Here is a 72,089-nt window from a genome sequence, read left to right as displayed (position 1 = left end):
ATCCACATCAAATGTTCTGCTGTGACAGCTGAATGATGGATTGATCACATTGGAAAGATTAATTACATTTCAGTCTGTTCCTTCATTGTACATTAAAATATCATTTGATTCCTTTACTGAACATTAAAATAAACTCATGAACTTGAAGGTTTAAAGATAAAACCCATTACTTGATATATATATATATATTTTGTCAATGAAAAATAAATGAAAATAATTTGAATTTGATACTATCTTTTGGTACTAGTATAGCAGTTTAGGTGTGTTATTTGCGATGAGACATTCACATTTCTTTAGAGAGTAGTATGCATTCTTCATTGTGTTGAACAGTTCTCATACTTTGCATTCAGAAGTTATAATGTCCAGAGCTGCAATCTTCGAGAAATTCAAAGGCAGATCTCCTAATTTTGACAAGTACAAAGTCATTTGCAGGTATTTCTTTAAAAGGAAGGGCCATATAACACACATATTTTGCTTTCACACTGCATAGTAAAAACTGCGGTGTTAAAACTGACACCAATTGGTGTTAATAGAGGACCACACCCTGAGGTGTTAAAATTACACCCTAGAGAGTAAACATAACACTAAAGAGTGTAAATGTAACAACAAAAGGAGTTGTAATAACACCTATAGGTGTAAAACTAGCACCACCAATTTAACACCGGTGTAAAATAACTGGTGTGGTCCTCTATGTACACCAGTTAACACCACAGTTTTTGCTGTGTGGCAAAATACCTGGGCTCGGTCTTACAAAGAGTTATGACTGATCCGATCAATCACAACTATGGACAGCCAGCAACATTAACATCTGTTATGCATTTTTGTTTCAAATATTTTCGAACTATGATGTACATTCATGTATTCATTGTTTTCTTGAAAATTCACTGTGCTTCTGTTTATTCATATAGGACATTTTTCAAATTTCTAGTACAAAAAATGACACTGATGGATTTCAATAGTTACGATTGATTGGATCAATCTTAACTCTTTGTGAGACAAGGCCCTGGATTGGGTGTACCCCCTTTAGAAAATACCAGGGGGGTGTTTCACTAAGATTTAAGTATGACTTAGAGTCGCACTTAAATACCGAGTTGCGTACGGTATGAAAGGCTTGACCGCATTGGTCAGATCGTGTCATGAGGACGCACACTAATGCGTATCTATCAATAACATCGTGCGTTGCATATCATGTACGTGTCGGCATTTAAGTGCGACTTAAGTCATGCTTAAATCTTTGTGAAACACCCCCCTGGTATATTTTCTGATCAGGAAAGAGTGAATATGCCAGGTGGGTGTTTCATAAAGCTGTGTGCAAGTTACAAACGATTGGTGATCCTTTCTTAGGAACTTCCTCAACAACAATTAATTAAACTGTGGTATCACTTACTACAAGAAAGGATGGCCAGTAATTTGCCAAAAACTTTATGAAACACCCACCAGGAATTGTTTTATGCTTTCTAATGGAGGTGTGAAAGTACTTACGGAAAAGTTTTTGTAGCCACCAGAAATTCATACAATGTATCATATAAATGTAGCTCTTTTATCAATATGATATAGAAGATAATGAACATCCAAAATGGTAATTCGCAATGTATAGTATTGTTACTCAAGACCAAGAATAACATGGAGAAAGTGATAGCAACAGAAAAGAACAGTGTAATACTCTATAACCACGAGGCAAATATATAATCAAATTTCTGAAAACAGCGATCAATTTACCTAAATGCCTCTGAGCACCTCCAATGCTTTGCACAGTCAAGCTGAGAGATCTTTCACACTAATGAAAAATGCACCATTAGAAATTTAACTTAGATATAGTTGGGACATTTAAGGAGAGTGGAACTCATTATTCTTGGCGGGCAATCAACAATGCCATCACATGTTAATACAGATATTCCAATCACATTGAAGGCAAGTGTGAGTTTGTATATGGAAGAGTCATGGTAAATAATAATGATGTTTTATTTACTCAGGGTAGCCACTCCAGTTCGGAAACTTCTTTACCAGTGGGTCCTGCATGACATAATAATCTTATAACCCGTCTCTAATCTAAATGTTCAGCACCTAGCAAGAAGGCAGAAGATCCCATTTTTATAATTCTTTGGTATGACTCGGCCAGGGTTCAAACCCACGACCTCCTGTTCATGAGGGTGCTCTCCCACTGAGCCACCAAGCCCAGTTGGTGCAATGTTTGTAGAGGGTTTTGCATTTGAATACCGCTGCTGCATGGGTCCTTTGGCAAGGCATCAGTCTACACTTTGCCACTCTCCACCCAGGTGCTAAATGGGTACCCGGTAGGAAGTGTGGAAGTCAATGTAGCTTGTACTTTACTGTGTGCATGGCAACTGCCTGGAATTCCTACCTAGGGAGTGGAGGATGTGCTAAAAGTGTATGAGAAAATAACTGAATGAATCGACGACCAGTGCATTATTAATAACCAAATTATCATTATATGATTTCATGTATGCCAATAGTGCTGAAAAAGTCTTTGTCTGAAAGATGCCTCTTTTTTATCAAGCTCAACAATTTTCCCCAATAAATTCTCCCCCAGCCTCAATAGCAAATTGATGATCAGCTATCATATTTCACTCGTCTATGCGAATACAAGCACGCAAAAATAAGAGATTAAATTGATTGCGCAGGCATTTTCTTTCTTGAGCTCCAGAATAAAGTAACAAGAAGAAAAACAGGAAAATAATAGAGAAAGCATACAGGGAGAAAGGGGATAAGAATTCATCTTACATAAGAATTCATCTTACATAAGCTTTCATCCCTCATAGCTATTTTCTCTCTGCCATTTGAGATTAAATGACAAATTCCTATCCAGGTACCTCTGTCACTCTTCAAGGGAAGACAGCAGAGATGAAAAGAAGATTAGAATAAAACATAGAGCCTCCTAAAATGAAACGTATACAAAGACAAAGAAAGAGGGCCCCCGGAAAAAAAAGAAAGAGGTACGTGTCAATTGTTTTTAAGGTGATAATTGGAAATAGGGGAGCATTAAACAAATAGATGGCACACGCCGAGGGGCGAATTCATTACGATCATGTTGTAGCTAAGGCTGGGAGGATTGATATATAGAAATGTGAAACATGAATAAAACAGCACCGTAGGATCTACAGAATTGAAAATACAGGGGAATGCTTTTTTCCAGGTCATTATTTTCCCTCCTCATTCTAATGCATGATGAAGAGTGCTTACATTTGACTAATGGGTTATTGGCATACCTAGTGATTAGGTACAGGCCTCTATGATATCTGAAATATGTATGGTTCATATATTTCTAAAAAAAAGAAGACAGAGAAGCTGATATATAAGAGAGAAATGGGAACTTAAAAATGTTTTAACTGTAGGGGGGGTATTTAAAAATAATTTATTGAGACATGAAGTCATACGTAGCCTGTCTTTAGATTTGGTAAAGGGGAAAGTAATGAGAAGTTCACTTGAGTATCATCAATCAATATTACAAATGCTTAATGATCATTGTCGATACCAAGTAGAATTTAAATACGGCATTTCTTTTCTTGACAGTGAGGAAATCTAGAACCCTCTCTCAGTAATATTTTTGTTATTTGAAATAACCGTTAGAACATTTACTTTTATTTAGTATTCGGATATTAGAAAGCTTCTGACAAAGATTACATCCCGAGAATTCAAGCTATTTCCAAGGTATTTTACAAGAAAAAGACAAAAATACAGAGATAATCTATTTTGATCGAGCAGCTGATCAAATTAAAATCTGATGTAAAATCTGTTAATTTATCCATTTAAACAAGTTCCTATGACACATGGGAAGCTGCTCACATATGACGTCACAAATAAAAAAAAATTATAACTTTCTAAATATTTGATGGATTTTCCTAAAACCTTCAACAATAGTTTTTATGATTTTTCTCCTATTTTTACAATAAACTTTTGTCAGGGTGAACTTCCCCTTTAATGATAGCTGGAGAACTTCCGAATATTATGTAATCTTCACTGTTTTTTTGATCGCTCTGTTTATCACCAGCTAGTCTCCTTCCAGCCACTGAAAATAAACGAGTCCTGAGGCCCTGTCAGCAGGCTACACCTAGCGCAGCCCACTTTTAACAATTTTTTCTTTTCTTTTTTTTTCGCAAATTTTCACTTCTGAATGATATGCACCATATAAACAAAAACAACAACAATGACAACAGGAGTAAGGTGGTTAGAAAAAAAGGAAACCAGCGACCTTGATAATTATCACAACAGCTTGTAAGCTAATCAATCAATTCAAGCGCAACACATCCCAAATGAAATAGGGATACATAGTAGCTTCTCAAGAGCTAAACAGAGATGCATAATCCTTAGTCATTATAAATTGGTAATTATTCGAATATTGACATATAATACAAGATGAAAAGATAATTGATAATAATTATTCATACATTCAGACATAAATATAACTTTTAATTAATCAATGTAGTTATATTGCATTCATACTTCTAAACCGCGTTTGCATGTATTTTAAATGACGTTTGAATAAATGAAACTGAAATAATTTGTCAATTCATTTGTACTTTAAATGACGTTTTAAAGCTTATTATCAGTATGAATTTTTTTTGTCTAAGTGACTAAGTCCGTCTTTCATACTTTTCCAATGCAAATTTGTTTTATTAATATATTACAAGTTATTAGTGTAAATGAACCCAAATTATTGCCTACTGCAAATAGTACAAACCATTGTATAATAAACCATCTGGAGGCTTCATTTAAATGTCATTTATTTAAACCAAATTTATTTCTCCCGTATCTCTCCCTCACTGCTAACCAGTATACAGCATTCTTTAATCATCAATTAAAAGCTAATGACTTATGATATTCATATTTCATACACCACCTGCAACAGAGATTAAAGCTTATCAAAACCTCATGAAAATACTGATAACATTTTTTTTTATTAAGGTATAAAAAAAGAGGAAAAGCGTAGAGACACTATATCTGTCTACCTAAGGTGCATTCAGACAAGATCAAAATCTAGTATTATAGTATCAATTCCAATAAAGAAGATTCAATAGGGTAATCCTTCCCCATTTAAATTCAAGGATTTGAACTAATCCATAGTGGTTGTCAAAAGATGGCCAGCTGAACATTACAATCAGATTTAAAACTTTTGGATTAATATTCAAATCTAAAGATTTGAATTAAAAAAACTTTGAGATTTCAAAATAAATCCAATATTGACTGGTTATGCATATCCAATCTTGGTTTATTTAAAATCCTAAACTTCAGTGTTTATTTATTCAAAAGTTGTAACCCAATATTTACAAAAAAAAATATATAGATAAAAAAGAGGGTTTTTGCCCAGTTCAGGACATTCTAAAAGACCAAAGGCTTGGAAGACGGAAGGACTTTACATTTTCAGACCAGTAGATTAGTGCAGTATAGGATTGTAGCTTGCATCAGAGAAGGAAATCAGAAGAAAAATTATATGAAAAAGGCTACATTTTTCCTAATTACATTCTTATACAAATCAACTATAAACTAATATAGTTCTGCTATATATAGCGGATTTGTATCTGAAAATTGACTTACAAAACATAAAGGTGGGCCTACATGCAATGCTGTACTATGATATAAGTTATCAGTTGAAATTTCTTCTTTTGATTCAGATTTTCAGTAGAAACATTTAAAGTAAAGTAGTAACGTGGATAACTTAATTTTCGTTTGTTAATGTTGCAGAATAACATGTTTGGTTTGAAAAGAGAATAAAGAACTGTTTTTGTTTATTTATTCTTTCAGTAAAACAACAATTATTTCTTCAAAGATAAACAATACTTTGTATGAGTTTACAAAATTACGAACGATGATATAGACTTACTCTATACTTGAATGTTACACTTTTAGAGAAATCAGAAAAGAAGTGATTTTATTTTTAAATGGAGTTTGTTAAAGCATTTATTTTAATAATGAGATTTGACTTCCGTATAGGTAAAGCTTTCAATTTACTGTTAATAAATTTGCCCATGGGGTGAAAATAAGGAAGAAAACAAGATTGTAGAAGTACGTATCATGTGACAAAGCCAAGCTTTTATAATCCAAAAACTGGAAATGGCTTTTTATAAGTTTGGAAACTAAGATTACATTTTCATGACGATGACAATGGCAAAGATATTACATGGATAGCATGACATTATTGTTTATAAAAAGAATACTAAAAATGCATTGATACTGCAATTATCTAAGAATAGTCAATATTTCTATAGGGGGCACTAATTCTCAGCTTTATCATTTCCCTGATATAAGTAATCTATATGCTAATGTGAGATTTAAATATTTCATCCTTCAAATTATTTGCAAGATAAAGTAGACATATTCTTGTTTGAGCGATCAATTCGTTTTCTTTAGAAAATTTCAAGGTAATGTGTTTTTCTTTTCTGCCCCACTTTGTTCCGAAGCATAAAAGCATTACAACATTAGGATTGTTAAAATTCAAACAGAGAATATGACTTTACAATCATGAAATTCAAACTTATCATCGTTTTATACTGTTAACTTTTCAAATGAAAATATGGCCTTTGTAATTATTTATATATATTGTTTCATTATTACTTTTGCCATCATTATACCGTTATGGGATTTTTTTCATAATGATTATGGATATCTAGGTTACCATCATTTATAGGGGAAGATTAAAACTTCTTGTTCTTATCTTCTGGTCCCATCACAGAAAGATTCACAATTACCTAAGAATTAGTCAAAACATTATTTCGACTACTTCCTTCTTATATGGGTAAGAATTCAACTTAAATTTTTAATTCAATATTTATGAGGATATTAATCAAATTCCTCGAGACTTGGTGCCCACGTCTAATCTCCTTCATGGAAAACCTACCTAGGATGTGAGTTAGGGGTTTTCCCTTGCAGGAGAGATAATCATGGGGAAAAATAACTAGTTGCCTGATACCCCTTTCATAAACCTATCCTCCAATTAGCCGCCTAACTAAAAGTAATGCGGATAATTCAATAAAAATTGCGTTCATAAACTCCGAAAATAATCTGCACTATTGTTACGAGCGCCCGTCCTGAAAAAAGGAGGATAATCGTCATGGCAACCACACACACCCCCTCCGATGCGGTTGCGTTGGAAAAGGGTGACCTTGTGACTGCTCCATGGCAATTATCCGCATTGCTTTCGAAATGCGTTCATAAAGTCAAAATCTGGTCCCGATGCTGCTATTATGCGGATAATTGCAGCATCAAAATAATGTGGATAACTCTGGTTCTCCTTCGATTTTACAACCAAATTATGCTGCTGTTTGCCGCATAATTGGGTTTATCAAAGGGGTATGAATCAAAGCTTCCAAATACACTTTAAAAACGTGGGTGTTAAAACTGACACCAGTAGGCATCCCTAGAAGAGCACAAACTCAGGTGTTAACATTAGAGCCTATAGAGATTGAACGCAACACCAAAGAGTGTTAAAGAGGAAGTACACCCTGAAAAAAAGGTGGATTTGAAAATAACAGATTTTTTTTATATTGCTGAATATTTGAAAAAATCCATCAGAGAATTAAAAAATATAAAAAATATAATTATTTGATTTGTAATGTCATATGCGAGCAGCATTCCTACATGGCGAATGGCAAAAAATCAATGACAATGTCATTTTCTCAGAAAATTGAAAGTGGTTTTTACCTTTTGTATATTAATAGACAAATCATTTCACTCCCGATCATGAAAGGAAAATGAAAATAAGTCATCAGGAACCATTAAAAAGTGAATTTCATGCTTTTTGTATTACATAACATAAGGGGTAGCTGCTCGTTTATGACATCACAAATCCAAAACTTAAGAATCTAATACCTTTCTTAATTTTCAATAGATTTTCCTCGAGCCTGAGCCAATATTATTAATATTTTTTCTGATATTTTGACAACAGACTTTTCTTAAGGGTGAACGAACCCTTTAAGGTACCGTAACAACCAAAGGTGTTGTAATAACACCCATAGGTATTGAACCAACACCAGAAAAATTAACACTAGAGTGAAGTGATTGGTGTGGTCCTCTATGAATGCCAATTAACACCAAAGAATTTGCTGTGTTACACCCTATCATAGGGACAATTATCAACTTCACTAATGATGGGGGAAACCAATAGGAGTTGGGAATCTTAAGTGAAATAAGCCACGTTGACTTCTCATCTGAATTGTAGAGTTCAGGATCTACTTCTTTCTGTCCGATTTCTTGCCCTTTTATCTCTCATTCGATATATCTATCTATCTATCTCTCTTCCTATCAATGTGCAGTTAGCATATTTTCATAATGCGTTTCTCCTCTCTCAAACTCCCCGGTCCCCCTCCAACTGCCTCTATCATTGTATGCCTGTCTCTCTCCACCTTAGTTTCTCCATTTCTATCCATCCAATCTTATCTGCCACTTATACCCAACTTTCTACTCTCCGTTCCTTTCCTCCATTCTTCCCTCGTCTCCTTAATCCTTAATCAGCCTCTCACTTCCCCCCCCATCCTCCTCCTCCTCCTCTCCCCATCTCTCCCTCCTCACCCTCTCATTATCTCTCTCTCATATTTTCTTCCTATTCAGTCCATATCTTGCTCCTCACAATATGGAAAGTCCTTCATATTTTGCTAATGGGGGATCATAGCGCTCAGAACCCTATGAATATTTGATATAGATCTGCAGAATATCCAAAATCTCTTTCCTCAGAGCTATACACTTCATATCTTTCTTCTTTTTTTTTCGCATACGCTGTCTCGCACACCATTCCTATATCGCAAAGTTTTTCGAAGTCAACTTTTATTTGGAGGTATCCTACACCGTCCATGTGGGCAAACTAAACATTTACTCTGATCCGGTCAAAAAGGGGAGTATTCAGAGGAGTTTTCTCATCGCAGATACCATATGAATATGACGCTTCAATATACTGATATCTATAATATGAATAAAAATGCATGTAACTACGACCAGCCATCCGGATTAGGTATATGTAAAATTTTGATAATGAAAACTGTCATGAGGTCCAAACTTCTACACAATACTGTTACTAACTGAAGGCAGTATAACTGATGAATAATGGTATGTAACATGCTATTATGTGATGCTTTTGGTATTCATTTGCTAGTCATGGTAATGTAATTGCAGAAAAACAGAAGAAACTATGAAAATAGAAGTTTTAAGCCTCCCTGCTCTTTAAGGCTCCAACCGAGAGTCAAACAAGTTATTGATAATCTCTACACAGTATCATATTTCCATCGAAAGCTTTTTTATGCAAACATTGCTTATTCATCATGAAAAGGGATAGGCTAATACACTCCCATGTAAAGGATACACATGGCGACTTCCTACATAAGACCCCACCAAGAATAATGATAGCGGAAACATGAAAAAGATAGGAATACCTGGGAGCAACGTCTGTGTTATCCCCCCAACTCCAGGGAGCAAATAAATAGAGAAGCCTTTATCCTCGTGAAGATATTCTTCATTTCCTTTCTTGTTTCTCGGGTTTTATATCTCTTAATCATTCCCGTTTTCATCGTCAATATTTCATGAGTAGTCTAGCTAATGTACGCGTAGGTGGCACTCGAGCGGCTGACAAGATAAGCCGGATATTAGCATTAGGTGGTCTTAGCAAACATAAAAGTGGTTTGTTGGAAAACATATGCATTTTAAATTTTATGGATGGGAATAATATCAATTGTGAAAAAAAGTAGTTGTTGTTCAGTTGGTTGGATAGGACTGAGGACCCCCACCCCCCTCCCTCCCTCTTTTCTGTCTCTCTCTCTCACACACACTTGATTTACATTTTAAGTATTCCTACATGTTCAATTCATTGATTTGTTTTATTACAAGATCACAACTGACATGAATAGATCAGTAGTTCACTAATAATGGCCTCATCCCCTAAAATGTAATATTTATATAATGACAATAATGATAAAGAACTTTATGTAAATAAGTGGGATATCTGTGCATATATACACATTAAGCAGGGGTGGGATTTTTTTCACAAAGAATGGTCATGAGCTAGCCATATTAATGGCCTACTTCACAAAATTTAATATTTCTTATTTCTAACAAGCATAATTCAGCGTTTTTTTTCCTGCTAATCATTCCCTTTGTTTCAAAGGTTTTTCATAGTTTCAAAGGAGCCTTGAATTAATTAAAGGTATTGTTTAACTTTGTGAGCAGCCGATTTAAAAAATTTCTCAAACCAATATGAAACATGTGTACAAGTGCATGTATTAGAACTAATAAACCCTGAAAACAACCATTATTGAGAATGAAAAGCTAAAACCACAAGGCAAACCCCGATATTGTAAATACGTGTCTTATAGACGCCTACATAGTACACATAAGTGTATGGGATATAATTAAGATGGCGTTTCCAGTCACTTTATATTTCAATTTTTGAAGCACTAAATAATAATTTTCGAACGAAATTTTTTTCTGGGCTTCATTTTTGTAACATATCACAGACACAGGTGACAAGTGTAACCTTCTAGCTCAGATTTTTTAAAAGTCAAACCAATGTTAACCAATCATTTTAAGATCTGAAGGATTTACAAAAGAACTAATCACTTACCTGCATTGAGAATTGCGATGCATACAGTCACAGCAGAGCAAGGAGAATAGATGCAAAGAAAAGAGAAACAAATACAACAAAATTACAGACATTATTTCACACTTTCATCACATAATTATGTTTAATTTACTGCAATCATATCCTTGCAACTCTTTGTAAAACCTTTGCCAAGCCCTTGAAGCTTGGCAGACTCAGGGCTCTAATTAATCCAAGGCCATCCAAGGCCATGGACTTAGGTGCCCTCAGAAATGGCCTTGATGCCCTTTAAAAATATTTGTAGACTTAAGGCCAAAATAACTGCCCTTTTTTGCTGTGGCCTTGGTGCCCTGCGGTAATCCAGTGCATGTGCCCCATTGAAAAGTGCATTTATTATTGATGCCCTTTTTTTGGTGGCCTTGGATGTCCCATAAAGTGAAAACTGCCTGCCCATTCCCTTAAGTGCCCTTTTAAAAAATGGCCTTGCCCCTTTAAATTCTTAATTCGAGCCCTGCAGACTACAGTAAAATAAATCAGATCATTCAGAATTAAATATTCATTTGAGCCAGTGGTACCGATGGCTTTTAGTGAGCTTATGATAATCAGTTGCTGGTAGAGAGAAATTTGCAATGGCAGAAGAAAACCTAGAAAGAAAATAATGCAATGGATTGACTTCTGAACAGGAATATTGCCTTGTGGACATTGTAAATAAAACATCATTTTCAAAGACACTTTGAACAGAGCAACTCAATTAGGAAAGAAGTACACATCAGGAAAAAAAAATCATGTACAAAACCAGACATACCGGTATAGTGAATTCCCAAATACATTGAAAGTTATAGATTTAATGTATGCAGTCACTAAAAAGTGGTCAAGCGGCACTCAAATTGTTTGTTTGTTTTTATTTCTGAAATCAGATTTTAAAAACATACAATATACAAGTGAGATACATACAATAATGGAGGACCACCCAATTCAGCTGTATTACAAAATACTGCTGTTCTTCCTTGGGGTCCTACGTTTTGTTGAAAAAATAGAGGTCACTATATACTAACACAGCTATTATGGAATGCAAAGATATTGGTGGAATGAATCAATTTTGTTAAAATTAAAAAAAAAAATTTTAAACGTAATGAAAGTACTTTCTATATTTTTTTAGTGTTGCAAATTACCAATTTCTAAAAGTGTTAGATACGGGAGCCATGAACTATTTTAATAAGTAAAAACTGAATGAGATGTTTACCCCCACATTTTTCAAGTGTATGACTACCGATACTTCATTCTTTTCATAAATGGAAGTCATTAATTACAAAAAAAGAAAAAAAATCGAAATAAGAGGTATTCTTTGTGTGATGGAAGAATGTTTGAAATTAAAACATGAGTATCTTGATGTAGAAACATCTGCTTTGTCAGTGAAGCTCAGGCATATCTTGTTTGACTTAAAATTTAGCATTTTATGATTAAAATAGATGGAATGGTGATTTTATTTATTATGAGCCCTGGATAATAACTAATTGCCTTAAAGAAAATTTGGCTCTATTAGACTCAAAATTGAATGGAACCAGGATGTCAAAACGTGATGTTACATGATGTCTGCACCTTTCACTACAAAATCGGTACCACTCTATAAGAATTCTAACCAAGGATTCTAAAGCAATAAACTTTGAAAAACAATGGGAGGTTATTTCTTTTCAATCACACCAGTCTAAACAAGGTGAATCTAGGTTGATTAAGACGCGATACTTGTAAAGTGGGGGGTGTAGTCGACAAGACAGAGTCAAACTCTGTGGCCGAGTCGAGTGCCTGCCAAAGCGGAGGCGGGACGCGAAACACAATTGTGTCAATCGCCGGACTAGCCTTCAATCAAGCCCTGCCTTTGGAATGAATAAAAGAACAACAGAGAGAAAAACCCACTTCTTGGGGCTGGTAGATGACACACTTGAAGGTGAAAAGTTGGAGAGGGACGCAACGCAGGAAAGACTTGTGTCAAACGATTTACAAACAGACTCGGTTAAGAGCCTCTTGCTTGGGAGGGAACCACTTGGATTTTGTTGGAGGGTTTTGTTGCTTTTCTTCTCATAGGTATACGGAGGAGTTTATTAGAGCGTAGTGGGGAATGTACATGCATGCTGGAATGTGAGAGGTCACATGACCAAGAGGACTTGTCTGCAGGTATATTTAGGGTAAATAAGAGGTGTTTATCTAATGTGGGTGATGGTGTGGGGTGTGTGTGTTAGGGTACAATTAGTCTGAACTCTGCCTGATACCTCAGTATAAACTGAGCTGCCATGATGGTGTTCTTCATGGATTATTTTGGATGTGATTCTGGTTGACATGTGGAATGAAGTGGATGTGTTGTGGGTGTGGCTTTGGTACTGTAAGAAGAAAGAACTTTAATTTGATATCAATGAACCAAACATGAAAAAATTACTATTTTAGTGTATTATTAGTACCTATTTATCATCTATTCATTTTTTATCCATTTGGTAATTTAGGGAAAGTTTTACCGGTAAATAAAACAGAATTTACTTTTCATGTGAAAAATTCATGGAATTCACTTTTGAAAAATGGAATTCAGGTTTTTGCTGTGTACATTTCAGTGACAAAACAGAATTTCCATTTTTAGATCAAGCTGAAATGGAATTACAGATTTTCAAAAATGGAAGACCTTTCCTTTAAAACAGAAAATCACTGTCTCTAGTAATAACATGTAATGTATGTGGTATGGGCTTGCTTGTTTTGTCTGTTATGAAGTAAAAGAAATTATATTAAATGTTTAAAAGGGCATAGACAAGTTGTGTGAGTATTACCCTGTTTACACTTAATCGGCTTTTGAATTGGCTCGCGGTTCTGAACTGCGAGCCGATGCAGCATCAGCTTTTTCATAGCGTGTAAATGCGAGTAACTTGCATTTGCACCACCAAAGTAGTAGGTTCTGAACCGCGAGCCGATGCAGAATCGGCTTTTATACTACGTGTAAACAGAAAGCCGATTCTGCATCGGCAATCTGTGCGCATTTCATTTACTTTACCATTGTGACGTAATTGTAAGCGCACTGATCCAGCATTGTCTTTATTATGACGTATATTGTTGGTGTGCGTATCATTTCAGGTTTTTGCATCGGCTCGTGGTTCTGAACCGCGATCTGTAACAACGTTTAAACGCAAACCAAAAGCCGATTCTGCATCGGCTTTTGTGGTTCAGAACCAAAAGCCGATCAAGTGTAAACACAGTAATTATGTGACTCTGGTAAACAGTTCGAATATGGTATTCAAAGTCAGTCATCGCCAACTACGGGCACTGGCTTTACATCTTTTCTACATTAAGAAATACAAACTCTACAAGCAAGAAACACATGGCTGAGCCACAGTAACCAAATAGGAGGATAACACACTGGCCAATAGGGTTGGATAAAGACAGAGAATTACGGAAAGATTTTAGGAAAGGGTCGTGATGAAACCAGACCAGGAGCATACCTACTCGTCCAGGCTCAAAGAGGCTTATCGTTCAGGCCTTGATTGAAAGCTTGGAGAGATTGAGCTAGCTCGGATCGCAAGGGTTGTCTGCCTACCTAGGAAAAACTTTGGCCTTAGGTGGCGTACGTCGTCGGAGGAATACTAGCTTGTGAGGGATGAAGGCACGGGAGATGCAGGTAGATAGAGAGAGTGGGAGACAGATAGAGAGAGGTGGAGAGAAGGGAAGAGCCACTGATATAGAAATAAAGAGAGGAAGAGACAGTCTTTCAGGTAATGAGAAACACTTATACAGATAGGGAAAGAGAGAAAGACAGAGAGAGAGGAAAGAGACACAGACAGACAAAAAGACAGACCAACAGACAGACACAGACAGGCAGAGAGAGAGAGAGCGAGAGGCGGTGTATTATCTCAAATGCACAAAGACGATAAAAACACACAAATAAACAAGAAGAAAATACAGCAAAAGAAATACTGAAAATAAGAAAAGAAAACATTAAGAAATGAAAAGAAGAAATCTTTTGAAACAAAAAAAAATAGAATATACACTACAGTGAGAAAATTTGAAAAAAAAATGAAACAAGAATATGAAATGAGAGAGAAAGTGACAGAAAAGAAATGAGGGGGGAGGGTAACAAAATATATCAAGATTTCCCTTTTAAGATATCAGGTACTCTGATTGGAAAAGTAATGAATGCAAAGAACTATGTTAAGCCTATGTCTAGACAAATAAGTGGACTTATAGCAAAATAGCAAAATCAGAACACAAAAGTTTAAGAATTAAATACAAATATGATTTAAGGATTGCCTGAAAAAAAAATCTTCCTTGGGAACTCTCTTCATTGAAACCCTAACATCATTACTTAAGTGCATTTTGGCCTCTACAAAACAAAATCTGAGCCACACACTTGGTTTGATTATAAATAGTGTATTAAAAATAGAGTTTGAATATGCAACAATGAAACAAGGCCACAAACACAAGACTTCAAACACTAGATCTCTAAATAACAGATAAGATAAATAAAAATAACATTAAAAATAAAAATCTGTTCCCCCCCCGACAGCCGTATCATACAAAAGCTTACCCAAAGATAATTCTCAAAAATGGCAGTAATCAGACAAAAAAACGTGATTCATGGTGTTATCTTGATCATAATTATGTTTCATAACTCTTTATCTTGACATCAGAAATTTACATAAAAGCCAGACAAAGTATTTAATAAGCCTTCAAACAGCAACTAAATCCCATTATGTGTTCTATATTTTATGTGTTGTTTTCAATCACTGATACGTCCATATCTACCTTAGATAAAAGCATTTGATAAATTTCTTAAAAAGCAGTGCTAATTATTATCATTTGTTTTGGCATCACCTGTGCCTGGGAGGCGAAAAGCGAACTGAATCACTATGACCCGCAGGTCTCTCCTCCCGATATAACTGATTGGGGGGAATGTAGGTGGACCACTACACCGGGGTTTCCCCCTACTCTTATACGAATAGTGCAGTGGGTTCTTAACGTGCAAAGGTGGTGACCCCCCTCTACGCGGGCCTCCATTTAACGTCCTATCCGAGGGACGGAGTGTTTTCCATTGTAACATAACCTGCATCTATGAAACATGGGAGAGACGTTTACACACAACTCACTGGCTTCAGTCATCCGCCCGGTCGGACTCGAACCCACGATCTTTGGTTCGACGGGCAGACGCGTTACCGACTGAGCCAACACCAATTTATTATCACCCTCTTATAGGTTGCAGATGACATATGATAGTTGAATATAACATAATATACCATGATTTTGAATGATATCAAAATAGAACAGTAGATTGGCAAAGTAAATGCAAGTGTGTATTGGCCAATACCATCAAACAAAAAAAAATCAATGGAGGAGAAAAAAAGAAATATACACCCAACAGTAGAATAAATATACAATGATTTTGATTCATACCAAAATAGAGTGGTAAAGAGCCTTAGTCTGCGTGTGTGTATTTCACAAGGACTGGACAATACTATCAACCAAAAGAGTAAATGGAGAAGCAGGATAAAAGTATACACCCAAGAGCAAGCCCATATAACCCTAACTTATATTTGGCATGTTGAGGTTGATATCATTACTGGTATTATATTCTAAGTTAACTTAACCCATGGATCACTTAATTTGCTCAATACTTGATAGTTAACACACAAATCAACCAGGTCATGAAAGCAACAGGTTAAAGTAAGCACGTGGGCAGTCTAGAGTCTCTTTTGGGGACTTATGACGCACTAACTAAATGGTTATCTCATCTGCCTGCAATAGCCAAGGGAAATAATAAAGACACTATTTGGGGTTTAATGAGATGAGAGAAATAAGTTTGGATCAATTTCAAGGACATTATCAAAGAAGCTATGGACACTGAAATAATTCTGTGAACAAAGTTTGGTAATGAATTTGTGGATTTACGTCACCTCTACCCCCCCCCCCCCCCCTCTCTCCGTTTCATGATTATATCTTTCTGTCTGTGCCTAATGATGCTCTATACCTTATTTTCCTTGTATATCATATTTCCGTATGGTTATTCTATTCTCACAGATCAATTTCATTGCCCTTCGCAATTTTCTCTTGCCTTTCTAACGTGCGTTCAAACTCTCTCTCTCTCTTGCTCTATTATTCTTTTATCTCTCTGTCATTTTGTGTCTCGCTCTGACATTCAGTTATGTCTTTTATGCTTTATCTGTATGATTATGTTTGAAAGAAACAAATACCCCCCCCCTCCTTCATACCCCACATTCCTTTCCCTATCGTATACAGCATTTGCGGATCCATGGGGCACAGCCAGCCCGTGCCCCCCTTTGAAGAAGCAAAATTAAAATTTGTAATGTAAAAAAGCCATTGAAACAGAAGTATGCCCCCCCCATTTAAAAGTTTTGGAGGGAGGGGGCTTGTCAAATTTTTTCGGGGACAAAAACCTTCATTTTTGGATGAAAACGTTTTTCTTTTTTTTGGGGGGGCTGTCAAATTTTTCCTTGGATAAATGAGCCCCCCGCTTGGAAATTCCTGGATCCACCCCTGGTATACAGCTTCTTTATATATTTCACTTTTTGTTCACCCATCCTCCCCACATGTACTTTGCTCTACATTCTTCCAGAATCAATGCCCCCCCCCCTTCTCCCCCACCCCTCCCTTCCATCCAATTTTATTCCTCTCCTATTCTATCTCATTTTCCATGTCTCTCCTTCAAAACCCTATTTTTTCGCTTTGCCAGTAGGATGATTTTTATCTCTCAAAATGGACGCTCTTGGGACTAGAAATGCGATATGGGCGCTGAATTTAATGATGACCAAACTGGGGCTTGCGGCCGAACAATGATACGCATCTAAATAAACATCTGGCCTCGTCGTCTCTTGCAAAATGTGAAAAACATGCTTAACTTATTCCACACAAACAGGACACTTTACAGCTAATATAACTTGAATAAATTGTTAATGTAACTCTAAAATGTACAAGAATCTCGGCAGAGGATTTTTTTCAACTCTAAAGAAAATGTAAAAGCAGCATTTGAATTCTAAATTTAACCATTTTAATCAAATGAAAGTCCTGTACTTCGTCCTAAAAACGAGTAACCTGGACTTATTTTCATTGTTTGTAATTTCCCTTTCTTTTTTGTTTGAATAAAGATGACATTAAAAAAAAAATCAATCAACATAAGGCTATTTCATTTCATAGAAACCATCTATTACAAATATTTATCACAAAATTTAGGGCAACTAAGACGAATGAATCCATGCTAAAAAATATAAAAGTTATCATAATTTATTTATTTATGCATCGATTGCAAATCTGTTGATCACATGATGTGCTCTTCAAAAATAGGCAAACAAAAAGAAATAATAAATCCCCTCACATATTCCTTTTAGGGGAAGGGGTTGGTGCTTTATTGTTGGATTTTATACAGTGAGGATTCAATTTTCTCACAATGGTACATAAATTCAACTTAGAAATAAAATGAGTAAAAATCTTGGTTTATTTTTCTTTCCTTTCATATATATCAAATTCTTGTAAAAATCTATGCTACTGCCTCAGAAACAAAAGTGGAAATCAAATATTTTGAAGTGAAAATTGGTTTGTGTTAAATAAGGGCCTTTTTACACCTTGATCATCATTGCAAAGATGATTGCAATTCATCTTTAGAATTATCAGACCTTTCACAGAAAATTTGTACCATAAACTGGAATTCACCTCCGGAGTAGAATTTGAATTCATGACTGTGATGCATGATTCTAGTTTGGTTTCACACATGTTAGAAATTCGTCATTAGCCTTCTTTTTCGCTGGAATCATGATTCAAATTACGATTTTTTTTACCATGTGAAAGAGTGGTAAAATTCTAACGAGAAAAGGAAAATTTTAACTCTTAAAAGATAAATTATTTTCACACTCAAAGTAGTCACAATAACAGGTGCCTTCACCTTCATCCATACTGTCAGAGTGCAGCATTCCCCTATGCCGAAATATCATACAATGGAAAAGAAAACCAGAAGGATGAAAGCAAAACAAAGTCAATAGGTCATAATTCAAATTCCTTAAACATACATATCTATTACCCCCATTTAAACCTCATTACAAGAGATGACAAAACAAATTCAAAGGGGGTAACCGCTCATAATTGAATTAGACTCCAACCATATATGTCGTTCAGTATAGGTCGCGCACCATATGTTCAACGGTCACTGAAATCCTATTACGTGCACTAATTGATAATTGCCCATTGGCGGGAACTTATTTACAGGCGATGCATTCAAGAGAGCTTGTTGATTACATAATAATAGTATTATTATTATTTGAATGTCTAGATGTATTGATGATTGCCACCATGGGGCTGAGAGAATCTTTGTTGGTGTTGCTACCATCAGGGGAAAGCCCCCATCACCAGGCGCTGCATTCCTTGCAGCAAGAAGGACTTATCTCCGCTATGCTATTTGTGAGAAATGATTAATCAAACTCTCCAAACGGTAAGTTTGGACATTACAACTGAACTGGGGGGGTCATTTATTTGACATCCTTTAAAAAATATACACACACATGCACAAAAATAATATGATAAAACAAAAAAAGTAAAAGAATTTAAAAAGACAATATAAGCAATAAGAAAACAATAGAAATGTAAAAGAAATAAAAATGTAGCAGATGTAGAAATGTAAAAGATATAAAAATGTAGCAGATGTAGGAAGTCGGAAAGGCCATTTGCCTGTTCAATTTGACTTCCTTGATTTCTACAAATTTGAATTTCAGAACTTCACTTTTTACCAAAACCATGTACAAAAACGTAAAAATTACTAATCTGATGATTTTTTTGCATGGTCAGCCCCCCCTCCCCCACTTTCAAAACCATTCCGCGGCCCCTGTTGAGGAACCTAAAAAAGCACATCTGTTCTTTATCATAATTATTCATATATTCCTGGATTTGTGTTCAAATGTCTCATCTTAGAAAATAGAATCGTGTCCTGTTCTTGAAAATGTTCAAATAGCAAACTTACTCCATTTTTTTTGTTTAAGTGGAAAAAATCATTACCTTTTCCCCCTCAAAATGGAGTTAACACCTTTTTACAGATAGGGGTTCACTTACAGGGCAATCACATATAATTGCATTATACTTTATTCATAGCATATGTGAGTCACTGGTTTTAACACATTGCAGGAGACATGCACCCCTTTGCTTCTGCAAATGTTGATGAAATTAACCCGCCAGCGATGCGGATGATATCGACAATGTCATTTACAAGGCAGACACATTTACTCACCTTCTCATTGTGCTTGAAATTGTTAATTAGATTACACTAAAAAATATCTAACTTTTTATTGTTTTTCATTTCTCACATCGATTTCTCTCATTCATAGTTCAATATACAAAAAACTTAACGTTTAAGGTTGTTGAAATTTGATGTTTTTTTTTTCTTTTTGTAGAATTTATTTCAATTCATGTCTATACATCATATTTATTCAATTCTATTCATTTTATTTATTTGGTCTTTCATTTTCAGTTTAGGAGGGGGTAGGGACAACTTATCTCACTGATTTGATTTTCATGAATAACAAATGACACTCGGCTGACATGATGTTGGGATGGGCCAGGCTCAAGATATATCCCAATAAAGGTCTTCGGCCTTTGTTATATACCCATGAATCCATGAATACTAATAACTCCATTAGTATATGTATAAGCTGCTAAATAAATATGGGAATGATTTATTGACTTGTCTTATGTAATTTTAGTTCTCTGAATTTTTATAGATGATTGTGTACATTGATGTCCTCATTTTTTTAAGCATAAGTATCCTGTCCCCTGATGTTCTTCTTCATTATTCACTCTTATATTCCAGAATCAAAATATCTTTTTAATTTTCCTGATTGTAAGTCCACCCCAACAAAAAATTAATTTGAATAAGGAGAAAAATCCATCAAATATAATACTGAAAATTTCATCAAAATCGGATGTAACATAAGAAAGTTAAGACATTTTAAAGTTTCCTTAATTTCATAAAACAGTTACATGCACATCCTAGGCGGTATGCAAATGAGGAGACTGATAATGTCATCCACTCACCATTTCTTTTATATTCTAATTTCCTCCTCATTGTAAAGTGAAACAGTGATTAATTCCTCCCTAAGAATGTAGAATCAACATTGTTTAATACTATATGGTTCAGTCAAGTCGGTCCCTATGGTCAAATCTGTGAAAAAATAAAATATTGTATAATTCAAACAATAAAAAACAGAAGAAATAGTGAGGTTACTGACCAATTTGCATGTCACTGAGTTGTGCATATTAATGTTTTGAGAAAAAAATTAGCAAAACTTTAAAATGTCAAAACTTACTTATTTTACATCCGATTTTGATGAAATTTTCAGCGCTATGCTATTTAGATTTTTCTCTATTTAATCAAGTCAACATTTTGCTGGTATAGACTTGACCTTTAGAAAGCAACCGACCACTCTTGTTTGCTCCCCCTCTTTCCCTATCTTCCCCTCCCCCTCCCTCTCCCTCTTCCCTCCTTCGTTCAACGATCCCCCTGTCCCAGTCCCACGCTACAGAGCGATACCCTTGCGGTTGTGGCGAGGAAACGTAATCCCGATGCGGTTTATCTCACAAGCCACATTCTTAACGCTTGCTGTGTTATTGCACCTGGCCACACGAGCAAAAATACGAGGAAAGAGTGGCGATCGGTAGATACTCAACGGCCCTCAAATACTAGAGAATGAACAACTGTTGATTCAAACCCGCTGAATATGGCGTTGGATTAATGTAAATCAGTTGGTTTTTTAAAGATGGAATTGAAAGCTTGTTTGGGAATAGGCGAAGAAATAGTTAAAGAGTTTGATGAGGAAAGGATGAACTTTTTCTAGTACAGCCACAGGGAGAAAATATGTCTATATGCATTCTTTGAACTGCTAGGTAAATGTGCTGTAGAAGAGAAACTTGGAATCAACAAATAAAACGGAATGGATCTGACAACTCCATCCCACATTAACTCTTTGATATGCCAGGAGTTTCCATCACATACACAAGAAAAAATTGATGTAACTTTCAGAGGCTTTCAGATCCTACCTGAAAAAATGATTGATTGACCCCATTTTTATCCTCTGCTGCAGCAAACAAACAATTATATGGTGACTTTCCACTATTGATCTGCAATTTTTTCTGGCATTTAAAAGAAAAATGTGTATGCTTAATCTTGTTCAAACCAAACATGTTTCAGAACAAAATTTTGGGTGGACTGCCGCTTGAACACCACCTTATAAAGAGCACTGTCCTCGGATGGTTTATATTTAACGCGTACGCTCTGACTGACACACTCAATGTAAAAATAGACTGATGGTCAATGCTACCAGGCATAACTTAATGCCAAAGACAATATACACCTGCTAAGAACACAAGAGGAAAACAGAATATTGTAGAGTGATTTTAAATGCGGAAGATGGTGCAAATTTCCTAATCTAATTTTGAATTGAATTGAAGTTAGTTCTCATTCAACTTCTATTTGGTTGATGCTCTACACTTGTAAGTGTAGATATTGTGATAAACGCTGAAGAATGTCCAGAAAGGATTTTTCTTTCCCACGCCATTCCTTGCCCACCTTCTTCTACAATTTTCATTGCCATTTCTATATCCTTATAAAAGCTTGTATCAACTAAAAATTTGCATCTTACAAGGATCAATTTACGTTTGCTTAATATCAAAATCAATCATTGATTTGTGTTTAAATGAATACCAATGAGGAATGGGATTATGATTTATAATGATGCAAATTATATGCATTAAAATTATCAACCATCCTCCATTTCTATTGAAATTTCAAGAAACCCAATTTCTCATCCTAGTAAGCAAAGTGACATATGAACCTGTTCACTATTGTGAGCCTCTGAAGCTGAACCACTAGACCACACTCCATTCTCTGACAGCAGAGCATGGCAATGGGAACACACCCAAATTTCATCGGCTATTGCCCTCTCTTGTCAGCGTGATGGGAGGTCAAAGGTCACCCAGGTGTATCATCAGCAGCCATTTTATAATGAGGCCTCGAGAGATGCTACAATCTCAGTCAAACCGCAGCGACGGCTTTCCACGCAAGAATTATTCAGTTCCCATGCCAAAAAAGAGTGTCAATGTGAAATGTAAATTAACAGATTAACGTCATTCTATCTCCTAACGTAATATTATTTTAACTGGCGCATCAAGTAAAGCTCTGGAACTCTCGCAAAACAAGCCTTTTTCTTTTTCTTCTAGAGACCCTTTGGAATTTATTTACTTAGAAAGAAATAGATCCTGACTGATGAAAAAGGGAGTATAGAGTTTGAGATTATGCATAGATATAAAAAGAGTCTTGCTACAATTCAACAGTGAGGTTGATTTTCCTGGAATTATATCATTCTGAATATTTATGACCAAATGACAAAGAGCCCCCCCCCCCTCTCTCTCTCCACTCTACTAAAAAGCATTTTACTTTTTGAAACAGTTTGTATTAGGTACCAGTTTATAATTGATTATGATATAAGATTCCTGAATGAAAAATTAACTAATTATAGCAGAGCTGCCAACCTGAACAAGAACATTTCAGTATTTTTAAAGCTGAAAATCAGTATTTTGGCGAGGAAATTAGTATTTTCAAAGAAAATACCACAGGACAACACATAAAACTGAAAACTAGAGAAATCAGTATTTTGCATGAAACCATCAGTATTCTTCTCATTTTTCAGTACTAAATACTGAAAATCCGTACTACTTGGCAGCTCTGTAGTGATTGACAAATCAATTAAGACTGAATTCCGATGGGACTCTGTTCTAGCTGTAATATAAATAGACTAATTTCTAATCTGATGAGTTTCAAGCTAGTGGAATACATAACCCATTTTCAATATGCCTTTGATTTTTTATCAAAATAAGGAGACTATCGGTGAAATTATAGCTTGCATAGACTACATTTTGAAAGAAAGTGTAATAAATGATTCAGTGCACAGTGTAGAATGGATTGGTTCAGATTCCGTTCAGTCAGAAGCAAACCCGACCCTGAGAATATTTATAAACATGAAATATGCTCCTAGTTCCATATTCATCTTGCTCAAAATCAATCAACTTCTCTTCTTACTCAGAATCTGTCTCACCACAGTCAAATGGTTGACACAGAATGGCCGATGGATGCATCAGAATATCTTCTCCCATCGACAAATCGCCGACTCCAATCAATCCAATCGATGCAGCTTCTTACAATCGCTATCGATGCGCCCTGCGATATACCCCCCGATGACGGAGACGCGGTTTTACACGGAGCACGGAGGCAGCTGCTGGTTGCGTGCGCAGGGACATCGTCTATGAGGTATTGACCCGTAATATGAGTGGCATGGTGCGTTGTCGTACAAGCCATAGATGTCCCAGGCTCTGTCACTAAGAACTTGATTTTCTATCAATTCTCTTCTTTTTAATAACAAACCTTCCTTGGAATATATCTCCCAGGCTGCATGCAAGAGGGGCCAACAATGATCCTTGTGAAGACCTTTTGAGGTATTCATGTAATTTCCCAGCATCTCCCTCTTCTTTTTATTAAAGATTCTTGACAGAACATTGGAACATTATTGGCCAAACATGGCCTTTTGACTACAGAGGTCTTCATGTTTCAGAGACTAGTGCAACTGAAGTCTTCCAGCTGCAACCCTGGGTAATAAAACATCATTCTCTCCAAATTCTTTTTTTTCATCACGTTTCTCAACATCATGATGCAACATACCTGCCATCTGCAACTGGCGCTTCGTGTTTAATTTGTATTATTGGAATAAAGCGATGCAAGAGGATTTCGTTGCTGTAGCGTAACTGCCACTGAAACTTTTACTTTAAGTTTCACCTCTCATTCTTTTAATTAAAACTTACAGTGTTCCTGAAGTCACAGTATACCATATTTTTCAATAAGCACACTTTCTGGAAAGGTGAAGCTGTGCTCATACTTGGTTAAGAACACCATACTGCCTTGCAAAATTCAATTGAATCTAAAAGGTACTTTCTAATATCACAGATAAATCCTTTTTTATTCAGATATGACAGTTTACTCTGATTTGTGTGGAACTCATCAATACAAAAAAAAAACTTTGATAACTTTTATCTTCAAAACAACCTGAACATAACATCAAAGTACATGTGCCTGTCTTTGAGTTATAATTGCCTTGTATCATGAATATCATATAACACAATGACCCTCCATATTCCCTTTACAAACTGTTGAATATATCACACATTTCAAATACAAAATACCAATTAGCTCTATTCTACCTGACAGTAACACCGAAGAAATTACACTTAATATTAGTGATTATGGCAAAATTAACTAAATGGCACAAAGAAATCATAGTGTCCCTATTTTGCACTGAAACTTAAACTTCATAGCAGGCAAGGTGTTCAACATAGATTATAGCAGTTATATTCAATTCATATCATCCAAAATGTTTGTGCAACTATTCTGGGGGAATACAAAATACGCAAGCAAGTGGTTCAAGGTCATCTTCGATATCAAATTGTAAAACCAAACGAAACATGGCACTGAGTCCGTGTTAAGGAATGTTATGAAAATTGCCATTCCTTTATGCAGAAGCAGAGGATTTTATATTGCAAGCGAAATACAAGCAGCATATATTCATGGCTAGTCATTGTACCTTTATGTGGGATAAATTCATAATCACACATTGGACATGCTTAAAGGTCAAGTCCACCTCAGAAAAATGTTGATTTGAATCAATAGAGAAAAATCAGACAAGCACAATGCTGAAGATTTCATCAAAATCGGATGTAAAATAAGAAAATTATGACATTTCAAAGTTTCGCTTATTTTTAACAAAATAGTTATATGAACGAGCCAGTTACATACAAATGAGAGTTGATGATGTCACTCACTCACTATTTCTTTTTTTATTGTTTGAATTATACAATATTTCAAATTTTACGAATTTGACGATTAGGACCTCCTTACCTGAAGCACAAAATGTTAAAATAATGGAATTCCACGTGTTCAGGGAGGAATGAAACTTCATTTCACATGACAATGACGAGAAAATCAAAATATTTCATATTTCAAACAATAAAAAACAAAAGAAATAATGAGTGAATGACATCATCGACTCTCTCATTTGGATGTAACTGGCTCGTTCATATAACCATTTTGTTAAAAATAAGCGAAACTTTGAAATGTCATAACTTTCTTATTTTACATCCGATTTTGATGAAATTTTCAGTGTTATGCTTGTTGAATTTTTCTCTTTTTATTCAAATCAAGTTTTTGTTGGGGTGGACTTGTCCTTTAAAGCTCTCTGCATAACAAAGGATGCTTCCACATAAAATTCTCAAACTTTTGGCGAAATGTCAGACAAAGCAAGATCAAGATTACTGTACAACAGAAGGTATTATGTCAAGGTTTGAAATTGATGAGGGAGTCGTTTCCAAAGCAAAGAATAACAGGCTAAAATTGTTGGCGGTTTAATTCCCTTTTTCTAGCGGAATACAAAAATTAACACCTAAATCATCAAATGAAATGAATAGCTATATTCAATCATTAAATTATACTACAGGCACATTCATTTCATGTTACATAATGACCAACATTTAATGCAATTCCTCTACACAGCAATCGCAATTGCAATCTGTTTTCTCACTCAATGACCACTCCACAAGCTGACAGCAATGTAGGACAAAAGATCACATCTCTTTATTGATTTAATTCATTATTCTCTTTCAAAGTCCTTTATATTCCTTTCCGAATAGAATCCTCAACAAAGCATGCCTACATGGTGAAGTCCCACATGTCTATTCTTTGGTTTAATTGGCTTTCATTGACTTCAGTTAAAAGGTTATGAGGTGGTTTTGTTTGATATAAAACATGAAGGTCATTGGAGAGCATTGATTGAGATAAATACAGTTGTATTATTGTTGTTTTTATTTCATTTTTCCCCATACATGTTATCCTGCTTTCTCTCCTCCCCTCCCCCCTTCTCTCTCTCTCTATCACTTACGCTTTCTCACATTGTTTCTTTATTTTTTGCCATCTACACAATATTCCATATCACTAATGTTTCTTTTTCGTTTTACTTCCAATTTATCTTTCTCTTTCCTTCCTTCTCCCATTCTTTCCCCCTCTCTCTTCTTCTCTATCTCTGTCTCTCTCCTATCTCTACCCCCCCCCCCCTCTTTATATAAATCTCCTTCCTTCTTCCTTACTTTCGTACCTATTATTCTTGTTACCTACTTTTTACTATATACTTATGAGAGGTGGATGGTTTGATATAAAGTAGAAAGCATCGGCCACACTTCAAAAGTGAGAATCCATTACCTGCCGCCGTCGTCGGTGCAGAGATATCCTAAATCGGTCGTGTGAGCCGCTTTGCCACTCTCCGAGTGAGTGTCATTAACATCTATTTTTTTTCTGAAAATCGCCATTAAAAGGCTTCTGGCTTAACCGATCCGAAGAAAACGACCGATTCAACTCTGCAGTGTGGATAACATTCCCATATTATGCAAAGTATTTAATGCCCTTTCAGCGCAGTTTGATGGTGAAATGAACAGAAAATCAGGACAAATAGGGAAGAAAATATATATCTTAGGAGCAGTAAGTGCTCATTCATGTTACCATCATAATAAATCAAAGCTAATTGCCTGCTGAAAGAATAGACTCATGATCCTTAACTATTACTTAGAAAACATACCGAGACATTGCAGACGCCAGTGGTTCAAGTCTCTTTAAATGCTGAAGATTGAAAAGTTATGGTCTTAAAAAAAACAATGCTATAGTGAAGTGCTCAATCATGTCATCGTAATAATAAATCAACGCTAATAACCAGCTGCAATGATAGACTCATGATCTTAAACTTTAGTTAGAAGAAATAAACATTATGGACGCAAGTGCTGATTCATGTAACTGTCACCATAAATCAACAGCTAATATCCTACTGCAATAATACATTCATGATCTTCAAATATAGCTAGAAGAAATAGTCATTACCGATACCAGTAATATATAAAGTCTTCATAAAAGAATGAAACTTCAAGAAGTTTTAGTCTTATAATACAATGGCCAGTAAAGTGCTTCTTCATTATAGACGCCGATGGTAGGTCTTACGAAGATTCTTCTTAAGTTCTAGTCTTAAAAGAAAATGCCAGTAAAGTGCTTCTTCATGTAACCGTCATTATAAATCAAAGCTAATTGCCTGCAGTAATAATAAGACTCATGATCTCAAACTACACTTAGAAAAATATCAACGCTACAGAAGGCAGTAGCAAAAGTATTCATAAAATGTGAAGATTCAAAAGTTCCATTCTTATAAAACAATGCCAGTTAATTAGTGCTTGTTCATGTATTTGTCATAATAAATCAATGCTAATAGCCTGCAGTAATGATAGACTCATGATCAGACACCTGTGCTATAGGCTTTCAGAAAAAAAAAAAGATTCGAAACGAGTGGTGATGCTTTCTTGTGGTAAATGACATAAACCAGATTTTCAAAGGTGCAGATTTAGCAACTAAGAGAGGATCACCAGTCTTTCATAAAGTCACATGTAACTTACCAACAGCTTTTATGAAACACCCACCAGGGGGGTGTTTCACAAAGATTTAAGTATGACTTAAGAGTTGCGCTTAAATGCCGATGCATACACAATATAAAATGCGCAATGTAATTGATCAATACGCAGTAGTGCACGTCCTCTTCACATCATCTGAGCAAAGCGGCCATGCCTTTTATAACGTACGCAGCAGCATTTAAGTGTGACTCACAGTCATACTTAAATCTTTGTGAACACCTCCCCCCCCCTGGTTTATAAAACGGTGCCAGTAAAGTGCTCCTTCATGTAACGGTAGTCATAAATCAATCACAAATGCATTCTGCAATAACATTCTTATAAGAAAAGAAATCATTATTTCAAATGATAATGTACTAAGAATTCTTACAACTTGAAGATTTCAAAATTCTGGGCCCTGTAAAAAAACACATAAAAAATGACTGTACATTCAAGAATTTTGTAAGTTAATGGCGATCCATGTACATGATAAATATCAACTGTGATCAAGCATATCCATTGATCGTACAACCCCAAGGATTTGTATGTTTACAATTTTCTCAGCTGCATTGGTGCAAGTACCAATTGTGACTATTAAAGCTCAATAAAAGTAGTTGTAGTAAAACACTAATTTCATGAGAAAGTCTGTAAACCCGAGGTCTAGTATTACTATATCATCGTGAATCTAGATCTAGTACAGTTACATAAACTGAACTTTGTGAAATCATAAAATCTAAGCTGAAATACGACCACACTGAAGATCGCCAACACAGATACGCACACGTGGGACTGTGTATTATTATTGCTGGAATAAAGACCCGAGGGAAGTGACCGAATCTGCGCTTATTTTGCATATTTTGCAGCAATTACACAATTTCTTCCAGAATCCTTTGGCACATATTTTTATTCAAACAAACAGACACTTGGGTGGTCATTATATTAGATTCTGTAAAACGTCATTTTGAGATCGTTACCAGAACTGGAATTTATCTTTTAACCCCAAGCAACCCCCATCACTATGGGTGTTGATTGGGGTGGGGTATGTTACCGCACATTTTGGTACATTGCACACTTTGGAAAATACATGTAGGGCCTATTATATTAATCTACTTGACTCTTAAACATGCCAGCTGAACTGGAGCTCTACGGAATTTTTGTGTATTATTAAAAGCCAACTACCGATGACAGTGGCATCTCTAAGTTAAAATTTTACCCATATATGAGTTCATATATCAAACACCTGTCACACAATATCATAATTTATCATCTTATCAGACAATGATTTCAAACTCTAAAAATAAACATGTATCTTAAGATTAACCAAATTTTAAGTAAAGGCTTAAACAGAACTTTTACATTGTGTTTCTAGAAGAATCCAAATTGTAACCAACTGACTGCATTTCTTCAGGCATTTCAAACACAAGCCAGACATTAATTTCCAATTAAGAAGGAAATAATTTCCCGCTGCTAATTTTGGGACGATACCGCATTTGAAACACATTTGAGTGTGCTTTGAAGGACAGAGCGCCTTTAAGGTGTCTTTGAAGAGGCAAACTCAATCATGAATAACACGCCCCTCTCATTGCCAGCCGGCTCCCATCCATCAAGGCTCATCAGTGGAACACTCTCATCCGCTTCATCTATTCCTCCTCTCAGGGTACCAAGGTTGTAAGGACCCCAAACTAAAAAAAGACGATCGAACTTAACGTCCATTAATCTACAGCTTCTAACAGAAAAGCATTAGCTATTATCCTAAATCAATGTCTGTATTTGCTAGTTTACCTTCCAACAAAATCTAAGGTCTTTGGCATGCATTTGTTCTTTAGAAATTTCCGCAAATTCAAATGTGATCTCTCTCTCTGAGTAATTCCTACATTTGAATGCTTGTATTAACAGATAAGTGGTGACATAATTATCACAATCATTATCATCATCACAAATTGAATAATGATTTGTAAATCTACATTGTATCTTTCCTGTGTAGATATATTTTAACTGTGTCATTTCATGATTTTGATGGGGGAGGGGGGTACTGTATACAACACCATAAGGATACACAATTTTTCATCATTATCATCATCACGAACAAGTTGAATGATTGCTGATGTGGTTTACGATACACCATGTGGAGTGTTATAGAAACAGTGGATAGAAGAAGAGAAGTGGATAGGCGAGAAAGTGGAGATTTGAGAATAGAGTATTCTTTCTTGAAAATAGTCCTGAAAAGGACTGTAAACCAGAAGGAATGTTGAGTGAGAACAGCTTGAGTAGTAGAGCTGATGAGGAGATGCTGGCTTGAGTCGGCGAGTAGAGATGATGAGTAGTAGAGAGACTCGACATTTCGGACAGGTTGACTGTCCGTCTTCAACCACATCAGCAATTGTACATGCCACCATGCAAACCTTCAAACAACATGTTGAATGATGGCTTGAATATCTTTGTATCTTTCCTTTGAAGATATATATGAACTGTGTATGACAGACAAAAGGGTATCATAATTTTGATGGGAGTACAGTACAAAACAATAAAGATACAAAGTTCTCATTATTCCCCCAACAGAAGGGGAAAAACACTTGAACAATACAATATTTATGGGGAAAACAATAAAAGCTTGCTTAAAACTTGTCCATATTTGCTCTTCCAATATCTTTAAATAAATCAAGGCAACACAATCTGTTACCATTTCAAAATTATTCCTTCCTGATTTAAATTTGAAGAAAAGGGTCTGCTTTATCGTCTATAAAAAATGCAGATTTCCTAAGCCGAAATGGTCAGGTTTCAAACCCCTGATGTACTCGGCATTGTCATGGCGATATGGTTGCATTGCCCCCTGGGTATCATTCTGCCTTGCCCCAGGTAAAGTCGAGTTGAGAGGGAGATAAACAGCACTTTGCTTAATGGCATGTTAAATGCACAATGGCCAGATACAACACATTCATTACAATATCAAAAAGGACAAGTTTTATTCCCACACAATCATAAGGACACTTCTCTGATTTCTCAGCACAAATGCTGGTATATAGATGCTTATATTTTATTTTTCAAATGAATAAAAAATGGAGTAAGGAAATGAAGAAATAAAGATATAATTTGCCAAGTGTATACCTACAAATAATCTTTCTTTAATTATGCAATGTCTATATATTGATCATTTTTAGCATTTAAATATTTTGTATGTTTTTTTCTTGGGGGGTTCACCTGTGCCCAATCAAAGTGGTTTAAACATTGACACCCCTTTTTTATACTTCATATAAAAAAAAAATTTGCAAAATATTATCTCAGAATATCAAGAAGAGTTTAAATGCTTTACTGGTGGTGTCAATTTAATTCAATCCACAGTAATAATTATTCTAAAACTAATAAGCATTTATTTTCACATTTTTGTCTTCAAACAATGCCAACAAGCTAAAATCCTAGATCTAATCATACTCTCTATGTACACAACATAGGTTGGTAAACTATACGTCCCATTGAAACGTGAAGGATTTTTCATTGTTTGGTAATCTCGAGTAGATGTGTAAATGTCAATCACATTCAAAGTACAAACTCTTCGTAAAATCTACTTCAGCAATCATTTTTCCCATTTTAATTATTCAAACATTGTCCACAAGTTATAAGGTTGGTACTGTACATAGGATTATATGCAACTTTTGAGTTTTATCACTCGCAAAGAAATTTCTCCTTTTTTGGTTATCCAAAGTAGATGTGAAAGTATGGAGGGCTTTAGCCCTTGGTCCAATACCAATCAATCATGATCCAGTTGGTCTAATACTGGAATTGTTTGAATCCACTAAGCTTGGATACACTTGCTTTACAATCAATTCTGTATCCTTTTCATTTGGTCTTACATGTATATCAATTTGTTCAAATTTCGATTTTTTTTTGTTTAATATCCATTTGGTCAAATCTCCAATTGGTCTAATCTTCATCTGGTCTAATCTCCATTTGGTCTTATCTGCATTCGGTCTAATATCCATTTGGTCTAATCTCCCTTTGGTCAAATCTCGATTTGGTCAAATCTCCAATTGGTCTAATCTTCATTTGGTCTAATCTCCATTTGGTCTAATCTCCATTTTGTCTAATCTCCATTTGGTCTAATCCGCATTTGTCTAATCTCCACTTGGTCAAATCTCCAATAGGTCTAATATCCACTTGGTCTAATCTTCATTTGATCTAATATCCATTGGTCTAATCTGCATTCGGTCTAATATCCATTTGGTCTAATCTCCCTTTGGTCAAATCTCGATTTGGTCAAATCTCCAATTGGTCTAATCTCCATTTGGTCTAATCTCCATTTGGTCTAATCTCCATTTGGTCTAATCTCCATTTGGTCAAATCTCCAATTGGTCTAATATCCATTTGGTCTAATCTCCATTTGGTCTAATATCCACTTGGTCTAATCTCCATTTGATCTAATATCCATTTAGTCTAATCTCCATTTGCTAATCTCCATTTGGTCTAATCCACATTTGGTCTAATCTCCATTTAGTCAAATCTCCAATTGGTCTAATCTCCATTTGGTCTAATCTTCATTTGGTCTATTATCCATTTAGTCAAATCTCCAATTGGTCTAATATCCATTTGGTCTAATCTTCATTTGGTCTAAAATCCATTCGGTCTAATCTCCAATTGGTCTAATATCCATTTGGTCTAATCTTCATTTGATCTAATATCCATTTAGTCTAATCTCCATTTGGTCTAATCTCCCTTTGGTCTAATCCGCATTTGGTCTAATCTCCATTTAGTCAAATCTCCAATTGGTCTAATCTCCATTTGGTCTAATCTTCATTTGGTCTAATATCCATTGGTCTAATCTCCATTTAGTCAAATCTCCAATTGGTCTAATATCCATTTGGTCTAATATCCATTTAGTCTAATCTCCATTGGTCTAATCTCCATTTGGTCTAATCCGCATTTGGTCTAATCTCCATTTAGTCAAATCTCCAATTGGTCTAATCTCCAATTGGTCTAATCTTCATTTGGTCTAATCTCCATTTGGTCTAATCTCCATTTAGTCAAATCCCCATTCTCTCTAATATTCAGTGGATATTGTTTTTTCTAATGATTGACACCACTGAAGCAACAGTACATGCCAAAAAAATCCTTGAAACTACAAAACAAGGAACATGCATAAACCCATACTAAAAAATTGTTACACTTTACATAAGACTGTAAAGACTAGAATACAATGGGGGGCATTCACAAAACAAGCAGTTCAAATGTAGAGTACAACATCACTACAAGATCAAAGAGTTGAAAACATTTAATGCAATCAAAAAGAGTAAATCTCTGATTTATTGTCATACAAATGAAACTGCAGAAAAAACAGTAACTTGAAGTTAGATGAATGAAAGTGATTATGACATTAACCTCTAAATCAGAAGGGAATGTACATTTCCAAAGGAAACACAATTCTGCTATTTTACATTTACTAAATACACACAGCACGAGGGAAGAAGTGGGACACAAAGAAAATGTCATCCAATGTGAGGGGCTTGTCAGAAGAGGGCTCAAATGGATTGCTACTCGAGATAATTTCCGTTATTGGTCCACGAGGGAGTATCAGAAATAGAAATCGCTATGAGGAAGCAAAGAATGTTTCACAAGGACGGAATGGTGTAGTTTTGAGACCAGTCAGTGGGGGTAAAGGGGGTGTTGGATTCCAAGAATCATCATGAATGCATAAACACATTGGGAGATTTCAGGTTTATTGAAAAGTTGACCGACTTTAGAAGGGAATGAACTAAGTTTCCTGTAAGGGGGCGAGATGCGAGAGAAAAAGAGAATTTGATAACAAACATAGCTCATTGATCAAACTAGAAATAATATTTCATGTATGTTAATTGTCACAGACAATAGGGGTAGGGGGGGATCCACACACACATATATGTTTGTATATTATGCCTTGCATCATAGATTTCATCCTCTTAAAAAAAGTATCCCATAGAAAACATATCCCATGTAACTGATGAGGAACCTGGTTTCATAGTACAAAATTTCAGACCAGTATGAGGCCTGAAAATGATGCTCTTAATACATTTCAATAACTATGTTTTTTTTTATTGACATTTTTTACACCAAGGAGACACCCCAGTTCAATGTTGGCTTAAAGAACATTACACACACCATGCTTCAAACAGCAAAAACTATCATTTTATATTTTCTAGTCATGGTAATGTCAGTCAGGCAAGATCTTTGACCCCCCGCCCCACACTTTCCCTAAAATATGATGACTATCTGAAGATGACTAATATATTTCACTCTTATAACACCTTTATTCTATGATAGAAGTTGACTTTTTTCACATAGAATTCAGAATATCAAATGGACTCTGCATAGTTGATGTAGCTGGTAAAGGAGTTCACTGAATAATGCATGTGAAAGGAAATGATCTCATAGCCTACAAGGTAACAACTGTTTTATTTTGTTTTGCCTGATAGCAGAAAGATATCCATCAAGTCGTTCAGCCCCACCTGCCTTCTCTTGTACTACAATGGGCTATCAATCCCCCTCCCTCCCATTCACACAAACAAAATAACAGTATAACAGGGGAAACAATCCAAAACTAAGTCTGATTGTGGGCACGTGGTGGTCTGACTTTTGTGTTTCAAACAGAGGGTCATGGGTTTGAATCATGGGTTTTTCAACATTGTGCTTTACTCGACCCAGGTGAGGTGTCTCTGTCCCCGGTAAGGTTAATCTCTTGAATGCATTGATCACTGCTGATGAAGCGGCAGATTGAGCTGCAGCCAGGGTAAAAATGTTTCACTTGATATGCTCAGGCAAAAAGAGCTGTATGAATCCAATCACTTATAAAAACATCAAAATGAGAGAGAATGTCAAGAAAATGTCCTAATCTACTAAATAATCATTGAAAATGGCAGTATTCCCTAAAATGCAGATTATGAATATATTAATTCTTTTTGTTTGTGGAGATATTTTTTTCTTGGTTTTTTTTCTTAATCTGAGCAAAAATCATATCGAGCATAAATCTAAATTTTATTCAAAATAGGGTAACATGTAAAATCATACAACTGGGTAAACTTTAATAATGCAAAACACTGATGCTAGTTCCCAACAACTGACCTTGGTGTATGCAACACTTACGTACATGTTTTTCCTCTACAACAATTTATCTTGTACAAGTCTCATAAAAATCCTCTCGTCTGAACGAAGGGATAGTTACTGCCATAGGTCATGTATGCGGACGAAAGCCGCTGTGTCGTTTCAGTGGTTAAACCCTCATGATAATGTGTGTTTCGCGAAAACCACGGGCGATATATCACACTTTCAACGCAGCAAGACCCCCTAGTCGTTCAACCATTAATAGTCCAAATGTATTTTTCCTTTCAGGTCAAATTTCTTTCTTTCTTTTCCACTTTCAAATCATACCTGATTTCTCCAGGTCTCCTAAAGGAGATGGTAGTTCATTTCTCTGCTTTTGTTATTTTTTCTCATGGGCATTTATGTCACTCATTCACACAGCTCCTGCACCATTATGACGATTTGATTCAAAGAGGAAGATTTCCTTCTCGCGGAATGCTATTAGTAAGATTGCGCTATTCCTAAACCAACGTCATTTGGGTATTTTGCCATTAGCTGTTTTACATTTCATATTTCATTTGCACTGTAAAAAATAGTGTATAAATATAAACCACATCAGTGGTCACCATATATCCACTTATGATTGCACTTCAAGATAATCATTTTTTAAATGACTGCATAGTTCATAATACATTTAATGAATGAATAAATAAATAAAAAAAACATCAAGACACACATTTGCATACTGACATCAAGATCACTCTTTCATGAAAATGGAGATTCACAACTTAAATCATTCCCATCCAAAGGTCACTGAGGCAAGGTCATTGAAAGTAACCTCTGGTGAACCACATTCAATGTTTGTCATGATTTCACTGTTTTTGACAGAGAGAGTGGCGGAACATGGGCTTTCAATGCAAGTACTTACTAACACAAAGAAGGAAATGAATGTGAAACTGATGGATAACAAATTCATCTTTTAAAACTTCATAACTTAATTACTCTTTTTTTACTTAAATTTCTCTTTCCACATTAATCCCTTCTATTTCTTTCTTTCTCTACACTTCTTTCTTTCTTTCTAATATTTTATTCATTCTTCCTTTCCCTCTTTCCCTCTTTCTATCTTTCTTTCTTTCGTTCTTTCTTTCTTTCTAAGTAATATATTATTCATTCTGTCTTTCCTTATTTCTTTCTTTTTTTCTTTCTTTTGTTCTTTCTTTGTAACGAATGTATTATTCATTCTTTCATTATTTATTTATTTCTTTTTCCTTTTTTTTCTTTCTTTCTTTCTTTCTTTCTTTCTTTCTTTCCTTCTTTCTTTCTTTCTTTCCTTCTTTCTTTCTTTTGTTCTTTCTAATCTTTTACATGTATCTACATGTATTTCGTTTCTTTCTCCCTCTTTCTTTCTCTTTCCTATCTTTTAAAACTCTCTATGACTCTTCATCCGCTCATATTTAAAACCCTCTCTCTCCACACTTGCTCTCCTTTCTTACCTCTCACACATACTCACTTATAAATAGATCAAACACAATCCTTGCTCGCAAAATATACCGACTACACTTATCAATTCATTTTTATCACAAACTTGTTATGTATCGGTATATCCCAAAAGGCAAAGATTACGTGCAGATAATATTTTACCTGCCACTGTACTCCCTCCACATATCCTCACACCGAGGCATTAAAATTATTACATGTTTACCAAACGATGGCTACTGATTGTAGGCAATGCAATTTTGTCAATGTTTTCAATTTATTTCCTTTACACGTAAAAGTCTCTGACGGAATGCAGACTGATTTGTCTAAATATAAATTTCAGCATTTGCAGGGGTATGAAAAATTGATTTTCTGTATAATTATATCACAATTTTGCATTCAAAGCATTTTCATCACTGTGTATAATTCAATTTCTCAAAAACATGCAAATCTTACCAAAAGCAGATATTTGTCCAGAAATGATTTTACACATCAACCCGAATGCTTTTTGACGTTAATGATTGAAGTGCTATATTTTTTATCACAATTCTGCATCAATATGAGGAAAAAGTACACCAACACAAAATGCAAACATGAAACAATCCACTTACTTAAAGATTTCATTACTTTGCTTCTCGATTATTTCCAACATGGGTACAAGCAATAATTTCCATTTGTGATTTTGTTAAAATGTTCATAATAGTGATCAAACGACCTCTACCAAAACAATCACCTTCACAGGATTGGAAAGCACTTTTAATAAGGTCTAAAAACAAATCGAGTTGGTTTGGATTGGTTGGTTTACTTTATCAGAATGATTTTTTTTTAGGTTGTGTGCACAATCAGATGACATGGTTTTACATCCTCTCCATGGGAAAGTGTGTTGATATTTTAACACCAATTCTACTGCATGGCATAGCCGATATGTGGAAGAATAATTGAAAGTGGCAGAGAGAATTATTCAACCAGGGAAATTGTTCATTTGTTCACTCGAGTTAGAAACAGGATTTGGAAGTTTGTCAATAAGCACTACCATGTTCATATCTTCTACTGATAGTACAATGAGACAATGATATGAAAAGCGCCCCCAACGGACAAGCTGAAAGAAGACCATATCTTCATCATACAAAGTTGATATCAGCAGCTGATTTAGCAAACAGGACAAAATGCTGTCAAACCAGGAAATAAAAATTACTCAAACTTGCCACAAAATGATTCTCAACCTCAACAAAGTATATTTGCATGATGTATTTGAATTTTTGGTTTGTTCAAATGCATAATATCCATCAAGCCTTATATTTATTTTTTTTTAAATCATGAAATAAACTTTTTAGATGACTTAAAAGGACCTTCTGATAATCTTTATCAAAATCATGTTAATTTCTTAAGGAATGACATTGTTTGTACACTCATCATGCTCATACATTCCAATGTGTAATTACCAGGGTTATCGACCATTAGCCATTCAAAGATGTCAATTGTTTATCATCTCTTGCAGTTTACCTGCTAAACACGTTTGAAATCATCAACTCCTAAATGTAAAAAAAATCTTTGCTTTTTCTAATACATTTTTTTCAAAAGCTACACAACACTTTAAACATTTCATAATTGTAAGAGAATCACTTTTATTAAAATTTTGAAATTCTGTGATTCCTTAAATAATAATTTTCATTTTCAGGAGGAAATCTGGGTGAAAAATAAGCACAAATGAAAATGCATAAGGGTTTGGAAAATGTAGTGACAATGTACAAGAAAATCCCTCTCACATTCACAAAATATCAAACATAAGATTTTGATTACATTTTCATTACGCCTGACTCGGATTTACTGAAACGCTTTTAATCCTTTCCTTTATTTTGACTAGAGAAGGTCATGAGCAACAGGAAACTAAAGACAACAATGGAGTGGCTATCAAAGCACAGGTGCACTGTGCCAAAGATGCATGCAGGTAGATGGGGGGGGAAGCGCTAGTTCTCTGCAGACGACCGTTCAGCACCCCCAGGGCTTTGACAAGGAAACATCTTGCTGAACGGAAGCACCGCATTGTGCTACTCCTCCATCATCATGTGACTTTTTAGCTTTCTGGATGATCACTACTTAATCCATCTCTCCTCTCCTTCATCTTCACGTCTCTATCTCCAGTTCATCGCCTTCCTTTATCCTCTCCGCCTCCATCACTCTCCCATTTTTCCCTGTTTTCTCTTTAAATTCATGATCCATTTCGCTTCCTTTCTTTCTCATATCTTTATTTTACCAAATCATCTCACTCAATCCCTATTTTTCCAAAATTTGCATCAATTTTCTTTGGCCGAGTACACTGTTTCAATGAAAAATCTGCTCTTTAACAATCAGACGAACAACTGGAGCATATCATCATTTCTTTTTTTACAATTATGAACAATAAATTATAGTAAAATGAGCCTAGTTTTCTCATTCTCTGTCTTTTAATTATCACATTATCATAACCCATTATATTCTGACATCCTTTTCCTTTGCTGATGATAATGACCCACCCTCTCCTCTTCCTTCTTTGTTTTCATATTCTCTTTGGTTCTTTCTTAAATTTGCACACCATCCTTGAAAGAAAACTAATGAAATTAAATCTATATAATGATTAAAACCATGTAACATTTTTTCTGACTTATTCTTGATCAAATCGAAATTGAAACGGGTTCATACAAACGGATTGCATGACACCTTTTCAAAGATACCAACCCATTTGATAATGTGATACATCATAAATATGTCTCTAGGGATGAAACTGACCAAATGAGGAATATAAAGCTTCATGATATCACTTGTGAGAATATCAATCTTTTTATCCCAAACTACCATTTTGTTTCTGAATCCATTTTAGACTGAACTACTCTTCTACAAAATAAAAATTTTCAATTTCTCTCCTCAAACTCCATCTTCTTCTCCACTTTCTTCTTAATGTCTCATTTTTTTGTATTTCTCTTCCTCCTCATCCTTTCCCCATCAAGTCCTTCTTATACTTTTCCTCCTTCTATCCTTCTTCTGATCCTGCTCCTGGCATGGTCCCATTTTGTCCTTTTCTTTCTCATTATTTTTTCTCCCTCCTCTCATCTCTTACTTTTTCTTTTCCATTCTCTCCTCTCAATCTCTTATACCATCCCCCCCTGCCCCTCTCTCCCTCTCCCTCCCCTCTCTCTCTCTCCATCTATCTCTCTCAAGAACTTGACACTGATCACGATAATTAACCTTCCTACTGCACCTCACGAACGTAAAACTTTTAGTACAATCGAATCCAGATTTTTGCTAGAAGTATTTTTGGAATCTTGTAGATGGCCATTAGCATAACTTAAGGATCAAAGTCACATCAGGGTCAACGAAGGCCTAATCTTTTGTTTGTACCTTTCTATTCTTGCATTACATCTCTACATCGACTTTTTCTACATGTTTTCCATGCTTATAAGAAACGGTTTAGAATTTTATAGTGACTCTATCCATTCTGCATAAAAAGCCAGTGATTTCACTGAAAAGGCCAAGCCTAAAAGAGTGTGCTGGTTAAAGATAAATTCTTTCAGTGTGAATATTTTTCGGCGTAGATTTCAAGATTTCACAAAGTTCAGTTTATGTAACTGTACCAGATCTAGATCCTCGATGATATAATGACAATTAAGCCTTGTTTTACAGACTTTCTCATGAAATCAGTGTTTATTGCAACTACTGGAATTTCTCTTTAAACTGAAAAAGTTTCAACTCCATTCCCGAAGCAGAACACTCTGATGTATGGATGAATAACAATGACTTTACACAATATTCATCATTTCCTTTCACCTTTTTCTGATTTAGATAAAGATTATTTAATCAAATAATTTCTTTCCCTCCAATTCAAACAATGCAATTAGATACACATCATCAATTTCCTTTTTAAAATCAAAGTGACATGCATTCATCATAAAAACTTACATTGTAGAAACAAGAGAAACTTTCTATTTCTTGCTTTTGAAGAAATGTCACACTTTGATTGATTGCAGTCACTATTCTACCGGTTTTCTTTTTTTTTTTACTACATTACAATATGACACAATAGTGATTGCCCCTTTCCATTTTGACATGCAATTAAAGTTTACAGATACCCCTCCCCCCCCCCAAAAAAAGGGAATTGCACACAACCTGTATCGACATTGGTCCAGCACATACTTAGATTAGACAAGGACAATGCTATACACACATGAGCAAACTCACAGCACGATCATTCGAGTTAGGAAATCTACTGCGCTCAACTTCGCAAACATATCACCCCTTTCCCCATCCAAAAATAATGCACTAATGAAGCATTTATGATTGGTTATCGTTCGATATGCATGGCACACGACAGCGCCGCTAGGAAAGCTGAACAAACTCTGATCCCAAGGGGGTCGTGACTTTAGGTCATTTTACGTTCTGATGAATTTCTTGGGCAAACATGTGTGCCGATGATATTACACAAGCAGTGGGATCGATTTAAACATGGTGACCTTGTCATGTATTCCTTGACAAAATTTGTCGAATTGTCTTTACTTTTTTCAAAAGAATTACACGTTAACATTCAAAAGAAGAAGTTGCTTGCACGGGCCGCGGAACCGGGGGGGGGGGGGCTGGGGAGGCTTCAGCCCCCCACTTTTGTCCAAAACTGTGTATAAAAACATAAAAATTACCATGATTGTGAATTTTAGCATGGTCCGCCCCCCCCCCCACTTTGAAAATTGTTCCTTGGCCCCTGGCTTGCAAAACGAGTAAAGCCATAATTGAAATTAATAATAGGTCCATTTATACAGTGCAGCTACTACATGCATATACCTTTCTGCACTTAATACTTAACTTGGTATATCATTGCCCCAGCTGTAGCCGAGCTGCCATATGTAGGCGCTAATTAAAGCATTCAAGGAATAAATCCTACAGGCGATCCATTCATCTCACCCAGGGTGGAGTGCAGCCAATATGAATACATGACCCTCTAGTTGAAAGGCAAGAGTTTTTAGGAATGTGGAAATTACATGAATTTGAATATCAATGTCAAAGAAAATTATATGCTTATTTGAAGGTAACGATTAAGGAACAGCAAATTCAAAATAGTCCCGTTTTTATATCACGATTTTCCCCAAAATTCAATGACCTACCCATAATTCCAGGAAAATAGTATGACAATAGGTGGTTTCAGACCGCCTCGAAGTTCGCCAGTTCCAGGTATTCTCTGATCGGGAAATTTACCCCGATCAGAAAATACCAGGTATTTTGGTAATGTGAAAGCAAACTACGCGTAATATCCCCGAAAGAAAATACCCGCTAAATAGTAGGTACTTGGTGAAATTACAAGAACTTTCGTGGGGATTTTTCCAAGGTCGCAGGTATTTTGGCGATGTGAAAGCAAATTACGGGAACTTTTATCCCAGCGTGTCGTTGGGCGCCGCGGCGTGGGTGGCTGCTGGGCTAGTGATTTTGAATCTCCCGCCTTGCCTGCTTATCAGACCACACTGCGCATGCTCGTAACTTCGGGAACTTATCCTGAAGGATGTGTTTCGGGGCGGTGTGAATGCAGGAATAATTAACGGGTATTTTCTAGCCTTAAAAAGTTCTCGTAATTTAACGGGGATTCTTGTGATCGAGGCGGTTTGAAACCACCTAGTGACCTTCCCTTTAACGCAAGTTCATAAAATGGATTTTCCGCTATATGACATAAGAAACGATTGCATCTAACATTCATAAAATTGAAACATAACATGAGATTAAAATCTTGGTGCATCTGCCATTGACATTAGGCAAAGGCGAGTGGCACTATTCGCCCTCTCTGATGATAAAATCTCTTTGAATAGCATCTGATTGCAAAGATAGCCGTGAATAAGGATCGGGAATGAAAAGCTAGAATGCCAGTAGAAGCCATCCGTGACAGAATCAAGAGGTCTGCAATTTCAACATAATTAAATCATCAATTCTATTTTCACTGTGAACTGTGACTAGTCTGAGAGCTTGAGACTCTGGCCCCATTCACACATCAACAAAATTCCAGTTTACTGCGAAAGTACGCTACGTGAAAATACTGTGTGAAGAAACGGATGCCATTTTTATAACATACCAAAAGAGCACAAATTGTGAAATATGATTCAATGATTTGAGGGACTCTACTCTTTAAAAACACTTGGTAGAAGAACATACTGTCGACGCACAATACACACGTCACGCACAAGGTTGCTAAAAAAAGGCATATACCTGGGTTGTCACTAACTATTATGCAAAACAAGTTTTGGGTTTTACAATGAAAATATTAGGTGATCATGCATTGTTGCAATTGAGGATTACCATACACAGCGATTTAGAGTAACCATTTGCAGATCTGACATATTTTCCACATGCAAGACACATGCATGGTTGACGATGCATGCTTTTTACACTTCAAACTTTTAAGAGTGAGGTCAAGAGGTTCTACTGACCTACAACCATGGACAATCCAGATGGGGTATTTCATTACTAATTTCAGATTATATTTATTAATTGTCCATGAACAAGATTATGTGCGGTCACGTATAGTTCAGTGTCATATTAGATATGATTTGATGATGGATATGAATGGATTGATGAGATAGGTCATCCCTATACACTAAAGATCTACAAAATCATTATCTTTTTCTCTGATTCAAAGTACTCATTTTGATGGATAGAGTTACAACGAATAAGGAAGCTTTCACTTGATGTAATACCCAGATCCCATTACATAAAGACTTGTTGTAACAGTAAATACACTGTTGCTATAACAAGTTCACTACCAGCCAATTAAATTGAAAGATTTCAGTGGCTTGAAACTGTTACTGTTATTTAGTTACTATAAATAGTTTTATGAAACGGGCCCCTGCATGGATGATCTTCGATGCCTTTCTTTGCAAACCTTCAATGCTGCATCATCTTTGCTCTTTGTACATGTCAAAATAACATTCTTTTGAAGGTAAATTTGAGGATTCTAAATGGAACCACCATCAAGCCAAACATGCATTTTTTCCAATGAGGGGCAGCACGTAATAAGCCTCTACCCCCCCCCCCCCTTCGCTCAATAAGCATTAAAATGGGAAAACCCAAGTTACCTGTTTATATATTTTTTTGTTTTTGTGAAAGAGGTTCACATGGAAATTCCAACTCTTCTCAGCCAAGCATTTTTGTTTCTTCAATGAGGGGGGGGGCAGCAGGTCCCGAAACTCAACCCCACCCCCTCCCCCTCTCCACCAAATTAATGATAATGGAGGTATATTTTTGTCTGTGTGAATGAGGCTCGTGAGAAAATAAATTTCAAATCTTCTTACTCTCTGAAGACTCTCACTTGAAAGTAAATTGATGCACTGGCCATAAATGTTGCACTCAAGATTTAATTAAATTCATAAGTAATCTCTGTCACTCTCAGTACATTTGAAGGGGGCAGCAATCTGGGTTATTACAGCGAGAATCTGCCTTTCAAATAATAGTAATTCTGTCGAGAAAATGCAATGTTTATTATTTTTTCAATAAATATGTTGTATATTGTTACAGCAACACCGGTCCATGTTCTGACAGGACTACATTCTCAGGTTTTAAAGAATACACCAGAGTGTGAACAAAGCACCCAAATTGTTTAATAACAAATATAATGTGTTATAATCACACCAATGGGTGTGGATCTAACACCATGAATCTAACACTGGTGTAAGACACTTTATATGGGTCTCACAAGACACTTTATATGGGTCTCACAGGACACTATTAATCTGGTGTATTTTTACACCACTGTTTTGGAGGTTAGTGGAGTTTTAAGTTAATCTTCTCTCTAAGAAAATTTATTTCATATTTGGGAGCAAGCTATTTTTTATGGTGACACATTTTCCAACCAAACATTAATAACAAGGTTTTAATTTTACATATTCATAAATCATAATCCTTTAATACAAAGTAGAAATTAAAGTCAATACACAAGACAGCTAATTTACACTTTACATACCAACTAAGATAAAAAAAAGATATGCACTTTAAAGGAAACAGAAACCCAAGAAGTGAATCATTCTTATTGGAAAGAGTAAAATGAGAGGAACAACTTACAAAAAGTTTCATCAAAATCGGTTATGAAATAAGCAAGTTATGGAAGATTAAAAAGTCTTGTTGTACTTTTGTATGTGGATCCTCAAATTGGCAAACGTACTTCAAAATGGCTGATTTTGTGGACAGCTCTCCATTTGTTTTGTACACATATTTTCAGATTTCCCCCTTTATTTTACATATTTCACATTATCACCTCCTGACCTCGACATATATGGTGTGGATTCCATTTTCCCATGACCTATGTTGTGCTCAGAAGGAGGCAAGATGCAACTTGAAAGATGAGGAAAATCTGAAAATTTGTGTGCAAAACAAATGGAGAGTTGTCCACAAAATCAGCCATGTTGAAGCACGTTTGCCAATTTGAGGATGCCCATAGAAAGTACAACAAGAGTTTTCAAACTGCCATAACTTGCTTATTTCATAATCGATTTTGATGAAACTTTTTTTAAATTGTTCCTTTCATTTTACTCTTTCCAACAAGATTGCCTCTTATCTTGGGTTTTGGTTTCCTTTAATAGTGGAGCTTTGTCGGCAAGTGCAAATAAGTAATTAAAACACTTATTCGATACTTTGTTCAAATCAACAATGATATCGAATTGGGAATTGGAAAAATAGTCATAATTCATCAAGAAAGTATTAGGATTTACTACAAATTGTAGTTTTGTATATTCTAGCATGCACACATCCTCTTAAACAAAAACAGCTGAGAGGAATAAAGAAATCCACAGTTCCATGAATGATTCACTAATGCCTTGCTGGTTGACAAATAGGTGAGGGTCAGAATGAGGACATCTTGACCATTCATTGGGTACAATCGGTCAGCGTAAATACCAGAGGTCATTTCAACAACATAGGGGAATTTCATCGTGAGCTGGTGAAAAATACATGCGATAACTCTGCAAAAATGATGAGTCAATGCTCTGAGTACCCATCACACCGTGAAGCTACTACACCCTTTTTTTTCGAGGGACCAAGTCATGCGTTAACATGTTTATTTAAATCGTTTGTCAGCTCCGTCCACATGGCTATTGCGCAGCCAAGCACATGCCGAGCAACAGGGCGTGAAAGCAACACCGCTGGCCAGAGACAGATTACAGAGGGGGCTCCGAGAGAGGGTCTCCTTGGCTTTTATCCAGTTTCTATTCTCTGTTGAATCTTCGTTTCTCTTCCTAAAATTATGCCATTCTCATTATTTCCTCTTTCATGGATTTGAAAGGTTGAAGAATATTAAACGGAGTTATCGGAGTATCTACACTTTTTATCCTAGCATTCTCAAATACTATGTGGTAGTTTTAATTCTGACATTCCATTGCCATATTTTTCCCCTTTCTTTTTCTTATTTTTCTCTCATTCTGTCGTTCTCTTTTCCTGTTTGTGTCCCTGCTATAATTGCCTCTCTCTTCCAATATGCACTGCAGAAATGTCGGTGTTAATATAACACTAGCCCGGTATCAGTATTGGTCAACACCAAAGAGGTTGGAAATAGCACCAGTTAAGAATCAAACCGATATTGGTTTAACACTAATTGGTGTTTTCTTATATGCCAAATTGGTGTTAGTCTAACACCAAACCGGTGTTGTTTCAACACCTCTCTGGTGTGGACCCATATAGATACCAGGCTGGTGTTCAATTAGCACCGGTGTTTTTGCAGTATGTCACCCTCATATTCTCTACAGTTGTATATATATCTCCTCCCCTTCGCCCCCTTGTCCACCACATCTTCACCCCTTCCTCTTCCCCTCTCTCCTCCCCTTCCTTTATCTTCACCCCCCCCCCCTCCTTTTACCCCCAACTCTCCCTTTCCCCTCTCCTTCTCCCACTTGTTTAAAGAGGACCTGGGGCCCGTTGCATAAAACTTTTTATCTGAGAAAACTCAGGTTGTTTTTACCAGAGTTTTTGCCCTGTGTTAAAGTCAATGGGAGAAATCAGACTAACCTTAGTTTTCAGTTTTTACCAGAGTTTTCTCAGGTAAAAAGTTTTATGCAACAGGCCCCTGAAAAGGGAAAATTAAACTTTAACACTTACCTGATTTTGAAAACACGATCCAGAGCAAAGCCAAGATCCAGGGAAATATGAAAAGAAAAAAAAGCTCTATTGAGATTTGAGATAAATGATGAATATACATTTCCATTTAACACAAATATTCTACTCTGCTCATCATGAATCAATACATACCAATAAATACTGTTCTTGGGATTTATCAAATACTGGTACCCATTAAAAAGAAATGCAAAATGTCAGTATTGACATTTGACTAATATACATATATGGTCATTCCTGTCTCGTTATAGTAGGCTTTGGGAAGTTTGAACCTTAATAGATTAAATCTATTTAATGAACTGTTTCCTGAAAACAAACTAAACTGTTACGCATCCCTTTGAATGATTCTTTCACAGAGACACTTCAGCCAAGTCACACAAACTTAGAAGATGATCATAAAACAGTTTAAGGCAATTCATTACATTATCAACAATGTACAATCAATCTTAAAATTCAATTTTAAGATTAATCTCAAAGTTACGTGTTAAAGGCTCCAGGACAGCAAACTTCTAGGCTGCTAACATAATCACATTACAGACGTCATTGAAGACGACCACGGGAAAGAAAAACCTCACAGGAACCGATACCGATCGGCAAGAATCCATTACAGTTTGGGGTTCCTGACCAAGCGGACACTTCGAGGAAACACTGATCTCCCAGGCTCTTCTTGCAGGCAATCCTTCATTTGAAGAAAGCCTTGATGATGTGGAGATTGATATAGAGATGTGGAGATTGATATAGAGAAATGCGGCATGACTGACAAAACACTTGTAACTCGATCCGATGCTGCGAGAAAAGCTACTATCCACAAGCAGAAGTCATGTTTCATGGAATGTAAAGCCTGGGGTTACTTTTCAATTAGGTGGATATCACCAAAAGATGAACCAGCTTTCAAGACATCCCAAAACAGCAGAGATATTAACATTACTGTTGTTGTCGATGTTGATGTTCTTGTTGCTGTTGTTCGGTGCACTTATTACTTCACAGATCTTACGTACCTATGTTGCAAGCTTTTATACAGAAACTGCACTTGCACCATGCAAATCAGCAAAAAAAATGAATACGATACAACAGATAGACAAATAAGTTTAACGATGCAGAGAGTCAGAGACATAAAAATTCTATTTCTTTTTATTCTATTTCTTTTTAAGAAAACCACAAATAAACAGTCGATCAAAACAAATACCAGTAAAAATTCCATTTTGACAGCCATATAGAAGCGACCTTATACATGATTGAATGATAAAGTAAATGAAAGAAGACCAGCATCTGACACTATAAAAAATACTTCCCATATGATAGTAGATATACATTGTTTCCAGCTGCGATAAAACATAAAATGCAATTTGCAGTACAAGCACATATGTATTGGTAGTTACCATGACTCCTTATCTATTGAACTTCCTACACAATTTACATATTGGTTCTTGCATACTATATAATGCACATTATTTCCAAGAAACAGAATATATGAACAGCATTTTTCTTGCTTGAATTTTCACATAAGATCGCACTTGTTCAAAACATTACAAGGCAACTCCAATTTCTTCAAAAGGGACGGTCAGCAAACTTGGAAATGACATTGGTATAGACTCTTTTCCTCAAACACAGAAGAGCCGCCACAAATGAGTTTGTTCCCCGTCAATTGGAATGAATTTAGCCCCCATTACATGAACCAGTTTCTCTTAAATGAGATTCGGCTGCGGGCTTCAAGTCTGCAAGCACTTAAGGAGCTTGTACCTGTCAAAGGACTCCTGTATCATGCATATTTTTATCTATTAGTTTATAGATTTTGAGTGTCCGATAACCATGAATATACATGTATTTGTAACTGCAACATCATATTCTTAACCCAAATCCAAACTGATTCCATCGTACAGAAGGTTTGCATACAACAAAAATATATATATATATATTTAAGTAAAATATTCTATAATATAATTAGAATGATTTTCAACATTTGCAAAGCTAAATCCCCCCCCCCAAAAAAGAAAATGCCTCCTATATCCCCCCTGCATATAGATCATGTCTACAAAATGTTGAGCTAAGAAGAGACAAGTGGTTAGCAGCTTCAGAGAATTTTGAAAATGATGTAAAAAAAAAAGATGCATGATACCAAATGTTATTCAGGCATTTCACAGATTCCAACACACTTGTCTTGAAAGATTAAAGACTGCTAACTTTTATTTTAAATTCAACATCACATCAGTTTTTGTGGCACTCATCATCACGATTCAAATCAACATTAAGATGTAAGCCTAATGCGACACACCAACAAGCTATTGCCGGTGGCGCGGCAGGTATTATCACGTTATTTGCGTTTCTCATCATCCGGTTCGTTCCATCCCACGGTTTCTAAGATGAAAGGAAAGGGAGGGGGAACGAGTGCGGGATCGCTAAGGGCAACCATGACTGATTAGATGGGTGGATAAAGAAGAAGGTACCGATAGCTAATATTAAAGGTCCATTTCAAATTTAGCTCCTAAGAACTATTTGTATCTTCTCTTTTTTAATATTTGGAAGATTTCTTTTCCTTCTTTTCAGTAGGACAGTAGCTATGTACATGTAAAAAATAAATTACTTACATGTTGTGTTCTCTCCGAATTGTCACAATTCAATAAACTGAATTTTAATTAATAGTAGGTGGACACAAAATCAAATGTCCCCCCTATTTTTGGATGAGATAACCTTTTTTTTTACTTGTCAAATTTTTCAGTCCCTGGTCCCCCTACCTTTGGAGAGAGATTTCCGCAATTGGATCAAGGGCGCGTTGCATAAAACTTTTTACCTGAGAAAACTCAGGTTATTTTTACCGGAGTTTTTGTCCTGTGTTAAAGTCAATGGCAGAAATCAGACTAAACTTAGTTTTCAGTTTTTACCACAGTTTTCTCAGGTAAAAAGCTTTATGCAACAGGCCCCAGGAGTCCATTTTTGTGGCTTCTCACGAGGTAGAAATGTTCATTTGTAAGTTGGCCTTGTATTCCTCTCATGCTATTAAGGTGAGATAATATCACATTTTTTATAAATTATTGAGAACATGCGCCAGCTAAAATAGCTCATAATAAGTTTTTAATCCTTTTTTTGCACTTCCGTACTAGTACGGTTACACAGTAACAACAATAAAATACATAAGGCTATAGACCTTCTCACAACTGTATTTGCCATGGCATCTGTCCACTTGCACATCAGCCTGGGATTCAAGTAAGTGACAATCGCTGCAAGGGAAACAGAAATTACCAGGACGAGATGGTCTAAATGATGTCTTCAAGTGACAATGACTGGCAAATGTCCAGTTCCATGGGGTGGGGGAAGGGGTAGACCTACTCCTGATGGGAGATAAGTTGGTCGTGTCTACAGCATTTTACTTTGTACAAACATGAGACATTAATTTGAGGGAAAAACGTCATTCAGCATCATTCATATCTAAACTCTTACCAAGTTTCCCATCTATAAAATATTCCTATATAATTCTTGTTTTTTTTTATTCCTTAATCTGCAATTGAAGTGTTCATTCGTTGCAAAAATATGGATTTACAATTTTATGTTCCTGTGACTATTTGTGTATGAATTGCGTTCATATCTAGCTTGTTATCATTCTTGGTCTCTTTCTTACTATCTATATATCTCTCCCAACTTCTCTCTGTTCTTCATTTACCCTATTACTTTATCGGTTTCTCAAATATCCCCTTTGATCTATCTCTATAATTCATACCGGAGTCTGCGTTCTTCCTCCATCTCTCCTTTATTCTCTCTCTCTCCCCCTGCCCGCCCAATCCACCTATCCACTAGTACACCTCCCCAGTAAATCACCCTCCAGGCAACTCTCCTCATTTAACTCTACATAAATAAACATCCTTCAAGCACATTAAACACCAAAAAGAGACAAGACATCGGCGGCGACAGCCGCCCCCAAAAAGACAAAGCGATGCAAAGAGAATCCTCTATCAACACCACGGCGCCCTCTGGAGTCCAACGCAGGTGCAGCTTTGTATCATCAGCTGAGGCTTGAAGCGATAAAGGAGAGAAACTATCGAGAAGAGCGATGTTGATCGTTGGCTATTTGTCACTACGTTAGTCATACTGCAACATGTAAATCAATACACTCCACAGGGACTACATGTAGTATAGTGCGATAAGGATTACACCGAATGGGTTAACTAGTAGTAGAGTTTGATGGGGGTGTGTAATCTCCGTGTAACTTCCGAGAAGTAGGCCTACAGAAAAACTGTGTGTACAAAATTCTTCTCTCTCATCTTTCATTTAATTAAAAAAAATTCAATCTTTGATAGTATGAAGAAGAAGAACTATTCTTTCAGATTTTCTAAATTTCTCATTTCTACTTTAAAGGAAATTGATTAGTTTTAGTTATTTACAGAGAACCTTACTGCGAGAGACTCAAAATTGGTTTCAGGGTGGCTGGTAATAATACAAACAAAACATTATGGAAAATTCAACTTTGATAGAATTATTTACATTTGATTGTAGAAATCAATTGTAAAATGTCTTTTAAAAAATATCCATCTAAATTGTAAGTGAATAATTCTAAATAGTAGCACAAATAGCCCCTAACCTCAAGTACATATTAAAGTTCATAATTATACTAAAAAATAAAAAATATCACTATATCATGGCAATATAATGTCCCCGATAAATGCAGCAATCATATGCACTTTTACAATACTAGTCACCACTGTGGTATATGTCTGAAACCATGACTACATATTATGCTTTCAACAAGAAAATCTTTTTCCAAGAACTGATGGCACTGTAGAACCCGACAACCATAATATTCAGATGGAGTTTTATCTGATTTTAATTTTCATACCAATAAGGGTAAATGATACATAACTATTTGTAATAGCTAGCTCTCTTACAGTGATGCCATTTTATCCCTTTGTATAGAGACAAAGGTTACACACACAAAATAAACGAATTAATATTGTGTGTATTAGCTCTATTCACATCTACTTAAGATAACGGAATCAATTAGTATGACGGTCACTTTATCCAGTGGGTTTTGGGGTTTGGTCTTTTGGTGATTTGGTTGGGCATCTAACTACTATAAAGCCAACTATTGCTATCATAGGTGTAAGTTGCATAAAAAGACATTCACAATTCCATACTCAATGTGCATGTATATATTACATGCTGGACTAGAATACAGGCCAGTCTATTTTTTTCTTGGTATTAGTTTTGTGAATTGTTTCCTGAATACCTACTTCATACAAAGTAAATAAAGTGCAATTAATACAAATACACTCTCATCGACATTCCAAATTTGGAGGTAAAATGATGGAATGTACACATAACAATATTTATAAGAATATTAACATGTTTGATATCAGACATTACATAATTGTAGATTATCTCAAGTGTCACATGAAAATAATATAAATCAGAGAATAGCCTATGTCTGTGCATGACGACTATTCAAAAATATCATATATCTTATTTCAAATCACCATTTGCTTTAATTTTTTTATTCTTCAGTTCTAGTCATTTCTTCTCATTCTCCAACATAAAAAAAACATTTCTTGAAGGAGTTCCTGCACCCTAAAAGTTATCATAATGTGTAACATACCTCCTAGCCCTGTACATTTGCTCTATTCCTGGGTGGAATCGCAAACTGCGATTCAGTTTGTAATATCACCCCTTCCTCACTGCAGATGAAGTTATCATATAAACCTGCCAGCGCTACGTGGACAGCTTCAAACCTGTTTGCATTACCCAAACAGGCGTAAACATCTCCCTTTTATCCTCTTCTTTCATTCCCAAGGTGAAGGTTACAAGTATTTCTACATCCTTTCTTCCCTCATCCCTTCCCACAATCCCACTCAATCTCGTGGAATTCCTCCAACTAGCATGGCAGGTGCATGTGCACTACATCAAAATTACGTGAAAAAAAAATTAATCTTCACAAACTTAAATTCTAGGACTTAATTTACTGGAGCTACACATAGGTTTTCTGGAACTTAATTTTATCGAACTAACTTTATGGAAACAAAACCCTTGAACTTAGTACTGTCGTGCACACTTAAATAATGGACAGCGTCAGGGGCCACCGAAGCGGGGGGGGCTGGGGGCTTCAGCTCCCCCACTTTTTTTTCTAAAACCGTGTACAAAAACGTAAAAATGACCATAGTATTTTTATTTTTTGCATGGTCAGCCCCCCCCACTTTGAAAACTGTTCCGCGGCCCCTGGGCGTTACTTTCATAAAAAATAGAAACATTACAAGATTCTCTTCCCAAATCCCATTCAATTTCATGAAATTCTTCTTATTATGAAGCCAGATACCACTGGAAAAATAAGTTCGAGAACTAAATTTTCAGGAACTTAATTTTGATGAAGTCAAATTTCTGGAACCACTAATCTTAAACATATATAAACACTTGCACAATGAACATCTCAATTTTCATTTAGAAGTTTAAAATACACAAATAACCACACGACGCATGGTACAACCTCACTGCCAGGATCATCCTATATTCAACATGTATACTCAATGGGGAATGTGAACGCACCTTGCTATTTGTAAGATTCTATTTCTGGTGTTCACCTCAATCGTTACTAATGATCTATCAAGGTCACTCCGAACCGATCAAGCTGAAAACACACAACACTACCCTAAAAATACATACATAGGAAGGTGGCTTTGACATACATGTATCTCCCACCTACTTCCTTTAATGTCATCATGAATAAATTGGGATATATTTAAAACAAATAACATTTGCTCCTTTTTAACATGTATTTATACAAAATATGTCATCAGGAATTAGTAATAACTATTTTGTTTTGCTGCCAGGTATGTCTATAACTACCCCTTCCCTTCCAAAAGAAAATGCCAAAAAATTCCCCGACTGGCAAAAACCCATGATTTATTTGATTATGAAGATAGCAAGAAGAGTAGGCCTACATGGAAGATGAGAGAGTAATAAACACTTTTTGTATACATGTTGACTGTTTATAAAATGAATGGTGTAACTAATTAGATCAAGGTCAGAGGGATGTTTTGAAGCAGAAATCTACTACCATGCAAACTGAGGATTGTAATAGAAGTGCAGTCTACACCCCCAGACTCTACTTGATGGATGGTAAATCTACACTGCAAAAACTTTGGTGTTGATTTAACACCAGCCCAATATCTACATCGGTCCACACCAGAGGTGTCGAAACAACAACGGTTAAGAATCAAACTGATGTTGGTTTAACACTACTTGGTGTTGCTTAAATGCCAAATTGGTGTTAGCCTAACGCCAAACCGGTGTTGATTCAACACCTCTCTGGTCTGGACCGATATAGATACCAGGCTGGAGTTAAATTAACACTGGTGTTTTTGCAGTATGTCACCCTCATATTCTTCAGTGCTATATATATATATATATATATATATATCTCCTCTCCTTCTCCCCTTGTCCTCCACTGTGTTCTTCTCCCCTTCCTCTTCCCATCTCCCTCTCCCCTTTCTCTTCCCATCTCCCTCTCTCCTTTCCTTCACCCCCAAGGCTGGTGTTAAATTAACACCAGCATTTTTGCAGTGCATGACAATGCAACAGTCATTCGTATGACAATTTCTCCTCCTCTAATTTCTCTGAATATATGAAGTTGAGGGTATTGGTTGGGATTAGGGTTTATGGTTCAGAATCATGCAACAATTTGGATTAGGCTTAGGATTGGGTTTATGTTTCATTTAATGTGTGCGTTTTAAGCAGTGGCAATCGATGCATGAGCAAAGCTCTTGGTCTTACATGGAAAACCATGCATAATATTAATAAAACATGGGAAAGAAAATGAAACAGTGCTAAGAAAGATGGGAAGGCAAGCTGAAATTAAAAAAAAAAAAGACTTACAGAGCAATGAAAGAAATTTGTGTTTTATACTTGCACCACAATTGTCTTGCAATATGCGTAATATAGGTTTTGGGGGGTTTAATCATGAAAACCTAAGTCTGCTGAATTAATGGACAATTTTTTAAAAAAGGTATATGAAGATGTGGATTTTTTTGGGTAAATGTGGAAAACAACATGGATAAGTGGATACAATGCCACTACTGTGTAAAACAGAGAGAGATATATAATTGGAACCTTTTTAACAAGACTATCTTTCATTTCAATTATGTTTACACTCATAGTACCAAGTCACTCCATTCACCAAAGGCAACATTCTTTATATGTTATGTCACTTCCCTGAATAATTATTCTTTCAAATACGTTAAGAGAAAGTGGCTTTGATAATTTTAACACCTTCAACAAGTGGTTATTGATAAAAGAGAAATAGTGAGATGGATTTCAACGCATAGACATCCTACACCACAAAGAACATTGTATTACCATCATGGAATCTAGCAAGTGTAATGCAAGCAGAGTTTGGTAATCAAAATAATTCATACCGATACATTATCCAGTGTATGCGCTCACGGTATGCGGAAAGAGTGCGATTTGTTCCGCAGCATAATGACGAGGCGGTCTTGAGATTGTGAGTGAGGTGTTAGAAGCCAGATATTATGATCAGAGTAATAGGTTCATGAATTTACATGGAATGTCTATCATGATATCTTTTACTTCTCACTGTTTTATTCCATTTTTTTTGGTTTTTCCTTTCTCTACTTATCCCTCGGTTTTTCCATTCTGTCTGCCTCTTTCTATCTCTCTACTTCTCTTTCTCCCAAGTGCCTTCAACAATTTATTTCTTTCTCTCACTTTTCCCCCCTTAGTCTCTTATTCTCGCTTAATATTTGTCTCTATCTTGCCATCTTCAATCTAGGTGTTGTGGCACAGTGGGTAAGCCTCAGGACTTTGAACCACAAGGTCTGGGGTTCAAATCCTTAGCCAAGGATTTGCCACTCTCCACCCAGGGTTAGCAAATGGGTACCTGGTAGGAAGGAATTCCTTGAATGCTATACCATGGTCACATTTATTCTACTGTGGCCGTACAGCAAGTCGAAAACGGCCGTTTTATTCATTTGTGTACAAACTACCTGTAGCTCGAACATAAAATGTGAAAACGGCTGTTTTCGACTCACTGTACGGCCGCCGTAGAGCAAATGTGACCAAGGTATTAAGCGTCCGATTAGGATAGTTGTGCTAAAGCCGGAGTAATGGTATGCAGCGCTTAGAAACAATTGTATTAAGCACTGTATTAATGTTGCATATCGTCATTATTATTATTATTCAATCGCTGGAAATAAAGAATGAGAATTGAGTGTGAGAATATCTCACTGATTGACAAAATTGTCAAGGTGCGCTTGATCCCAGGACCATAAGTAAGGTAATCCACTGGTCCAAAATTTCAACACAAATGAAAAGTCTGAAGAAAACACACTTGACATAGAGACTATGACTACAGATAAGTGATGTCCTTCCGGAACATAAAACAAAAATGAAAGAGATTTCACCGTCATCTGTTTAAATTTGCCATTGCAGATGATGGCATCATCTCATCATAGTATAACTATGGCACACAATCCAAATCATCTATACCATTCTCCTGCTGAATAAAAAAAAAAATAAATGCCTTTTCCCTTTAATCCAACAAGGTTCGCCATTCCCTTTAAAATCAAAGTCAGGTTCTTTCATCCATCCCACAAAAACATCCCCAGCCTTGACTGGGACATGTCAGCAATGCAGAGCACTTGGCAGGCCCCATGTCAATTTCTGATACTTACGAAGGGGGCCAAGTGCGGGAACGTGATGACATGCAGAATCTCTACGGGAGGTCACACAAGGTCAATTGAGGTCACCGACCCCTGTCAGCGATGACGCCACCATCTGAGGCCTACTGCATCTGGTAGTCGTTATCGGATTCCTGAGCATTTCGCATATCACTGATTTTACACTTGGCTTGCAATTGCATGGACTATTGCTATGACAGGCTACCCTCATGCAAGTCTATGACATCAATATTTCAAACATGACTGTATCTTTATCGAGTTCATCAATATATATAAATTGATTTGTTGGTTGAATCTTTATCCCCCTCTAACGCAATATTAAATGGACAGTATTTGCTTTCCATCTATGGTAGATGTGAATATACTATTTAACAGGAGTGGAATACAATCAGACCAAAAAAAACAAAATTTACATGTCCAAAATTAGCGCATTTGTTTTCTCTCAATTACTTCATAAGTACAAGTGACAAAACCTGATGCTACTTAATGTGCCTTGGAGAAATTGACATATCATGTTTTTTTTTACTTTTCTTTTTCTCCCCCTGCCATAATAAGCAAATGGTCATTCTTGAAAGACAGGATAAAATACAGATATACAAAATAATAGTTTTCACCCTCTTACAACCCATCATATTCATTAACTATCATTTTATCTTTGTCTTTATCTTTCAGTTTACTTTGCACTCTCCCTCAATTTCCCATCAGTGTATCTCTCTTTGTCTCTCCCTTTCTCTCTCTTTCTGCTTTTCTCTTGATCTATCTATCTATCTACTGTATCTATCTTCTATCTTTCTGTCACTCTATGCCACTCTCTCTCTCTCTCTCTACTTCTATTTTGCCTAGTTTCCGTTCAGTTTAGAGTTGTGGTACCTTAAGCTCTCCATCTATCATTCTGAATTTGTTCTTTCTATATCAACGCTTTATGGTTCTCAAATTCTTTTTTTCTCTTCTTGAATAGAGGAATATCTCTCTCCCCCTCTTTCTATCTATCCCCCCTCCTTGGTATTATCTTCCTGCTAGAGCTCTTCCTCTCCTCCTTCTCTCGATCATTCCCATCCATTTGCGTGGTTGACCAGAGGAAGTACGGGGGACGGCGCAAACTTCATCGCCAGGTCGATGCATCTTCGATGACAGATCTAACATTGTCCCTTCAGCGTTCCATCCCAGGCTTCCCCTCATCCGTAATGTAGTCTCTCCGATCAAGTGTAAGATTTACCACACCATGCGCCAATCCTGGAATGTAATCTACATTTTATATCTCTTCTAGAGTGCGTCCGCTGCATTAGGAAAGCTTGTCCTGCACCTTACGTCCCATTGCTCGCCAATGACTTTCCATCGAGTCATGTTTAGGGTCGGCAAACCTAGCCTGGGAGAACAGTGAATTCTTGAAAGTGAAAGATCAATATCCTTCCTTAACAACTACATCTGCAAGTATAAAATGCAATTTGCAAGCCTGGCTTGAGCTTCCCATGCAGCTCAGGCAAACAACGAAAGACCAACACCCGATACACAAACTTGTAAGAAAGCAAAGGAAAATGTTACAAAGTTACGAATCAATATATAGATGTTCTTTTAGAGACTTCATTCCGAACTTGACCTATACAATGCAGTTTCATTGGAGAGGATAAACTTGAAGACAAAAAAGGTTCCCTCTTTTATTTGACAGTTAACAAACTTATCAAAGCAGAGAATCGATATCTTGGTCAAAGAAAGTGCAGAAGTCTGTCAAGAGTGTCACAGGGATACACTCACCATATCTACAGTGGTTCTGACTCTTGTCTTTCAAATGGAGGGTCATGGGTTCGAGTACAAGCCAGGGCTTGTATTTCTTCATTAAAGAAGTTATCATAACTGTGTTGCACTCGACAAAGATGGCGTGAATGTGTACCCTGTGGGATTAATTCCTTGAATGCCCTTAGTGCTGCTAATAAACTCATAGCTCAGGCTAAATCACAGGTAATGATAGTTGCAATTGACATCCTCTGGCAAAAAGCACTGCATAAATCAAGCAATTATTATCATCGCAATCATCATTATTATACTAAGTACAAGCATAACGATCTATATCTACCTTTTGTCTGAGAAAAAAAGTGTGCAATTTTTGTTTCATGCGTATTATTTATTCAAGAGAAAACAATTATATGCCTGACTGGTTAAAACAACAGAACGTGATTTTCATCAGGGGATCTCTTTGATGATTATCTGTTGACATAGTTGAAAGGCCTAGATAATGGCTGTCTGTTTGATTACTAATTAATGTAAAGCCTGCTGTCAGAAGAATCTGTGAACAAGGAGTATCAATGAAAACACAAGAATAAGTACTTTCCCTACACAATAAAAAACATGACTCAAACTTATAGACAATGCTATTAAAGGACAAGTCAACCCCAACAAAAAGTTCATTTGAATTAAAAGAGAAAAATCAAACGAGCATCAGAGCTACCAGGTCTCACGCATTGTGCGTAGGACTCAAGCATCCAGGGTCCGTCTCACAATCTCACGCATGGCACCCATTTTTCTCACGCATCGGGACCCGACAGAAAAAAGGGAGAAAAAGTAGCATTATTCACTAGATTATACGCACAGGCCGACCGCCTTCGCACACCGCTGCATCTACCCCTGTGGGCATGTGAGACGAATCCAGAGTGCAGTCAGCGCACAGCTAGTACGTGATAGGATGAATCGCGTGCGTGCATCGCATGGTTGATATCATGATGGAGCCCATATCACGCGTGCGTCTTTTCAAAACGTACAAGTTTAAGTACTGGCCGCGCGCGCGCAGAGACTCCAAGTCATGAATATCTCACGCATAACATTTTTTGGAACTTGGCATCTCTGTGGGAGTATCAATGAAAACACGAAAATAAGTAAATTCCCAACACAATAAAAAACATGATTCGAATTTGTATACAATGCTGTTAACTATATGAAATTTACAATAGTTTTACAGTAGTTTAACAGTTTGAATAAACAGTTTCATAAAACATGCTTAATTTATCAAGCAAGATTATTTGCAAGATCACATGACAATAGATGGACCAAGCGCATCACAGAATGGAAGACCATGGCTTGGATCACAAAATCAGGTTAGACAAAACGTGAGATGGAGTGACGAGCTCACAAAATTCATTGGCACACAGTGGATTGCATCGGCACAAGACAAGCACCTGTGGCACCAACTTTAGGAGGCCTTCGCTTTGATGATGATGATGATGCAATGATGATGATGATGATGATGATGAATTAATTAAAGTGTAAATATTTAAAATCTAAACTGTTGTGTAAGAAATTAAACGCTTCTTTAAAAAACTACAAACAACTGTTAAACAACTATGAATTTCCTATAGTAAACAGGAAACAGTTTTTTACTGTGTTTTTGACAAACTATCACTTTAAAGTATACTAAAAAGATAAAACAATACCCTACAAAGAACCATTACTTCTTATATTTGACCTTCAACATTTTGAAATATGAAAGGAATACAACAAAGATCTTGACATCACTTTCAGAAGCTCTTAGAAATGCATCTCCAACTGGAAGGCCAAGAACAAAACAAAAAAATATCTCATCTACAAGGCAAGAGAGAAGAAAACAAGTTTTCTAGTCCACAGTTGAGGCTGTCCCATCTATTCACGTCCTACATATATCGTTTTCTTATCAGAGATGCTGAGAAAAATCAATTCCTTTTGCATACTCCAGGAGTTTTGAAGGGCCTTCCATAGGCAGTGACACCATGTTCATGGAACAAGACGAAACAACGAGACACACTGCTTGACACAAAATAAACACGAGTGCTATGTAACGCAGAACCTATATCAAACAATGACCATGCAACATGAGATATCTCCTTGCTCTCTATAAATGCTATTAGAAAGTACTATTCAACGTCTGGCAAGCTTTACCATTTCACTTCTGAGGTCTGGGCAGTGCGATAGAAAAAAATATAAAATAGTTTGAAGTTTGAAGTAGTTTTGGCCAGTGTGATGACAATTACTCGAGAATATCCTACTTCTCATTGTGAACTATTCATAACATAATAGTTCTTCTTTTGCAAACATATGATGCTGGATGAAACATTAACATACACATTTGATTTCGATGATACTTTTTATGCATTCTTTATGATTACTTTAGTTATAAATCTAGTCTTACTATACCCTATATTAAATTTTGATTGAAATGTACATTTTTTTAGTTATATCAGGAAGGAGGCATGATAGCTCAGTCAGTAGAGAGGTAGGGGGTTCTGATTACGTTGACCCAGGTTCAACAACTCCCACTTGGTGTGCAAGAGCCCTTTGACAAGGTATTCATCCTCATTACCAGTTTATATGAACAACGTTACGCACGCCTGGAACATGTTCTTATACATATGCTAATTCAGCAAAAATAGGGTCACAATTAATTTGTACAGTCATTCATGACTTACGAACAGCTTTATGAAACGGCCTCCAGGTCCCTTGGAGAGGACCTTTAGTCTTCGGCCCTCTAGTTTTACTTGCTTACAAGTATTTATGCTGATTTGTAGGCAATCAGGTGAAAAAAACCACCACAAATGACTTTTTGACAAGTTTGCTGTTAATTATGATTGAATGCAGAATGTAAAGATAACAAATTTCATCTGAGCACTTACCTGTAAAATGCAACCACAATTGAGAAGAGCCCCAGAGTGAGAAACATCGAGAACATGAAAAGAAAAATCAAGAGAAATGAAAACATAATTAGTAATTTACTATGATGACACTTTGAAATGGAATTATACAGTGCGTCCCAAAAAAAACTATACACTTTTGAAATGGCTTCCAAATTAAAAGTATATAACTTTGTGGGAAAATACTTACATATATGGAAAGCCAATAAAGTCATCTTGCAAATGACACCAAAATTTTGGAAAACTGTTTATGCTTGAACGAGCACTGCCAACTTAAACAAAGGGTTTGAAAATTAGGGTGGGCAGGAATTAGCCTGCCAGTTTCTTTCAGTTTTTGAAAGGCGAGTCCCGTGGAACTTGCAAAGTTGAGGATGTTTTGATAAATCAATGATCATCATCATTAATTTAGGTTTTTATAGCAAATTTCAAGAATTAATAAATTGAAATTTAATGCATGAGTGAACATGAAATACAATTTTTCACTTTTTCAAATGGATCTCAGCAATGTGTCATGGAAGTCAGAATAGGGATAGGACTTAGGTTGGGGAAGTACGTTGATGGGTAATTGGTCAACAGAACTCTTAACCCCGCCCCCCCCCCCCCCCTCTCTCTCTCTCTCTACCCCTTTCACCCTCCTGTGAAACTAGCCTTTGCTGGGGTGAGCAGGAATTAGCCTTCCAGCTTTTTTTTTTTTTTTGAGCTGAGTCCTTTGGAAGTTGAGGTTGTTATGCTAATTTGCTAAATTACTGATGAATTGAGATCAGTTTTAGTTTCTTAAGCAAATTTCATGAGGTACTAAATTGAAATGTAATGCATGAGTAAACAGGAATTGTAATTTCAGTGTAGCATTTTTAGTTTATTATGTGGATCTTAGCAAGTGTGCTTGTAAGAGTCAGAGTAAGGTTATGGTACCTGTTACATGCATGGGGTGAGATAGGGTAAGACTTTTCTTTTACAAATTACAAGTCATGCACTCACCTCCGCCTCCACCCCTTTCTTTCTCATGGATTTAATACTTAAATGCCAAGTGACTTATGGTTGATGGATCTTTCTTTTCCATTGAATGATTATTAAAAACTTGACTATGATGATTTATGAAATGATTTATTGAAAAAGCTGAATGTTTTATTGATAATTTATTGAATAGGTGAATATTTGATTGATCACATTGATTGAGTTGAGCTACTATCAGATTGTTGATTGAATGATCGATAGGTACATTTTCAGAATTTATTATCAGATTGACAGTCTGCTTTGCACTTAATTCGTACATGTAATAGCAATCAGTCTCAATCTCAACAGGAGGGGGAGAGACGGACCTGTAGGAGGGAAGCTAAACATTCTGTTGACCCTTTTACCATCAGCTTACTTCACCCACTGAAGTCTTCTTACCCCTATTCTCCTGACTCCAATGAACACACTGCTGAGACCCACATTGTAAAGTTAAAATGCTGCACTAAAGATTGCAATTGCCGCTCACTCATGCATGGAATTTCAGTTTGATAATTCATGAAATTTGCTCTAATAATTTAAATTGATAATGAATGACCATTAATTCATCACAACACCCTCAAGTTTGCAAGTTCCAAGGGACTCGCCTCTCAAAAACTGAAAGAAACCAAAAGGCTAATTCCTGCCCACCCTAATTTTCATACCCTTTGTTTAAGTGGGTAGTGCTCACTCAAGCATGAATAGTTTTCCAACATTTTGGTGTCATTTGAAAGATGACTTTATTGGCTTTCCATATACATAAGTCTTTCCCCCAAAGTGATATACTTTTTATTTGGCAGCCATTTCAAAAGTGTATAGTTTTTTTTGGGACGCACTGTATATATCAAAAGACATGTCTCCACAATTGTGTCTAGGTATTTATCATATTGTCACTTCATCTCCCTCCTTTAAAATTTAATGAATATTTTTTTTATTTTTTCCTGTTTTTTTTTCTCTTTTCTCTCTTCTCTCTCTCTCAATTTCTCTTCTCTTCCTCCATCTTTCATTCTCTCTATTTACTCCTCTATTTTTTCAAACTCTCTCCATGTTTCACCTGTCTTTCTTAATATCTCTCAAAATTGTCCCCCCCCCCTCTTTTATCCACCTTTATGGTTTCACCTACCCCTTCTCTCCCTCTTTCAATCAACAAATATTCCTCCTTAAAAAAGCCAATGTCTCCTCGTCGATCCATTCCATCACTCTAACGCCTCCCCACAACCGCCTTCCAAAAGGACCAACTTCCGGGCGTTGTCTTTTTTTCCCCTCCCTCTCCCCCGGTCTCCCCCCGACCTGGTTACGCATGGCAGAGAATAGGAGCTGAACAATCGTTAGCAGAAAGAGGGCGGCCATGCTTGTGAATTCTAATGTCGAATCGCCAAAAAGACTCAATTTGGAGAGAAAATTTGATGGAGATCGATGGCTTCGGGGATGCCAGAAATTCTGTTTGAACAACATGTCTATTCTAGGGGGAGTCTGCTGGGTTTTTTCTTTCCTTCCATAGCTAGCTGATACAATCTCTATCATGATGAGCAATATTGACCAGTTCACAAACAGACCTTAGGGCCCCTGCATACAAGATACAGTCAGGGACCTGGTCTGCTGGAATGGTTGATAAAAAAAAGTGAAAAGGAATTGTGCATGTATTCAAAATAGACTGTTCACACTGTCACTCATGGTGTCTGTCTGGTATGCAAACTGATTACCAGAACAGCTCAAACGGTAGTGTATGAAATCAGTTTGTGCAAGAGTGACTCTTCGCGATCCGATTTTGGAACAAATCGCATTTTGCTCATTTTCTGAAAAGGTGAATGGAACATATAATTTATTTGAGGTTAAAATCAATTGAAAGAATACTAATATAACCATTTTGAAAGAGTGCAAGCCTTTATTTTGGAGTAACGGTCAAATTAGTTTCAAATCGTAGCAAATCGTATGACTGCTATGACATAATTACAACTAGAAATTAAATTCGCTTTTATTCCAAGAAAGATGATAGCATAGTCACAGATTTGAAGATAGGTATTCGTACGATGATTTAGAACATTACACAGTAAGATATTCCAAGTTTCAATATTAGCATTAAATTCGACTACATTTTATTCTGAAATCGGGTCGCAGACCAATCGTAAGGTGTGCGGTCACCTCAAGGGGCCTGTTTCATAGAACTTGTTATATAATAACAAATTTGCAAGCTCCTCAAATCATTCAATTTGATTGGGTAACAGTAAACTTGTTATATAATTGTGCATGTTATCATAACATGTCTTTATGAAACTGGAACCATGACAGGATAACCCGGACATGGTTTGGTGTGGAGAGGACTCTAGTCAAAAGTTACATACAACTCTGAAATTCACAGCTATTTTACACTCTACCCCATCTCGTCCTGACAGTTCAAGCTGCAATAATAAACACATACTTATACAAAAAATAAACATTGTCTTGAAATACATTTAGTATAAAACATGATTGTGTTTGTGAAATATCTTTAATATTCAATAAAATACGCACAAGTCTCGCCTTCACTGAGCCAGTTGTTTTATCTTGAAAATGACGCTATAATCTTCATGTGAAAAGAGACAGAAATCAAATTGGATACAGTGATATATCAGTGATGATTTCAACTCTTCTCATGACATAATATTTTTGGAGAAACCAGGTTTTCATGCCTGAAAACGATGAGGAATACATATATCTGTAACTTGATCATTTGAGATACATTTTTCACCTACAATAACCTTTATATCCTATACCACCCTGATTGCCTGTAAAGCAATCATGATTTTTAGTTACCGGTAAAAAGTGGCCTTAAAAATTATCAATCGATCGGCTCATATCACCTCCAGAATACGCGTCTGTATCAGATGTGCAATAGCTTGTGTTTAATTTGTCTACATTTATAAATGACATTAATCTTTCCACTCTGTTAAAACACATTAGCTCCCGATTACTTTCATCCAGTATAATCCTACACTCATTGTTCAACAGGCCCACACGCACACACACCAACACAGCAGCCTACACAATAGCAGCTCTCACTTCCATTTTCATCGGGATAATACAAGAACAAAAAATCACAAGCAATAATTTACAATATCAACTATCGTCGCCATGGCAACGACATGCCTGGCTAGGCCGTGCGCCACCAGCGTGGGGATATCGTTTTTTTGCGCCGGTGCGGAAATAGCAATTTACAAATTAGTACTTTGGATTGAATTAAATTAGTGCTGAAATGAATACATGTAGCTGCTGCGTTGGTGCAGATGTTGAACTCACTCTTTTTTATTTGGGCAATGACGGGGAATGGAAGATGTGTTTCGGGTAACTTGAATAGGACGTACAGTGTGGATACTTTGTCAGATTTTTGCAATAACAACTAGACAATGTGAACCATCATTACTTCCAGGGTGAGATTGAAAAGCAGTGCAGACATGCTAATCAGAATGTGTACATTCATCTTCAAAAAAGCATATAAAGTAAATACCCATCTGATAAGTGATATATATGTTTAAAGAGCAGTTTGAACATTTCACAGCATTTAATGATCACTTTCCAATATAAAAACATATATGTAAAGATGGAATATATTGTTCACTTAAAGATAAATACCAGTTGTAGTAACTATCTTAAAATGAGTTCGAACAGAATCCAATGAAATTACGACCAAAGTGTTTGTATGTATGAATAAAAAATTCCAGCGGCTCTGGACGAAAATGCGTAGTTGCTGTGAAATGAGAAAAACAAGCACTCAATTCCATCAAACATCCGGTATTTTTCCAAGCAATGTTAATATACTGTCTCACATGCTTTTTTGAGTTAGTGATCATAAGAATTATCGCGTTTGAGCTAAGATTTAATGATTTCACGAAGATAAGTTGACATTAATGTACCAGATCTAGATATGTGATAATATGGCGACAGTTTACCTTGATTTTAAAGACTTTCTCATGAAAAAATTGTTTGCTGCAACTACTATCTTTTACCTTTCAATGCCACAAAAAACAATTTCTATTGAATTTGTCAACTATGTCAACTATGACTAGGGGATATATAGACCTAAAATTAAGACACCCAATTGAAACAGTCAGGCCTATATATATACTTCTTCTCAAAAACAAAAACAAAGACTGGAACAACCTCCAACAGGATCCAGCCCATTACCCATCTGTTTGAAGCCCTCAAGGCCTTCTTGAGTAGGACGCAAATGTCCTACAGTCTATTTCTCCATCTTACAAATCAGTTTCCTCGATACCAAAATGACAACTGCTTCCGCACCCTTGGTTTAATCCATTGTTATCCATTTGTTTGCCTTGCCCTTTCCTTATTGTAATTTGTAACACCCCCTAAATACATCTTGTTCCTTTCAATCAAATATATCTACTCCAAATCCCTTAACAACTCATCTTGCTAGTTTTTCCCCGTGTCAAAAATATTTAGAATGTATATGAATTTTGTCAGAGTACTCGAAAAGTTAAACACCTTGGGATTTCGGAGAGCATGCTACCCTAGTCCTTGAATATGTCAAGGTCAATGATTTTCTTTCTGAATGGCAAGATCTCAAGGTCAGTGAATCCTCAATGACTATCAATATGTCAAGGTCAGTGACTTCTCCCCCTCCCCTTATCCTTCATTGTGTCAAGGTGATTAAATATCTGTCTGCCAACTCATCCACTCATCATGGTCTACTTTCATCTAGTCTAATGCCATTCCGTCCATTAACATTTCGTCTACCAACCACTTGGTCCAATCATCACTTCGTATAAATCACCATTTCATCTTTGACCAATTTGTCTCATAGCCAGTTGGTCTAATATCCTTTTTATTTTCTAATTCATTTTGCACAATTTAACACCAAGTCAAATTAGACCAAATGGTATATGGACTAAATGGCTATTGGACCAACTGCTTACTAGGCGGAATGGTGAGTGGACGAATTGGCAATTAGATGATGATTAACTGATGGTAGACCAAATGATAGTTGGCAATTGGACGAATTGGCATTAGACAAAATGGAAATAAGCCATATTGTCAAGGTCATCAAATTTGTCTCTGCCATCAATATTGTAGTAGTATAGCCTTTCTCTTAGTTTACTTTCATGGTCATTTTCTTTCTCTTTTATTGATTTGTCAATTTATAAGGAAATTGATATTATCTTGCCCTCAAAAACACAGGTTTCGGTTTTTTCAAGCAGGTGCTACTTGCATAAGATTCAAAACAAAAGAACAATAAAAATCATTTCATATTATTATTCCTCTTCAGAAATGTTTCTATAGTAGCTCTATTTACTAGTACTCCATGACACCTCAGCACCTATTTGTAAATCATTTGAAATTATTCAAGTACTTCTCTAAAATATTCAAAAATCCATCAAAAACTGATTGAAGATGGTTAATTCCCTCAAATCCTATTCCTTTTTTTACAAGAAATCTTTCTTTTCTAAATCTACATTTGATACAATATCCTAAGAGAGTAACAGAGAGAGGCACTCAAGAAATGATTGGAGTATGACACAGGTTTCTTTGAAGGAAACGTGTCAAAATAAATATGTCGACAAGCCTGTGGTTCGCTCTGGGATGAAGCATATGCATTATTCACTTGGCAACTTCACGCTGAATCGCTAAAAAATGCTCATGTGGACTTGGCTTGCTGCGGTGGATGGACAGAGAATGTTGGGAGAGAGAGAAAGGAGAGAAAGGGTATTAATACAGAGAGAGTTGCGGAAAGAGAGAGAGAGAGAAGGAAACTGAGACAGAGAAGGAGGAGGAGGAGAAGGATTACGTGAAGGAGGAATAGGAGGGGAGAAGGGAAAGGAGAAGCACTAGGATGAGAAGGAAAAGGAATAGGAAAGGAAAAGAAAGGGAAATAAAGAGAAAAGGAAAAGAAAGATAAAAAGAATTAAAAAAAGAGAAAGAAAAAGAAAGTTATTTTGCCTAGAATGAAATCTCTGTATTAAAAGATTGTGTTCGGACAAATTGATGCTCCAACCATCGACAAATTTAAAAAATACAGCTGTTCGTTTTTCAGATACAAGATTTCATTACCCAATCAACCGTACAGGATATCAGTTTTATGAAACAACCAAATTAAATTCTGATTGCTTATAAACTTAAAGTATACCCCATTTTATTTTCATTTTTGATATAATATGCAAAATTCATGGTCCAATGCTTGCTACCTTCAAGAATCAATCACATATGCTATTCTTTCAAAGAAAAATGAAGCAGCTTATTGGGCTCAGCATACAAACTAGAATGGTATTTTAAAAAGGAAAGCTATATTTCTGAAGTGCTTTTGAGGAAACAAGAGAACAACAGGTATTCAGTACCTCATTTTTATTAAACAAAAAACCTACCACCCTCACTTTTAGATTGATAATAATATGAAACTCTTCAGGATGAGTGTTGCTTAAAAAATATAAAGAGTTGATACTTGAGGCAAAAAGGAGTAAAAGGACAAGATGAACAAGCAAAGTCATGTTAGGAAGTGAGAAAGCGTTTTGGATGAATGATAGTAGCTCCCTGCATCACACACACTCTGTACTCCCGAGGGGCTTTGACAAGGGGGTGCTCATAAGGGGGCTGCACTCCAAGGTTCTTCACCTGTAAGAGGTGTCAAGATAACCTTTCTTCTTATCCCCCTCTTTCATTCCAAATCTCTTGGCTCATTTACACACTTGAAAACTGTGATTTATTACGATTTCATAGTCCTGTGCTTTTATACTTTTGCTAATAACAAAGACCTTCAGTCAAGGTTTTTACACAGCAAAAAAACTCTGGTCATCATCATCAGCACCACCATCATCACCACCTTCATCATCATCACTGTCATCACCATTACCATCATTGATTGAGTGATCATATTACACCATTCAAGTCAAATTCATGAGGAATCTGAGTCCCTTTAACTTGGATCATAGAGTCAAGATGACTCTTCTAATCTTGTTGACTTCCAGCAGTCACCATTCAGAGTTAAATTCATGAGGAATCTCAGTCACTTTAACTTGGATCATAGAGTCAAGATGACTCTTCTAATCCTATTGACTTCCAGCAGTCACCATTCAGAGTCAAATTCATGAGGAATCTGAGTCACTTTAACCTGGATCATAGAGTCAAGATGACTCTTCTAATCCTGTTGACTTCCAGCAGTCACCATTCAGAGTCAAATTCATGAGGAATCTCAGTCACTTTAACTTGGATCAGAGTCAAGATGACTCTTCTAATCCTATTGACTTCCAGCAGTCACCATTCAGAATCAAATTCATGAGGAATCAGAGTCACTTTAACCTGGATCATAGAGTCAAGATGACTCTTCTAATCCTATTGACTTCCAGCAGACACCAATCAGAGTCAATTCGAGCAGTGAATGGCAGCCACTTCTTTGATGAAGAATTGGGTCAGTGATGACTTTCCATACTTGAAATCAATTGTATCAATCACTGCTCTTTGTAAGACAGGGCCCAGGTGCAACTGCATTCTTAAAGGACAAGTCCACCCCAACAAAAACTTGATTTGAATAAAAAGAGAAAAATTCAACAAGCATAACACTGAAAATTTCATCAAAATCGGATGTAAAATAAGAAAGTTATGGCATTTTAAAGTTTCGCTTATTTTCAACAAAATAGTTATATGAACGAGCCAGTTACATCCAAATGAGAGAGTTGATGACATCACTCACTCACTATTTCTTTTGTATTTTATTATATGAAATATGAAATATTTTTATTTTCTCGTCATTGTCATGTAAAATGAAGTTTCATTCCTCCCTAAACACGTGGAATTCCATTATTTTAACATTTTGTGCTTCAGGCAAGGAGGTCCTAATTGTCAAATTCGTAAAACTTGAAATATTGTATAATTCAAACAATAAAAAAAAAAAGAAATAGTGAGTGAGTGACATCATCGACTCTCTCATTTGGATGTAACTGGCTCATTCATATAACTATTTTGTTGAAAAGAAGCGAAACTTTGAAATGTCATAACTTTCTTATTTTACATCCGATTTTGATGAAATTTTCAGCATTGTGCTTGTCTGATTTTTCTCTATTACATTCTTCTGAGGTGGACTTGACCTTTAAAGAAGGATTTTTGTTGACGTCTTTCTATTTACCTGCCAGTCATGAACACTTCGTCTTAATTATTCACTTGTGTACGATGACTTCCATTTACGATACACACATTGTCAATTTTTCAAAAGGAACCTTTTTTCGGATCATAACGCTACTCTGTCAGCCTCGAGATATGCTTCTTATCTTGGGATTTCATGACGGTGTCCCTCACAGCTGTAAAAGGATTTTAAAAATAAGTTTTTCATCTTGATAGGTCCCGATATACCATTTCCATAATTAATGGCACGTTTCACGGGAGTTTTCTTTCACCTATCGTGTTTTGTATTCCTTCTATTCTACTTTGATCATGAGAACTCTCTTCTCACAGAAAGCTCTCCAACTAAAGAAGGTCAGCACGATTTGCTGTCCAGTTTTTAGTCATTAAATTATTCTAATCAACAAAGTTTTCTAAAATAATTTTCATAACATTTTGTAATATATTGGAATGTTCTTAAAGACATTTCTTTAAAAGTCACATTTTTAAATCATTAAATTCAAACCTCTATTTAACTTATAATCCATGATTATTTCTTTTCAATTTTCTTTTATCACGCTCTCTTTTTGTCCCATTTCAGCACTCTTTTCTCGATACTTTTCGCATCGTTGTCCTCCTCCTCATCAAGCCTCGTTTTACATCCCTATTTCTCTCTACCTCACTCTCTCTTTCTCTCACCCTCTCATTCCCTGCCATCTAATTTTCAGTATCCTCACTTTTCACACTCTTCTCCATTTGTAATATCACATATCGTGTCAAGGGGTTAAGGAAAAACTATATTCATCATCGCAGGGTGTCAAGAACCATTTTCATAATTAACCAAATGTTTCCTGGGAATACTATTTCATTTTCTTTCTGCTTTGTGTACTCGTAGGTGTTTGTTCTAGTGAGCAGTTCAGTTATCTTTCATTCTTCATCCACATATCTCCATTATTTCTCTGGTATCTAATAGAATAAACCCTAGCAATAAAAACAAATAAAATGATCTAGATGCAGTTGAATCATTGAAGGAAAGTAAATGCACGAGATCATACATTATATCAGGTTTGTTTTTGTATGTTTGTTAATATTTGTTTGTGTGTTTGTTTATTTGTTTGTTTTTTGATGGGGGAGGGTATTAAATAAAGTTCTTGCTTACCTGTTCCGAATTTTCACATAATTTTCAAGCAAAATGAATACTGGATTTGAATTACAGACCTGCATTTCGTCAGTTGTTTATATTCTTAAAATTCAAACTACTATAGAGCATTTCATTCTCCAAATTAATTGTGATGCTATTCTACAAAATCTACAAATCACCCCTCCAATCTCATTCCTTCCTACATGCACACCTTACGATCTTATACTTTTTGTCTTAAATATTGTCTTACTTATGCCCTATTTGAATCCACCTCTACTTTCTTTCTCTCTCTTTTCTGTTCATTCATTAAAACATATTCCAGCTCATCCACACTCTATATTTCTCTCTAAAGTTACATTTACTTCTACTCCTCTCTATCTCTCTCTTCATCACTTTCTCTCACTTTTTATCTCTCTCCCTCTCTCATCTCTCTCACTCTCTGCCCTTGACATTCACTGTCCTTCTCCATCATCAATCTCTCTTCACCCTTTCCCTTCATTTTGTCACCTTTTATGAAACATTCAATCACTTTCCTGCAACATCCTCTCTCTCTACGCAAGCAACAAACGTAATCCCCAATCTCTCCATCTCGGCAAACTCCCAGCTCAACGGCTGTCCTCGAACTCCACGACAACCTTTCCTCCGAGGACCTCTCTAATAGCAGTTTCAAGGTCATGTGATCAATAACAGGCATTGATTCATTCACAATGCCTGTCAGACTCTTGTACTTTTCTTATCCATAGTCGATCGTCCACACGCACTGTTCCATTAAGTTCGTTGAAATGAAAGAAAAAAAGTGATAATATCTCAAAGTGTCGCCGTGATTTTGCTAATAACCTGGTGAAAAGGTGACAATTAAT

The sequence above is a fragment of the Lytechinus variegatus genome, chromosome 4 (genome assembly GCF_018143015.1).
Source record: "Lytechinus variegatus isolate NC3 chromosome 4, Lvar_3.0, whole genome shotgun sequence".
NCBI classification, from domain to species: Eukaryota; Metazoa; Echinodermata; class Echinoidea; order Temnopleuroida; family Toxopneustidae; genus Lytechinus; species Lytechinus variegatus.
Note: the sequence above shows the minus strand (reverse complement) of the source record.